This window comes from Adiantum capillus-veneris, chromosome 14, assembly GCF_014529385.1.
Source record: "Adiantum capillus-veneris isolate H3 chromosome 14, ASM1452938v2, whole genome shotgun sequence".
NCBI classification, from domain to species: Eukaryota; Viridiplantae; Streptophyta; class Polypodiopsida; order Polypodiales; family Pteridaceae; genus Adiantum; species Adiantum capillus-veneris.
In genome coordinates this window covers 150346337-150418425 of record NC_140944.1, presented here as the reverse complement: position 1 = coordinate 150418425, position 72089 = coordinate 150346337, and the positions used below count along the sequence as shown (strand labels likewise).

Here is a 72089-nt window from a genome sequence, read left to right as displayed (position 1 = left end):
TGCAGGTGCTGAGGATATCGGCACTCCCAGAGTGCTGATTTGTGGTTGTCTACACATCGAAGGATGGCTCACAGTTCTTGGAGGTGTGTCACATACGACACGGGAGCATCTACACACAGACTGTAGGCGACATCCACTAGTTCATCAGGTAGCTTGTGTTTGCTGCTTGATATTCTAGATTTCATCCTGACATTGCAGGTACTTCCACATGGGATGTATTGTCAGAGATGATGTATGTCTGTTGAGGGTTTGCTGGCTGTGAGTCACGCAACAAACAACCGCGCAGCGGTTATAGCATATAGTGGAAAATTTGTGGATGTATGACTTTGTGGGAAGTCTATGTATTGTCAGATTTACTATAACCTTTGTTGAGGGTCGAGTGAGGTTTTATTGAGCTGGGGGATTCTCGAATGTTGAGATCCTTTCGGTGATACAAGTCTTGGAGCGATCCCTCGAGCACCCTTAGATAGGCAGCTAGGATGTATCGACTGTGAGTTAGACAGTTGGGATTGCATCTTTGCTTTACTACCGTTGAGGCATTGTCGCAGTCTATGCTTACAGGACAATGACAGGACAGTGAGAGACAGTACAGGTGCAGGACAGGTTTACCCACAACTTACAATGTTAGAGAGACAGTGGTTTTTTGAGCTGTTTTTGGTCTGTTTTTGAGTACACCATAGCCATTTTACAAAGGAGACTCTGCCGAGATTTCTGCAGAATCTGAAGCTTTCTTGGTTCATTTGACAAGTTGATATTGGTTCAGAGGTCAGTTTACAGGGGAAACTCTGCCGAATTTTTCCGAGGAAAGTAAACTACTGTGAAGCGTAGCTATGGCTGGATCAGAGGACACTGCTCTTTACAATATCAAGAAGCTGGATGGAACCAATTTCCCATTGTGGAAAAAGCAAATTTGGCACGTGTTGGTACAAAAGAAGCAGATAAAACCTATAAAGCTCAAGGGGATAAAACCAGAAGATATGGATGAAGATGAATGGAGCGAAATGGATGAATTGGCACTTTCTACCATTATGCTGACTTTGGCAGAAAGCGTTTACTTCAATGTAGCAGACGAGATGTCGGCTTATGAAGCATGGACAAAGCTGAGTGATCTTTATGAGAAGCAGAGTGCAGCTTCACAGGTATACTGGCTTAAGAAGCTGGTTGACTTGAAGATGAAAGAAGGGACACCTATGTCCAATCATCTGAATGAATTCAACACCATCTACAGTCAGTTGTCAGCTCAAGGTGTCAAGTTTGATGAACCTGTTAGAGCTATGTTTCTGTTGATCACATTACCGGAAAGTTGGGACACTTTTCGCACAGCTTTGAGTAATTCTGCACCTCCAGATGGTTTGACCATAGCAGGTGTAGAAGGCAGTCTGCTTACTGAAGAAACCAACAGAAAGATAATGGACAAAGGCAAAGGAACAGCCTTATTTGTCAGGGGAAGGACCAAAGAAAAGGACAAAGGTGGAAAGAGGAATCAGTCTTGTAGCAAGTCCCGCAGTGCTAAAGGCAAGAGTGACATAGAATGCTACCATTGTGGCAAGAAGGGTCACATGAAAAGAGAGTGCAGAGAATGGAAAGCAGAAAAAGGCAAAGAGAAAGCTGAAGACCATGGTGAGAAGAACAAGTCCTCAGTGAAGATTCAAGAAATAAATGTGACAAACACTGTTGCAGAGGATGACAGTCTAGTGTCAAGAGACATCTACTTCTTGAAGAATACAATGGACTCAGCTCTTTTTACAACATCTGATGGAAATGCATTAAGTGACTGGATTATAGACTCAGGGGCATCACTTCATGTGTCTCCAAACAAGGAGTGGTTTACCTCTTATGTGACCACTAAAGATCATGTTCGGCTAGGCAATGGGCAGACATGTGAGATCTTAGGTGTTGGAGATGTTCAATTGAAGTTTCAGAATGGCTCTTCTTTCATGCTGAAGAATGTGAGACATGTTCCCGCAATTACAAAGAGCTTGATCAGCATAGGTTTACTTGATGATGCTGGCTACGTCACCACTTTTGGACAGAACATGTGGAAGATATCCAAGGGTTCTATGACAGTAGCACATGGAGTAAAGTCTAGAGGACTTTACATGATTTATGTATCAAATGTCTCTAAAAATGTAATCAATGTAACCGAGCAACCGAACGTTTCTTTGTGGCATAGCCGGTTAGGACATATGTCCAAGAAGGGAATGGAAATCTTGTCTCGTTCTGGTTATTTGCCTGGCTTGTCATTTAATGATTTTGAATTCTGTGAACATTGTCTGTATGGTAAGCAAACACAGCAGCCACATAAGCATAGAAGAAGTAGAAGAGATACACAGTTGGCACTTGTTCATAGTGATTTGTGTGGACCTATGCCTAACCTATCTCTAGGAGGAGCTTCTTACTTTATGACATTTATAGATGATTACTTGAGGAAAGTATGGGTTTACTTTCTCAAGCACAAGGATGAAGCGTTTAGTGTTTTCAAAACGTTTGTGACACTTGTGGAGAATCAGAGTGGCAAGAAGCTTAAATGCTTACGCACTGACAATGGTGGAGAGTATGTTTCAAAGGCCTTTCAGGACTTTTGTGAGTCAAAAGGTATAAAACGTGAACTTACTGCTCCTTACAATCCTCCTCAAAATGGTGTTGCTGAGAGGATGGATAGGACCATACAAGAGAAGGTCAGAAGTATGTTGTCTAATGCACAACTGCCAAATGGGTTTTGGGCTGAAGCTGTATCAACAGCTGTTCATCTTATAAATAGATCTCCTAGCAAGGTTTTGCAGAAGGATTCAGTGGTGGCAGAGATGGTATGGTCAGGCAAAATGCCCTCATTCAAGCATCTCAGAGTCTTTGGTTGTGAGGCATATACTCATGTTCCAAAGGAATTTAGGAACAAACTTGAGCCAAAGAGTAGAAAGTGCATCTTTCTAGGCTATGGTAATTCTAGTGAGATGGGGTACAGACTTTGGGATCCCGAATCCAGAAAGGTTATCCGCAGCAATGATGTTCACTTTAATGAAGCCAAATATCATTCTAAACCAGAGAGGGTTGAGGAGATTAGAAGAGTTGTCTTCCAAGAAGATGGACCTGCACGTGCAAGACAAAATGTCAGAGCTCAAGAGGAGCAAGGACAGGATAGAGTGGAACCACAGGTTGTGGCTGAGCCTCAGCCACCTATTTTGCGTAAATCGGGACGGATCTCACGACCTCCTGATCGGTTTGTTCCATCTATGAACTATGTCATGTTGACTGATTGCAATGAGCCTTCATGTTACAAGGAAGCAGTGAAAATGAAGGACTCCGGGAATTGGCAATTGTCCATGCAGTCAGAGATGACAGCTCTGCATAAAAACCAGACATGGAAGCTAGTTAAATTACCATAGGGCAAAAGGCTCTACCTTGTAAATGGGTTTACAGGTATAAGATCACCGCTCATGATAGTCAGTCAAAGTACAAAGCAAGGCTTGTTGCTAAGGTCTTTAAGCAAGAACAAGGCATTGACTTTGATGAAGTCTTCTCTCGGGTGGTCAAGATGACTACATTGAGATGCTTTCTTGCATTGGTTGCCATATTAGATTTGGTGTTGCACCAAATGGATGTCAAGACAGCATTCTTGCATGGTGATTTAGATGTGGAAATTTACATGCAACAACCAGAAGGGTTGGTTGAGAAAGGCAAGGAAGATTTGGTATGCCAGTTGTTAAAGAGTCTTTATGGCTTAAAACAATCACCGAGGGCATGGTACCATAAGTTCCACAAGTTTATGCTTTCTCAAGGCTACAAACGTAGTGAGTTCGATCACTATCTATATACAAAGAAGGCTAAGGATGGCAGTTGGTTGATCCTTATTTTGTATGTGAATGACATGTTGATTGTTGGCAAGCACTTGGAAGAAATTTCAGCTTTGAAGTCAAAGATGGCAAAATTGTTTGACATGAAAGACATGGGTGAGGCAAGTCATATACTTGGTATGAGCATTGAGAGAGACAGATCAAAGAAGTTGATTTGGTTATCTCAAACAGAGTATATTGACAAGGTTTTGCAACGTTTCAATATGGAGAAGGGAAAGGCATTGCCACCATATGTGAACCTTAGCAAACAAGATTGTCCTGTGTCTGAGGAAGAACGGGCTGAAATGGATAAGATTCCATATGCGTCTGCAGTGGGTAGTTTGATGTATGCAATGATTGCTACTCGCCAAGACATTGCATTTGCAGTGGGAGTAGTAAGTCGATACATGTCAAACCCAGGCAAGAAACATTGGGAGGTAGTGAAAGGAATATTGAGATACCTGAAAGCTACAAAGAGTATGCGTATATGCTATGGGAGTCAGGAGCTAAGTGTAAAGGGTTTTACAGACTCAGATTATGCAGGTGACTTAGACAACCGAAGGTCTACGTCAGGGTATGTCTTTACATTGGCTGGTGGAGTAGTATCATGGCGTTCTAGATTACAAGATTGTGTTACTCAGTCTACTACAGAGGCTAAATATGTTGCAGCATCAGAGGCATGCAAAGAATCAATTTGGCTTAATCGACTAGTAACAGATTTGGGAATCAAAGAAGAGATGCCTGTGTTATATTGTGATAGTCAAAGTGCTATACAATTGGCTTGCAATCCAGTTTATCACTCAAAGACAAAGCATGTGGATGTGAAGTATCATTTCATCAGGGAAATGCTCGAGGATAAGCAACTTCAGCTTGTCAAAGTTCACACCACAGAAAATCCTGTTGATCTACTTACAAAAGGACTTCCCACAGAGAGCTTTGCGCATTTTCGCAAGCAGTTAGGTGTAGGGTAGTACATCACTTCTCTACATCTCTTGTATATTAGCTTGTATAGTAGCTTCTCTCACACTTAAAGTACCACATTGGACTTTAAGTGGGAGGTTGTTGGGGTATAAAGCCCAATGTGGTCGCCCAGGTAAGTGGGCGGGCCGCCAGGTATGTACACATATTCTTTTATTAAAACCTCATAAGAACTCACTATGCTCTACACATTACAGTAGAGCGAGTTCACCATCATCGTGCTCTTCTTCTCGCACTCTCTCTCGTGTCGCACTTCCGCTCGTACTCCTTCACTAAGTAGAGTTAATTTTTTGAGGAATAACACAGTATTTTTGAGTCTTGGATTGTACAAAGGATATGGCTACTATGTTATTCATGGTTTTTCAAAAAGAAGAGAGAAAGAGGCATAAGAATAAGACCACGAGCCTTTGCTTGGTCTGGGTGAGCTCTTGGACTTATTTTGCTGCATTATGAAAGTTCAAACGGTGTTGTAGGACTGATGAAAAGGTACAATTTTTTTTTTGGGATGAAATTGGGAGTAAGACACTTGGACCGGAAGGGGTGGTGGCCTTTCGATTAGAATGATATGTATGAAAATAGCTTTTTATGGTCTTAAAAAATAGGGATATATAATAACCATATCTATAATAACTGTATAAATCTGGTTATATCTTTAAGGAGTGATGACCTTTTTAACTATAAGCTTTCAAATGAAGTTAAAGAGAACAAAATCACAACTTTTCTTGACAAAATTGGAATTCATGATTAATTTGGATGATGGTTTTGAGTTAAAAAGGTTGTAAGCTGGACATGGATAACAACTGATATAGTCCATTGACACCTATAAAACACATTCAAGGCTAACATGTATTTGTCTTTTTTTGAATGGATGCAGGTGAGGACTCTATCCTTTCTTGCAAAATTTTGGCTTACCTGTTGTCCGTCCTTGTTGTACTAGACTCTTGTCACTTTATGGAACAAACAAGCACAGATCAACCTTTGTACTTAAACACTAGAGCGAGACCTCTTTCTTTTAGCTATGCACAAAATAATTCTAAGACTGATTTTTTTGTATGCTACCCATGGTCACTTGTATTAAGCCAGGTGTCTTTTGAACTTTTATGTTCATTTGTGTTTATTTATTGAAGTAAAATAGCTACACACACACACACACACACACACACACACACACAGGATGTCTTCTAGCGTGGATGACCTACATACCTACTTGATTGTATACCTTTTTACTTGATTTTTCCTTATCTAGAGGGATGGATCTTGATTGCTCTTGATATACTTACCAAGCCTGTAAAAAATAGTACATAATTGGGGTCTCAATTGCCATCTTGAATATTCCTCATGCATGCTTACATTTTTTTACTACCTCCGAAATCTAACCTTGAAAATCAGAGTCCAATGAATAGTGGTGGGACTCTGGGTAACTATATATATATAAACAACCTAGATAGATACATGACCTGCCAAGCTGGCAATAAATTGAAAAGTGTGATATGCATTAAAAACTTATAAGTCGGTTAGTGCAAAGCAAGTAGGAGTGAGAAGGTGAGAGTGGGAATATTATTTTAAGGAGAAAAAACTTAAAGCTTAAAGATCTTGGGGGCAATTGACTGGAGGTCTGCCACGTGACACCGGGGTCATCCCACATGCGAGGTCAGAAAAGAAGGGCGCGGACTACTTCAACTGGGCCATGGGCCTTCAGTAGAACACAAAGGGCAAGAGAGAGGGGAACTCTCCCTCCCGTTGGCTATGGCCGGGCCCTCATGGGCGTTGCGTGGTGATGCCGTCGGGCGTCGCGAGGCCCTGCAGGGTGGTGATGGCGGCGTTTTGGCCAGTGCTGGTGGCGAGTGGTGGAGCAGGGTAGCTCGTTGGTGGTAGCACCGTGCTGACGTGGCAACGGCCCAATTTGGGGTCTGTGCCCACGGCCACAAGGCCCGATTTTTGAACTTAGAGAGAGGGAGCAATAGCGACCTTGCTATTGCCTCCCCCTCCCCATCGTATAATAGGGGTTGTGTCCCACGGCAGAGAGAGAGAGAGAGAGAGAGAGAGAGAGAGAGAGAGAGAGAGAGAGAGAGAGAGAGAGAGAGAGAGAGAGAGAGAGAGAGAGAGAGAGAGAGAGAGAGAGAGAGAGAGAAAGAGAGGAAGAAGAAGAAGGGCGGCAAATGTAAAACCAATCAAGGGGAGGAATCCCACCAAGGTAGCAAAAGGGAACTTGAAAGCTTCAAAGTGCAAGTCAAAAATGGGAGCCCAAAGGTGAGCCGAGCAACCAAATTGAGTAAGTATGCACCATGGAGCTCTACCAAAAATCGAGTGAACTTATCCAAGCGAGCTCAAAAGCGAGCAAAGTTATTAAGTGATTTGAGAAAGAGAGAGAGAGAGAGAGAGAGAGAGAGAGAGAGAGAGAGAGAGAGAGAGAGAGAGAGAGAGAGAGAGAGAGATTTCTTTGAAACCAAACAATAAATGTCAACACCATTGATATCAAAAACATAGTTTTTAGAAACTTAGAAATACTTCATGTGGAAAGTTCTAGAAGTGAATGGAACATGTTCTGAAGTTAGGTCACCATTATACAAGTCTAGTGATCGACTTTACTATTAGTATGAGTACCAACAAGTGCAAGGCATCTTCATAAGTGTGCTATGTGTGAAAGAAGACACAAATTTAGTAACACATATATCATGTGATTGTGCATTAAATCTCTCGGAGTTCTTTCTCATAAGGCACGTTTCTCTCAGGCTCTTTCCTTCCCTTACCTTCCCTTTAGACAAGCACTTCAAGACTTGTCGATAGTGATATGAAGTATCTTGTGGAATGTTCCTATGACGTTAAAACATCTCTTCCTCTTCCTTTTGCCCCTCTCTCTTCTTTCTCTCTCTCTTTCTCTCTCTCTCTCTCTCTCTCTCTCTCTCTCTGAATCATTGCCTAATCAATAATTAATTGGTAGAAACACGAGTAGCAATTAAAGCCTACAAATCATTACTATATACTATTTTCTTATTTCTTCATCAATAACATAACAGTGTGGGCAACAATGCTATGATTCTCTCCCAAGCGATCGACCTTTTCATGGGTTTTGGCCTTAACATCAACTACTAAAGGATCTATCAAGAAGCTCACAGAGATTCGACTTTGTGGCCTCCTTATGGGCACTCCACTTTGGCCTTTGTAATATGAGGATGACATCTAAATTTCCCATAGTATATCTCGCTCCATGGATCAAATATTGAACATCTTCTTTCACAATGATTGAAGATGCGGTTCCTTTCCATTTTGAATCATTGTTTGGAAAAATCTGGCAGATGCCAGAAGGACATAGCATCTACCACACAGTGACAAGCACATCACCGTTGAAATATGTAATACATCCTTGGTCATGTTGAATATTCATGGCGCGGGCAATTATAATAGGAAAATTTGGCTCCATTATGTGAAGATCAAAGTTATGCCCTACTCTAAAAGGTAGTACAAGAGCCTTCTTCACATCTGGAACGACAGTTTCAACAAGAGGGAGTTTCCAAAAAAAAAAATTTGCAGGAAAATTTAGACTGTTTTGATCATGAGCTTGTGTCTGCTGAAGATAAGTTGGTACGGAAATCTTGCTACCTGGAAGATTATGTCCACCCACTAGGAAGAACGCTACTAAGTGAGAGAAGATGCTTAGATATCTCTCTCTCTCTCTCTCTCTCTAAAAAGAAAGAGAAACAATATCACTATCATCCGGACAATAAGCGATCTGTTTTCAACAGATCAGTGTTGCATCTTTCGCTCCTCATCAGAAAGAGTATCTGCTGCTGCAGATTCCTATAAATAGATTGTTTTTTGGAATGTGTACGACATACTGCATTAGATACAAAAAAATGTATACAACAAAATGTCTAGCATGGACAAAATGTTGAGCCTCGAGAATCTCCATGAAAGTTTGCAAGTACTCAAAAAAGTCTCTACACTCCGAGAGACCACACCTGATTTCTTCGATGTGTGTGTGTCCTCATATCTCTTTGCTTTCTAGTCTTCAACCGCCACGTTTGTTTTGTCTTCCACTTAGCTCTTATGATAACGAAACCAAAACGTGAACACCAACACACATATTATGGAGGAACCTCTCTCTCTCTCTCTCTCTCTCTCTCTCTCTCTCTCTCTCTCTCTCTCTCTCTCTCTGAGATTTTATAGTCCTTCGTCCTCAATGCTGGCCTTGAACCATGGTGGGTGGGAAGGAAATATTTCGAGAGCCACGGGACTAATCGTCAAGATGAGCTTGTTCACTTGACTACAACAACTCTACAAATTTATCTGTCCTACTTGCCTTTGACACTACACTGTTGCCTTGTCAACAGCAACCACCATCGACGGAGCCCGGTTGCAAGCCCCTTCATGCCCACTATCCAACCGACATGCTTCTCTTGTATTGTCTTCGTTGTCGTGTAGTACCCCATGTCTTGATGCCTCCTCTTTTATTTCACATTCACCTGTCCCACACCAGTGGAGTGAATGTTGGGCACTGAGAAGATCGCATAACGTTAGTGGCTCTCAGAGAAGGATGCAGGACATCATCAACATCTTTATATTGTGTGAGAAATCTTTTTATGTCATTGTCAACAAACGAAATATAGCACGCAATCAACGAGAAAAGGAGGGCCATGAGATTTTCGTGGCATCTAAACGTTCCTCTTTCTCTCTACTGGCAGCCTCGCAGGTTTATTCAATTATCAACCAAGATTCCATTTCTTTCGACTCAAGGATACACTACACTGACAAAAGAGCGAGAACCTTCACAAACGCAAAATCAACCTTATCATCTACTCCCTTAGCCACTCCACCTAGCACCCCGACTTACTTTCATGGGAAGTAGCCGTCGCCAAAACCCTCCATAAGGCTTCGGCTTTACCCACTTGACGCATCTTGCTGTTCGACCTCTGAGAAGCGATCAGAAGCAGGCTCGTCAAAAGGGGCAATCGAGGAAGCGTCCATGAAGCGGGAGGAGAATCCAAGGAGCACGATTCTTTGCAAGGCCGCTATGTCGAGAGAGAGTAAGAAGGACTCTCTCTGGACGTCACTCTGCCACCTCGATTCCTGCCTCTCCTAGGTGTCTAATTGGGTGCTGACTGTGCAGGGGCTAAACACCAGATCGATGCGTTCATTAGTGAAGCCTTGTATCCAGCTAGCGCATCAGCAGTTCCGATCGCCCCTCCCGAGACACGGCACCATCTCTTCGTATGCCATCGCTCTCCACCTACTACTCTCTTTCTCTAAAAACAAAAGTCTCTGAAAGAGCGCGCGCCGGCGCGCTCTTTCAAAGAGTTATTTTAAAGAATAGTCATCTTACAGATTAATCCCTTCAAGGACAGAGGTGAGCTCTAAGGGCCGGTGGGAGCAACCAGCAAGGAGAAGGCCGAGCGCTTGTGAGGAGGGCAGTGACGGAACAGGGTGCACTATTGAACATGCCTGCAGAGGGGGGTTGAAATGCAAGCAGAAAACAGAAAAAGAGAATTGCGGTAGAGCTGATTGTAAAAGCTGACAAACAACAACTAGAGGAGGAGGGGCGGCAACCGAAGGAAAGCGAGAGGGTCAAGCGCTGACAGGAGGAGCCAATAAAAGCTGACGAACAGCAACCCTCTAGAGGAGGAGGGGCGGCAACCGAAAGAGGGCGAGAGGGTCGAGCGGTGAGGACAGGAGGAGCCGATGCAATACTGTGGATGGTCAGCGGGCTGCTACCTCCAATCCCAAAGGTACTGAGAGAACCTTTGCTCGCACTTCCGCAGCATGCACTTGGATGGATGCGCACGAGAATTTTGTGAAGGGAAAATTGCCAAACTACCCCTCTGATTTGTGGAAATTCCCAAAATACCCCTCAAATTTCAAAAATTCTCAAAGTACCCTCATAATTTGTCATAAATTCCCAAAATGCCCTTCCAATGTTTTAAAATTCCCAAATTACACCTGGTTGTGAGAGTAAATTTCTCCAAAAACAAAAAAAAATTGTAGCTTTTTATAAGAAGAGTGATTGTCTACCATACAGGATGCTAAAACTAAAATTTGAGTCGATTATGTAGGCTTTGGAGATGAATTGCTTCATTATTTTTAGATATATTTCGCTTTTTTTTTGCAAGGTTATTGGCGACAAACCACATGCTAAGCACTCAAAAACCGGTCTCAATTGTGAAACAAGAATGAAGATAAGAAAATCTTGAAGAATCCAACAAAAATAGATACAAGGGTATTTTGGGAATTTTTTTAATTTGAGGGGTATATTGGGAATTTCCACAAATTAGAGGGATATTTTGGTAATTTTCCCTTTTGTAAACTCCATAAATGATTACTAGAGGCTCAAGCTCGGGTGGTTGCTATGCGCATAGAACTATATATTCTAGCCCGTACAGAACTATATATTCTAGCCCACCAATGATTGCCTTATCTTTGTATCGTGCCCTCTGCTAACCCATCCATGTTAAAAAGAAGGCACTTTATTTTTTAGAAGAGGTAGAGAGAGAGAGAGAGAGAGAGAGAGAGAGAGAGAGAGAGAGAGAGAGATTTTATTATCATCCTCGGAGGTCAAATGTGACCTATGGGACCAAAGTTACATGTGATGTAGTATGTGTATGGCTGATGAGTGACTCTCGATGCTCCAAAATTGTAGTGATGAGAGTCGCAATGGAGAGCCCACACTTTGGTGGCTGGGAGAGGAAAGTGTGTAGGTCTAAGTTATGGCTGAAAATGTGAGAGAAGCAAGTTCGGATGTGATCAAAAGCTGAGTACTCTAGTAGTGTGTGGTACTCAGACTCTCGAACTTGCAGTGAGCATAATGTGCACAATCGATTTGACTCTTCTCCATTGCCCCAACACCCTATCTCGCATCGAAGGAAATGGGAGCCAAGCCGAATTGCTGCGATAGTGCGTATCGCGGACAAGGGAATAGGCTCAAGCATGTAAGTGTGAGTACGGTTTCCTCTCTCAGCGAAGAACATGGTTTTGTAGTTGGGGGCAATATAGGTGGTGTAATGTATGAAGCGTGACCCACCGGATTTCTCCCAAGCCGTAATACATTGGCGTTGTAGAAAAGCTTCATTCACTTGAGAGTCAATTGAAACATTATGTAGCAAGTGTAATGCATCCCATCTCCAAAACCACTTCTTTATGTCTTGCATCCATCCCGTGCTCAAGATCTTGCTTTTATGGGTCTTTTGAACTTTTTTGCTTGCTTCCCATGCAATTGTAGGAAGTCGATGTGAGGGGTTTTGACGCATCTTTATCATGTACTCCACAACCCTTTCCATGCCCATAACCTCAATTGGAAGAGATCCCGACTCAAGAAGTAGGAGCATATATGGTGTTTGTGTCTTAACTTGGAGAAAGTTTGTAAGAAAACACTTTTGGACATTCTCAAACTCTTTCCAAGTAGACTTTGAGATGCTCCCGCCCCACACTTCAACTCCATAAAGAAGAACAGGTGTCACCAATGCATCAAAAAGATACTTCTTGAGAACCCAACACTTGATGTTTCCCACATTACACATGTTCTCAAATGCATAATATGCTCTCTTTCCCGCTTCCAAACGACGCATAGCACATTCATGCCACTTGTGATTGGATGGAACCTCATGGCCAAGGTACTTAAAGCTCTCAACAACTTCAAGTGTCTCGTTGTTGTACACAATGAATGGCTTCTCCTTATGGTTGGTTTTCACAAGCATAACCTTTGTTTTGGATTCATTTACAATCAGCCCACTATGCAAGCAAAAGTTCTCAAGGACAACCATAAGCTTTTGTGCATCTTCTAAAGTGTGTGCTAGAAGCACTACATTATCCGCATACAACAAAAGCATGATTACCGTATTGCAAATAGAGAGAGAGAGAGAGAGAGAGAGAGGGAGAGAGGATGAACAATAAAGGCTACAGTCACTGACTCAACGGCTCATGAATGGAGGGAAGCAATAGCTAACCCGTAGCTATCGGCAAGACGGACTGAAGGGCAAGTTTGTCTATTCTATGCTCTTTTTATCTCTCACTTTGTTTGTCATTAGTTCTTGGTTACTCAGTTGAGGTATCATCATCAAACTTCATGCAATGTCGGATCAGCTTCTTGCCTACCAACTCTACTTCTTTTATAGCTTCCCTAAATTAGGCATTTCTTGACAACACTTTCTTTTTGAAACGATCCTCTCTCCCTACAAGCACTTTCCATAATAATATGTATTGAGAAACCCCCCTCTACAACAAAGGGTATGCATGCATGCATGCACTCTCTCTCTCTCTCTCTCTCTGTGTGTGTGTGTGTGTGTGTGTGTGTGTGTGTGTGTGTGTGTGTGTGTGTGTGTGTTATGGAATTGATATTTATCCATTTATTGCAGTTGACAAGTGGCAAAAGCATTAGCAGATAATGGATTATGCAGAAGGATATTATATTTTATGTATATTTGATTATTCAAGTGCTCTTTTATGAGCTTTGGCCATTTATGACCGACCGGCCAGTTTGTAACCAATTTGACCATTCAAGAAATCTATATAACAAATACGTGCAAGAGGGAAATGGTCACTCTTGCACGGGGGGAGATTGCACCCAGTGTCTGCATTGCTCTTCTCATCTCTCCTCTCTTCTCTCGCCATGCCGGCGTAGCACTCCGCTCTAGGAGGTGCGCCTGCACGTGCTCTCTCAATCGCTCTCGCTCTCTGTCTCTCTCTGTTCGTGTATCTTGCGATCATGCGACCATGTGATAGTGCTAGGTATGCTGATTAGTCTGTTTTATGCTGTTTATTGTGTTATTTCGGGTATTTCGTAGGGCAGCCACGCACCCATTTGTAGCAGTGGTATCAGAGCCCAGATTTACGCTCCTACTACTATCAATATAATTATGGAGAGCTCTACAGGCTACAGCTAAGTCGTTTTCCTCTTCTACCTTAATCTCTTCCCATTTTCTTATTCGCATGGCATATAAATTCCTTGAAGGCGTGCTTAACTGAAGGTTATGAGTATTGTTTTCAATGTTTTTTTAATTGCCTGATTGTTGGGAGTGAATGATAGCAAGCAAAATTTAATAATATGCATAATTTGTTCATCTTTCATGACCTTTTAGCACTACAAATTGTCGTAAATATTGCATATTGAATAGGATCTACAATCCATATGAGCAATCTCTCTAATAGTATAGATATATATAGAAGTAATGGTTGCTAGCTATATAGATGAATAGAATGAAAAGCATGTTGCAAAAGGGTGAAATTTGAAGACCAAAACCCCAACAATGCCTCAAGATCTCTCTCCTTGTCAAAATAGGAGCGGCCAGATCCAAGTACTGCAAAGGAGTTCGAGCACAAGGCTAAGTTGGCATTGTGGAGACTCTTCACATAGTGGGAAACACTCCTTAGAGCTCTAAAATAATAATAGTAATAATAATAATAATAGATAATTAATAATCAACGCTATGGTTATCTCGACCTGCGTATCCGACCAGCGCCACGCCAATATCAGTGAGCTCGACTACTCTTCAACTACTCTACTCATTCAGCTGGCGATGGCAGCTATGACAAAGCAGTTGCGTGCCAGATCCCGACCATCGCGTGCACCACCAACTCTCAATCTCTCTCTTTCATTATCTGCTCGTCGGCGAATCTCTCTCTCTCTACAGCAACCACCCGAAGCAGCCAGGGCGCAAATTTGGCCAACCGTTTACTACCCTTGCATGGCCCACCCCACACACAGGCGCTCATACACGACCCTGCCCTCAACTCTTGGAGTCACATATGGCTGGTTGCTGTTGTACAGCCGCCAAGTTTTTTTTTTTCCCTCATGCATAGCTACAGCAGCCCACGGCCCCTATGCTCTCTCTCTCTCTCTCTTAGTCAGTCAATAACCTTCCAACCAACAACTGCACACACACAACACCATGACTGCATGGCACGGGCACTCAGAGACCAACGGCTCCTCAATCTCTCTCTCACTCAGCCGCCCACCGCAACTGCAGTATGTAGTAGTATTGCACTTGCACCGCTGCATGCAAAGGCATTTTGCATGGCCCAGAAACCAGAAGCCCGTTTGTTTTCACCTCCCTCCATAATTTCAGTAGCATCGCTAGTAAAAAAGCTCAATGGTGCACCGTCAAGTAGCCACCCATTATCTCTGTATCGGCTGCCATGCAGCGAATCGCTGCACTCTCACCTCCTCGACCAAGCCATTTCTGCTTTTTGACCTACTCAAATGAGTTATCCCCAGCACCTCTCACTATAGGGACCATCCAATAAATCTCTCTCTCTCTCTCTCTCTCTCTCTCTCTCTCTCTCTCTCTCTCTCCCTCTCTAAAAAGCATGTATCTCTCTCTCTCTCTCTCTCTCTCTCTCTCTCTCTCTCTCTCTACCTCTCTCCCTCTCTAAAAAGCATGTAACTCTCTCTCTCTCTCTCTCTCTCTCTCTCTCTCTCTCCTCTCTCTCTCTCTCTCTCTCTCTCTCTCTCCCTCTCTAAAAAGCATGTAACTCTCTCTCTCTCTCTCTCTCTCTCTCTCTCTCTCTCTCTCTCTCTCTCTCTCTCTCTCTCTCTCTCTCTCTCTCTCTCTCTCTCTCTCTCTCTCTCTCTCTCTCTCTCAGTTGCCGCCAACCTTTGGGCCTACATGGCATCAACCACCGAGCAATCAATGGCAGCTGTATTTCTGAGGACCTCGTGGTGCCCACAACCTCTATCTCCAGCTCACTTCGACTTTGCACACTCGCCTTCACTTCTACCACACCCCACTCCCAATACTGAATGCTAACCATTGCCCACCCCTTTTGTGTTATGCATGGCGCCAAACAATGGACCCAGTCCCTGCGAACAGACAACTCTCGGCCTCTTGCGGCCTCTGTAGCCAGCCCTTTGAATGTCATCCTCCTGAGCTGCTGACCACCTCGTCCTCCTGATGAAGCTCCCTCTCTCACTTGCAGTTTCCCTCTTTTGCAGCGCTACGTCCTCCACTTTCTCTTGCGCTCGTGAGCCCTTCATGGAATACTACAACACCACACGAACACCAGCAATTCAAGCAGGTGAGCTGAGAAGGATGCAAGCCAGTAAAGCTGAGAAGGATGCAGCCTCTTCGTATGGCCTCTTTGAACGTGTCAAAAGTGGAGCCTGGAGGGAGAGAGGATGGAAGTAAAGACAGTTGGGAACACTCCCTCCTCCTATAAATTCCGTTTGCTGCAGAAGCCATAGAATCTCAGCTCAACTTCTCAATCTCAAACCAAAATTGTTACAACAGCCTTGACTTGATTGCAGAAAAAGAATTAGCATAAACCCCCCAATGAACTAAGAGCAAGCAGTTATCGCGTCAATTTCTCCCTTTCTCTCTCTCTTTGTGTTCTAGGTATGCGCTGGTCTGTGCATGCATGTATGCAGGCAACCCTGGCGCCCTCTCCCTAAACCTCTTCATGAAGAGCCACTGCAATACCTTCTCAGGCGACGCTCGATGCAGAGCATCCTTGAACATTGACGAAGCGGGACAGTGCGTGCTGCAACACATTCCTGATGATTTTTTATTTTATTTATTTTTACTTTGCTTCATTTTCATTTATACCCAGGCATTGGATCCAGTTCACACGGATTGTATCAATTTGGCTTTTTGTAAAGTGTTCATATAGCATTTCATTTCATTTCTCCATCTCCTCGTGCAACTACCTATAGAGGCGGCTATTGACGAAGCTCTAGCAAGCCCGCTGAACAAAAACTCGCTGCATGAAATGCTTCACATAATTTTTATAGTTTTGAAGCTAATTTTGTATTTTCGCTTTCAGTTTGAGCCATACTAGTAGACATTTATTGTGAAAGTTTAACAAATTATAAAAAAATAAATAAATAAAAAATGACATAGTGTCTCACGATCGTCATTCATTGCCTGGAAACGTAGTACTGTTCTCCCTTGCTCTCAGCCATATGGTGGGCAAGCTACAGACACTCAACGGCATCATCACAACTAGGTCACAGTGTCCGTTGTCAAGTATGCTCACGCATTGACGATGCTCATGATGATTTTTCCAGTCTTTTGCTTTACGACATTTTATTTTGTACCGAGGCATTAGATTAGCTCCACAAGGATTGTAATTCTGGTCTTTTTAAGACTGTTAATATAACATTTCCTTTCATTTCTTTTTCTTCCCTCTTGGTTGCTGGTCAATGACATAGACGCATCGGACATTGAGGATTAGATTCACAAGGATTTTCTCACTTTGTGTTCTTAGGTAATTTTGGCATTTTAAAGACGATTACGATAACATTTCATTTTATTTCTCTCTCTCTTCACAACCCCCCCGTCACATCCCTATTGTTATGTTTTGGTAATTGACGTCAATCATGTTAGATTTTTGGACAATTACGCAATGTATAATAATTCACTATTTGCAATAAAAATAATAGTAGTACATTCGAGAACACGCGTCTACCTCGTACCGGAACAACACACAGGGCATGGCTCATATAAATAATTTGGACACTAGTATCATACACCCTCACAATTGACGCTTACCTGGAGCACCTTTGCTCATTCTAGTTGAACATGGTCATTGAGTTAACAATATTTTTTTGATGAAACTTAAAGCCAAAATTAAGTGCTTCACAACTGCTTGAGCACAAGTTGCCGTGCAACAACTCGCACTTTATTCTTGTATTTGTTTTTGGTTAGTGGCACTAGTTGATCTATGCTATTTAAAGTCAACATTTTCTTTCCATTCAGTTGTCTCACGTTTGTCTCGATTGTATACTAATCCCTTTTGTAGTTGTCATTGCAAGTTCCTGACCAATTATTAACCCCATGCTAAAACATTTTGGATCTATTGGTATACTTTGGTGTAAAACGCGAGTTGCAGCACTTGTACCTCATCCACATACCAACAATGGTCTATATATTCAAATACAGTTTACCCTCCGGGTATGTACATCAAATATGTCATTCCTCTTTTCATATTTCATTTCTCTGCATTGTGCTCTAACATGAATACTCAGACACTGCTACTAAGATCATCACTTCTAATTATAATGAAAGGAATTTTTCTTGAGTTGATTTATCATTAAGCTATGCTGCTGCTTATATGAGTTAAGGTGCTCTTGAATAGTGAAAAAAAAATTGTAAGTACTCTGCTACTCAACTATACTCCAATGTGGTATCACACAGGTAGTCAATGTTTTGTTTTTATGTCTTGTCTAGTCCATTGGTCACATGCACACAGATCCGCCGATTTAGGCAGTGTGTAAATGCTCACCTTGGTGTAGATCCGCTGATTTAGGCAACACCAGTTATCTGTGCAGATCCGCCGATTTAGGGAGCACACTGACAAATTGCAAATTCACAATGGTAAATGCAGATCCGCTGATATAGGCAGCATTAGTGCATTTTCGCCGATCTAGGCAGCACATCTTATTGGTGTAGATTCGCCGATTTAGGCAACACCAATCACAAAATCATGCTGCAGAGGCTGGCCACCACTGTAACTGGTATGATTTTGTTACCCTGGTACATAATAAAAGTGATTTGGATTTGGACTTATATTGTGGAATTGGAATTGGATTGGAATTTGGTATCTGGTGATTATTTAGCAGTGTTTTTGTGATGAGACTTGACATTATGAGATTGATGATGAGCGTGACCAATGATATCCTGATTCATTAGGGTATGACATATACTCCTTATTCTAGTGGTATGGGACACTAAAATAGGTAGTATATGGATGACGGCAGGCATAAGCAATATTGTCTAATTTTATGAATTTTTTACTATTTGATACAGATTTCTAATCATTGTTTTTGACAAGTACTGTTTGCAGATTTTTATCTTCGCAACGGAGGACAGTTGCTTTCCAACGGAGAGGTATGTTATGGAATTGATATTTATCCATTTATTGCAGCTGACAAGTGGCAAAAGCATTAGCAGATAATGGATTATGCAGAAGGATATTATATTTTATGTATATTTGATTATTCAAGTGCTCTTTTATGAGCTTTGGCCATTTATGACCGGCCAGCCACTTTGTAACCAATTTGACCATTCAAGAAATCTATATAACAAATACGTGCAAGAGGGAAATGGTCACTCTTGCACGGGGGGAAATTGCACCCAGTGTCTGTGTTGCTCTTCTCATCTCTCCTCTCTTCTCTCACCATGCCGGCGTAGCACTCTGCTCTAGGAGGTGCGCCTGCACGTGCTCTCTCAATCGCTCTCGCTCTCTGTCTCTCTCTGTTCGTGTATCTTGCGATCATGCGACCACGTGATAGTGCCAAGTATGACGATTAGTCTGTTTTATGATGTTTATTGTGTTATTTTGGGTATTTCGCAGGGCAGCCACGCACCCGTTTGTAGCACTCTCTCTCTCTCGTTCTCGCTCTCGCTTGCCCAAGAAACTACAGTGGCTTGACTACCTATGACCACTAGTTATGCTTCGAGGAAGGGATCATAACCTTGGATAATCAAGGAGTTAATATAAGAGTGGATGATTGAAGTTTCCATGAGGAATGCAAGAGGAGGAACAGTGATAGATATATAATATGTAATTTGATGCTAAATTTTTTCTTTTATGATTTAATTTCTATATGTATCTTGTTGAGTTTTGCTCGCTTTTATGATTGCTCGGAAAGGTTTTCTCGGAGTTTGAAATTCCCATGCACCATGCAGATGCCAAACACCAAGAAAATGCCAAGTGGTAGCCATGCACATGGAAATTTCTAAAAGAAGCTCTAGTTAAGTTGTACGAGCTAGATGGCTCATGTTTTTTTCATTTTTAGCCTTAGCTAAGCCTTATAAAAGGGAAAGGAGTGATTTTTCAAGGGCTTTTTTGCAAGAGGGTGTGATTGAAGGTTGCAAGCCTGTGTAGTGCAAAGCTTGCCATTGGAGTTGCATATTCTATTGTACTACCCCTTATGCAATAATACCAAGTATTAGCCCCTACATCTTGTGTTGCTTCTCCCCATCCCCCCTTTTTTTCCTTGCTCCTTCTGTACTTGCCGGTGTTTGCAGAGGGTTTGCCTATAGCTTGAAGGGTGTCACTAGGAGGGTAGAATTGGGGTGTTTTGTGAGTCAAAAAGGGTGAGTTGAGCAGTGTGGGTGTGTTTATGCTGAAGTGTGTTTCTTGCAAGATGCGAGGCGGTAGTTCGGTGTGCTACAGTGGGATTGTTAGTGCAAATTAGCCAATTTGAAGGTGTTATTTGAGAGGTTAGGGGTGTTGTGGAATCCCTGGGCTATAGAGAGACAAACATTTGGTGTGCTGGGTGTGTTCCCTATTCCCCCTCTCTAGCGTTTTGGATCTGAGAAGAAGAAAGAGTTAGATTCTATGTCTTAATGTATTAAAGACGATCAAAATTCATCCATTTTTTTAGTAACCATCTTTCTATTGTTGAGACTGAATGCATACAATCCCAACAAAAGTGGAAGTTCTTCACATGTAAGATCTACCTTGAGCTGTGCAAGAGTTGTGCTTGGCATTGTCTCCATCACAGTAAGTAGGTTTTCTCAAAAGTAGAGCTCCATTGATAAAGGTTTGTTCCTAGACTCTGTATCTTGATCGAGTGGAATAAGTTGCCCACTAAGAAGATGATATTTAAAATAGTAAAACAACACTATGAAATTTTGAGAACTTATAATGAACTTGCAAATTATGGACTTCTTTTGCAAAATACAAATTTTGTTATGTGACTGTTTCCTATCACAATTATCATCTAAAAAGTCCAAACAGCTCTTAGACTTGCAAATGAAGATTGTTGCGGTAGTTCTTATTTGCTCATCGAAGAAGAAATCTACAAACACTTCAAGAGGCATAAATAGTGCGAGTCAAACTATTTTTGTGGCAATTGAATACTTGAGGGACTTTTGTATATCCTGAAACCTATTCCTAAAGCTTTTACTAGTTTGCGAAGCTGGCAGAGACCAATCCTTACTGTCAAAGGATGGAAGTGACAAAGGAGCTAGACGACCCCAACCAAAGGAAGTTCTCAATTCCAAATATGACTTATCATAAAAGAATATTCCATTATATGCAAGTTCCTTGTGTTGTCTTCCTTGGTATATTTGCTCACCAATAAATGCATGGAAAGCATCAAAAATCCCAACTATGCTCTCAACTAGTTGCCAATCCGTCCTATTCGATGGATAAATATCTAAAACATACCAAAGATGATATCCACCACTTAACCTTTGAATATAATCATGCACTAAGTGAGATGCTCAAAATAACTTACAGTTGGGTCGATGGCGTGGAAAACTTGGAGGAGATGTTTGCAGCCTTAAGTCTGCATGCTGGAAAGTATGTTGTATGAGGACCTCTTTCACCCGCTTGCTTTGTGCACACACTTTAAACTCTTTAACTTGTCCCTTGAAAGCCTACACGAAATCATTGTGTTGCCTCCTGTTCCTCCTCCTAGTTTGCAGTAGAACCCAACTTTCGATAGTTATTCGAGATGGTATCCATGCTTGATCATCTGTAGTATAACTGTTAAAAATGCTAACAAAGTCAATGGTAGTGCTAGGCCTTCGAGAAGTAGTCATGGTGTGCACTAGAATACACCGAAAGGTTAGTGCAAATATGAAAAAGGAAAGAAGTTTTGAGAGGGAAGTAGAGCTACTCAAAGTCATATTTGGGCGGGAACATAGATACTAGATAGAGTCTTCAATGAAAGTTCTGAAATTTGTAAGTACAGAGTTAGTACGACTTATGGCATTTATGCCTTGAAAGCGTGAAATTGTGCAATTTGATGAACAAAAATAATATTTTCTCCCTTTTTTCTAAAAGAGCTTGGCTCCAAAATGTTGATTCTCAACGTAACGTTAGCCTCTTCCTCATTGGTTGAGCGCCACTCTCTCTCTAGAACCGAAAGGCCCAAAAGTGAGTCTCAACTTTCTCCTAATGGCTCAGTGTGAGGAGGTACAAAAGATACCATGCCTAGCAAAGAAAGGAGGAGCTGGAAACAAGATGAAGTGTTAGAGAAAGTGACCTATGAGGTGCACAAGCAAAAAATCAAAGGAAGCCAAGTAATGTTTCATTTGCAATTGTCTTAGTTTATCAAAGTCTATGTTTGTTCATACCTACCCACTACTCTAAACTTTCTTCATGTGATCCAAGGTCAATGATACATCTACTGCAAGTCAGGTGTGTGTATGATGAGCATACATTTCCATCTACTACTCAAGTAATCACATGGGGCAGTGTTATACCAACTCAAATTTAATTTCCATCAAAGATGTGACCTTCCTAGTGTGTGTGTGTGTGTGTGTGTGTGTGTGTGTGAGATACCCTATGTAAGGGAAGTGGACATCAAGCGAATCATGCTTGATGACAAGTGTATACAACATAGGGATAACTAGGGGAGCACCGAGATGTGTATAGAAATATGTCAATTTTTACTCTCCCCCTGCCTCTTTGGTTGTAATCATTGTAACTTTGACTTTGTTGGTTTGGCCATTGACCTCTTCCAGCATTGTTTCCACGACCATAGTTTCCTCTTCCACCTCTATTGTTTCCACGACCTCTAGAGGAAAAAACCTGATCTCTGGAATTGTTATTTGATGTAGAAGGACCTGACTTGCCTAACTTCACCTCTTCTTGCAAACAAAGGTTTACTAACTCTTCAAAATCAGGCATGTGTCCTCGAACAGATATAGATGTATCCAATGACTTGTATTCCGGTCCCAAACCATTCAATGTCACTGAAACTAAGTCATCATCTGGAACTTCAACATTAATGCTCTCAAGATCTTCCTGTATTTGCTTTATCTCTGTCACATAATCCGATATGGATCTATTTCCTCGCCATACACAATGTAACCTTTGCTTCAAGTAAACTTTTCGTGGTTCTGCATTGGAGCTGTTCATTCTTGCTAGTATCTCCCATGCTTCCTTTGGATATTGAGCCTTCTTCACATGTGGTATAAAGAAGTCACTAATGCATAGTGAAATCCAATGCATCACTTTCCTTGAATTCTCGATCCACTTCTTGTAAGCTTCTACTCCTGCTTGCCATGTTTTATGTGCTTCAACATTCTCTTTGTTTGGTTCCAAACCAACCTCGGGACACTCTTGTTCGCCTGTAATGTAGTCCCATAAACCTTTTCCCATGATAAATTCTCCATCCTGTAAGACCATATGCTGTAGTTCTCTCTAGTCAGCTTCTCTCCAACAATCTGTGTGACTTGAGTTGAACTTTCTGCCATTTTCACTCTCTCAATTTCTTCCAAAGGATTTTGACAAAATTTCAACACAGTTCCGTTTGTATTTGGACAATATCTCAAGTGACAATCTCAACCAAAGTGCTCATAAACATCTCTCACTGCCAAGGGAAAATCCACTGACTCACTTTGCCACAGACTGACTCAATACTATGCATAAATACTCTAAAACAATGTCCACATGGATTTGTATGCAAATACAATCCATACGCTATCCTGTACCACATATCCATACATCCACCTTCATCCCATAGTCGTAAACGACATATGAGGTCTTTTGTGGGGCCAGTCGGGGGTTCGCTCCAGTACCTAATCCACCTTGCCAAGGTACCAAAGCTCCCAAGGCAAGGCTTCAAAAAACCTCACTCGACCCTCACAAAGGCTGCAGTTTTCCAAAATACATTAACCACATATCCATACATAACCACAAAGTACTCAATCTGACAATATAACCGCCTCAACTTCTTCCCACAACCTTTCTTACATAAGCGATTGTCCATAACGGACCCACAACAACCAAACATAATCTTCGATAACACAATATCATGATGCAAAAGCACTATGTCGCTCTCCAAAACCTGTGTAAATGCTGAATTCTTCACCTGTAACCTGTAAATCTACTACCGAGTGCAAAACTGGAAATCTCCTATGCCTGTGTGAGCTGGCTGTTTGCTATAGAAAATTTCTGTGTTTGGAAAACCTGAGTATGTCAATGCGTTCGGAATGCCCAAAAACATAAAGATAGACTCTTGGATCACTGTATTCCGAGTTCGGGTGAGGGAATTATGACCAAAAAACCTCTCTTTTTGGCTGTTTTCCAGAGCTGCGGAAATCTGTGTATTGACTATGGCTTCTTAAACTGAGCTCTGATACCACTTTGTAGAGTGTGCAGGTGATGGACAAGGTAGGAAAGAAGACTACGCACACACACCAACACACATCGAGACACACACACACACACACAATCGTTACCCTGCAGCAGCCATTCAACGTGTTGCTCTCACTCTACTTCTCTTTGAACTATTATCCAAAGTATATTTACAACATAGTATAGTCAGTGTCCGGCCGACCATAGTATAACGAACATATTCTTTAACATCATATTCTTTAACAAAGGAATCCAGCTTAAGGATAGTATGAACCTTGTCAATGCTTACAATGCTACATTAGACTAAGCAAATGTACATGTTTCTTTTAAATATCAATGTTTTTGTCTTATAACACTAATTCTCTCTTTATTGTGCACAAATTGAAGTAGTATGCATACTAAGATTCATGTTTGGGATGAGGACGTCTCTCAAACACCATGTAGAATTTGTCACTCTACTTGGGAGGATGAAATGGACTAAAGAGCAGACATGCTTGTGGCAGCTATGTCTCCCAAGCACCAAGTGGATTAATCATCCATCTTGGAATGATGATGTAGGCTAAAAAGGGGATCCTCTACCCACTAACAAAAATTGATTAATGACTATGGCTTTATCTCTTTTCCCTCATAGTCGAGGACGACTATGATTTCAAGAGAGAGGTAATGTTATTAAATCTAATATCTAACCAACCCAAATGATTTTCTAATATTAAACTAATCATTTAATGTGGGATAATAAATGGGAACAAGGGTTAGAATATAGACATGTGCTTACGGATCTATCTCAACACGGGGCCAATGGTAAAGGGGTTAACTAACGGAGCTTAAAAGACCTTAGGGTTAGCTTCATTAAAGACCTCCAATGGTTAGTGTTAAAATTCCTTTGAAATTAGGCATTGAGCTTGACGTAGGAACCCGACCTAAACTTACCTTTGACCTTAGGCAAAGAATCTAGGGCTGAGCTTTGAGCTTGAGGTGGGAACCCGACCTAAACTTGCCTTTGACCTTAGGCAAGCTAGGGCTGAGCTTGAGGTGGGAACTCCATCTAAGGTGCTTGAGTCAAAAAGAGACCCTACAAACTTAATGCGGAAGTTGCTTTAGAAACTTCCTATACATGCGGGGTAAGGTGCTTGAGTCAAAAAGAGACCCTACAAACTTAATGAGGAAGTTGCTTGAGAAGCTTTCTTTACATGGGGGGTAAGGTGCTGAGTCAAAAAGAGACCCTACAAACTTAATAAGGAAGTTGCTTGAGAAGCTTCCTATGCATGAAAGTCCCAAAGTTAGGGAAATCTTTGACCTAACCTTACACTCACCCAAAGGGCACCCCTTTTCTAAAAGGGCATATGGGACACATGTCAGACTCTCACTAAGCTTAACCACATGGTGTGCTTGAATGCTATTGGTTGGGCTAAAGAGGGGTTTAATGAGCTTCTAGTTCCATCCAACAAATATCTAGATATTTTCAAGCTCTCTCTCTCTCTCTAAGGGGTAAGGAGGACACTTGTCAAAAGACTATTCATGTACTTGACTACATGCTGCATGTGATTGGCTAAGGGGAGAAGGGTCCAATGACCTTGCAGCATGTGGAAAAATTGCAACTCCCCCCAAGCAAGCAATGGGGGTGCTAGGGGGATATACACCACACACACACTCATTTTGTGGATCCATTCTCACTTGGTGAAAATTGAGGAACTCCAACTCCTTCTCCAAGCTTGTGAGAAGTGAGAGCCTACACCAACACTCTTGGCTATGGAATGCAAATCCAACCAAGAGCCATGCTTCAATGCTTAAGCTTACCATCTTCTCCATCTTCATTACTGTGCAATAATGTATGTTAGCAAGAAGAGTGATGATAAGTGAGGAATGCAAATCCAACCAAGAGCCATGCTTCAATGCTTAAGCTTACCATCTTCTCCATCTTCATTACTGTGCAATTATGTATGTTAGCAAGAAGAGTGATGATAAGTGAGGAACTATTTCTTTCTCCTATGAAATGTTTCTTCTTCCTCTTCCCTACCCTCATTCCCCGCTAGCTCTCTCCACCTTCGAAGGTGTTTGAGGCCTTGGGACTGAGGCTTGGGATATTTAATGCTTTCTATAAAGTTTATGCTATGTTTGTGATGCATGAAGCTTTCCATCTTCATTGCATCACCTAGGTCACAAGGAACACAAAGATTGTATTGTACCAAGTCCCTCTTGATGGGAGAACTACATAAAAAATTCCTATCGGAGGGGGGACCGCCGGCTTCGTATGAATCTGGTCCTCAACTATTGTCATGTTCTCTAAACTCTCTCTCTCGCAAAAGTATTGTTCATGCCAAGTTAACTAAGTACCATGTTTATGTTGCTACCATCAATTAAGTTCACCCGCTATGCTCACAAAGTAATCTCACAAAAGTGCTTCATCTAATTTCCTAATTCCGCTACTCTCAAAATTCATAGGCCATTTTCATTACATTGGTATTAGAGCATTTGGTTTCTCTTTTCTTGCTTAAGAAGAGAGGTCCTTAAGTAGCCTAGTAATGGGTTTTTTTGTTAATTATACTAGGGTAAGTGGGACCAGGATCTATTATCGATTTTGTTGAGTGCACTATGTGGGATATGGTGCACACCTCGGGAGCTTTGATCTTAATAATGGAGTCTATTTAGAGTTGCCTATAGCTTTAGCATTATTGAGCCATAAGAAATACGAAAGGAGCTATCCCTCGGCAACTTCGCTATGTTAGACTCACTCCACTACTCTCTATAGTTAACCAATTCGAGCCGTGGGTGTAGATACTTAAATGCCTATTTTCAAAGGCCAAGAGGAGTAGCAACTAAGGTTTTGAATTGCCAAAGCATACAGTAAGTAAACACATAAGTTTAATTAACATGGCTGACAATAACCAAGAGAGTAGAATGAACATTGATAACTTTGATTTTGCACATGAAGGTGCCAATGATGATGCCCCCATGTTTGTTAATTATCTTGTCACTAGGTTGCAACAAGCTATGCGCAACCCCACCTTTGCAAGCCGAAGTTACTCAACAACTTCGTGCTTATGGGATTTCCTTTCCTCTCCAAGAGGAGAGAGAGCTTACAAGGCCTCTTGATGAGACCCCCAAAACAAGACTCTCTCCCATACGAGAGGAGGAATCCAAAGATCAAGAAAGCAATGAATCCCTAAATTCCTCCGAAGATGTGGCTCCACAAAGAAGGCGTACTAAACGATCGCCAACTCCTCCCAAGAGGAAACGGTTAACCCATAGTCCTTCTCCTCATCACTCCAAAAGGCAAGAGAGGAAACCAAGGAAGAAAAAGGCAAGAAAGAGGTCAGCCTCTTCTCCTTCTTCTTCACCTTCCTCCTCTACCGATGAAAGCTATGGCTATTCTCCTAGAGAATATAAGAGGGGAGGACATCGCAACTCTTGCCCTACATGGCGAAGGTCACAAAAGCTCAAGAAGTTCAAAGAGGGAGGAAAGAGTATCTCTTTTCTCACCTATGATGGCACCTTTGGTGCTACCGACAAACTATTGGCCTTCATCCAACAATTTGATGTGGCCTTCTGAGACGAGGGCTTCACGGAGTCCTCCAAGCTACGCCATGTAGCTTTGCACTTCCAAAAATCGTCTCGTCAATGGTGGGCTAGCCTTCGTGGCAATGGTGAAGCCCCAAAGACATGGAAAACTCTACGAGTTTCCATCATGAAGCAATTCCTTGCAAGCGATGCAAAGGACAAAGTGCTCACTAAATGGCGGAGTTTGAGGCTTTGCTCTCATGAGTCTATCCACAAATGTGTGGACAAGTTTTGAGATTTACATCTCAAGGCTACTGTCTTTCAAAAGATAGACTTTGTTGAGCAAAACAAACAATTTTGTGCGGGATTACCTAAAGAGATGGCCAAGTATGTCAACTCTCAACGGCCTGGTTCTATCAGCGAAGTAATCCACCATACCATGGTTGCTTCACGCATCAATTTCCAACAAGGGGTTAGACGGAATGTCAAGCCCATGGAAAATAAAGACAAAAGTGATGCAAAGGGAAAAATTAATGCTCAATTTTTTTCCCAAGGCCATTCCAACAATAATCGGTCCAAGGAGAAAGGAGTTTACAAAGGTAAGAATAAACTCTCTCCTAAAGAGCTTGAAACTTTTCGCAAGGATCACAAATGTTTTAAGTGTGGGGAGCAAGGACATGGTTATCGTTCTTGCCCCAAAAGAAATGCTCGCAATGAGACTCCTAGAGCTTCCACTATTGAAGCTCCAAAAGAGGATGCTCATTGTAAAGGATCACCTCTCTCCTATGCTTGGGGAAAGGTAAGGGAGCATGATGACTTCATCTTGTTTGACCCTGGTTCTACTCACAACTTCATATCAATGGAGTTGGCCACCAAGTTGGGCATTCAAGCTTTTGAGATGGGAGATGCTGTAATTGCTGATGCCGCTTTCAAGGGATAGCAAGCCTCCGTTACTCCCTTGATTGGGAATTTGAGGCTTCATGTCCAAATCTATGTCGACAAAGAAGACTTCTTTATCTCTCCTCTCCAACATGAGGATGCTATCCTAGGGGTACCATGGTTCAACCGCATGGCTGCCAACATGAAGTTCCCTGAAAGGAGAATCTACTTCACCTACAGGGGAAATAATATGTATATAGATGCTAATGAGTCTGGTCATACTATACCACTTGTAAATCCTCTCGCCCTTGATAAATCAATGAAAAGCTCAGTTTCTGCGTACATGATTTTTGTCAAAGAATCCCTAAAAGGTCCTAATGATTCATCAAAGATGAATGGTAGGAATCAAGAAGAGTTAGGCTTGTCTAACTTTCTAAAAGGATTCCAAGATGTGTTCATCGATGATATCCCTATGGACTTACCTCTAAAATAAGGGGATGATGACCATCGAATTGAGCTCCTATCGGGAAGCTCACCGCCTAACAAACCTCCCTATCGAGTTTCACAAGCTCAACAAGTGGAGATCATGAGGCAAGTACAAGAATTGGTAGACAAAGGAATGGTGAGGCCTAGCTCCTCTCCCTTTTGTTCTCCAGTCCTTTTAGTGCAAAAGAAAGATGGTACATACCGGATGTGTGTGGACTATCATGCACTAAACCATATCACTATCAAAAACAGATTTCCTGTACATCGCGTAGAAGATCTGTTTGATAAGCTACAAGGCTCTACCTACTTCAATAGGATTGACCTTAAAAGTGGCTACCATCAAATAAGGATAGTGAATGAAGATATCCTAAAGACCGTGTTTCGTACAACATTTGGCCTTTATGAATATCTAGTCATACCTTTTGGCTTGATTAATGCACCAGCTACATTCAATCAATTAATGGAGAAAATTTTTAGACCCTACTGCAATTCACTAGAGTGTTCTTTGATAATATCATCATCTACTCCAATTCATTGGAGGAACACAAGCAACATCTCCAAGTGATTTTTCAAGCATTAAGGGAGAATAAGCTTTTTCTCAATCAAAAGAAAAGCGAATTTTTTCTTCAAGAGATTCAATACTTAGGTCATATTATCTCTCAATATGGTATCCGTATGGATCCATCAAAGTTGGAGGTAATAAAAGCATAGCCTAATCCAAGGAATCTACATGAGCTAAGAAGATTTATTGGTATGTGTGCATACTATAGACGCTTCATAGAAAAATTCTCTCAAATAGCAGGACCATTATATGACTTAACAAAGAAAAATGTTAAGTATTCATGGACTACTAAGGAGCAAAGTGCTTCTGACAAGCTCAAAAATAAACTTACCTCCCAACTAGTTCTTATGCTTCCGGATCTCTCAAAGCCATTTGAGGTCCAATGTGATGCTTGTGGTGATTGCCTTGGAGCAGTCTTGCTTCAAGAAGGGCATGCCATAGCATATGAGAGCCGAAGGCTCAACACGGATGAACGGGTGTTAGGCATTTATGAGAAAGAGCTGTCAGTTGTTCTACATGCCCTAGACACATGGAAGCACTATCTATTGGGGACTCCGTTCATTTTACGAACAGACCATCAAAGTCTCAAGTACTTCATGACGCAAACAAAGCTTTTCGACAAATAAATGAGGTGGGAAAATTTTCTTTCGCAATTTAATTTCCACATTGCTCACTTTGCTGGTAAGCACAATCAAGTGGGTGATGCACTTTCACGATGACCAAAAGTTAATGCTGTGTCAATAGCAACTCACAATGATCTATCTTCTATGATAGATGAGTATGCTATTGACCCTGACTTTAAAGACATAATGTCATCCCTTGCTTTGGGGAAGAAAGAGGAACCATTCACCTTGTAGGATGGTTATCTTCTCCATGGCAATAGGCTATGTGTTACCCACTCCCTTCGTGAGAAAGTCATGTATGAATCCCATGCTCCTCCCTATACGGGGCATAGAGGCATTCAACCTACTCTTTGAGGGGTAGAGACGTACTTTTATTGGCCTACCATGGAAGTGGACATACAAGAGTATGTTTCAAAATGTGTGGTATGCCAAAAGACCAAGTACGATAGAGGGAAGCAACCTGGATTACTCTAGCCATTGCCAATTCATAACTCACCATGGGAGAGTATATCCATGGATTTTATCTTTGGATTACCCAAGTCTATCCATGGGAATATGGGAATATGGACAATAGTCGACACATTTAGCAAGCAAGCACACTTTATCCCTCTCAAGAAGACTATTAAGGCACACCAAATGGCAACTCTCTTCATATCACAGATTTTCAAACACCATGGATCGCCAACATCCATCGTGTCAGATAGAAATCCTAGAATGACCATTAATTTTTGAAAAGGTCTCTTCAAAAATCTAGGTACAAGATTGGATTTCTCTTTAGCCTATCACCCACAAACGGATGGCAAAAGTGAGGTAGCCAATCTTATGATTCTTGATCTACTAAAGACCTATGTTACAGAAGTAGATCAACGCTCACAATGGGAAAAGTACTTACCTCTTGTAGAGTATGCATATAATAATACTATCCATACTTCTACAAGAAAAGCACCTTTTGAAATCATAGAGGGACGACCTAAAAGTCCCTTGCTACTTAAAGTACATGGGAAGATCTTCGTTGCCAATGAGTATAGCCATGACCTACAAGCATCTTTTTAAACGATTAAGGAGGCTATATCCATCTCCCAACTAACGCAAAAAGCTGTTGCTGACAAGCATAGAAGGGCCTTAACGTTCAAAGAAAATGATTGGGTCTTACTTAAGTTTCCTAAGGCTCGATTGAGGCAAACGACGAGCAAAAATCCTACGAGCCATCAAAAGTATTATGCTAAACTAGCAAAAAGATACTATGGTCCGTTTCAAATTTTGAAGCCAATCAATGAGGTGGCTTATCAACTCAAGTTGCCTAACCATTGTCTCATACACAATGCTTTTCATCTCAGCCTACTTAAACCCTACAAAGGAGAGTCTCCAAATGAACCAATTATTGAAGACCCTCCCAAAATCAAAGACCAAGAAGAGGTGCCACAACCCGAAGCTATCCTTTCGCATGAAGACAAGGTACTACGACATGGTAAGATTATCCGATGGTATCTTATTAAGTTCAAAAATTATCCTTTTGAAGATGCTAGATGGATGCAAGGAATTCAACTTAAGGATAGTATGAACCTTGTCAACGCTTACAATGCTACATTAGAGTAAGCAAATGTACATGTTTCTTTTAAATGATCAATGTTTTTGTCTTATAAGATCAATTCTCTCTTTATTGTGCACAAATTTAAGTAGTATGCATACTAAGAATCATGTTTGGGATGACGACGTCTCTCAAACACCATGTAGAATTTGTCACTCTACTTGGGAGGATGAAATGGACTAAAGGGCAGACATGCTTGTGGCAGCTATGTCTCCCAAGCACCAAATGGATTAGTCATCCATCTTGGAATGATGTCGTAGGCTAAAAAGGGGATCATCTACCCGCTAAGACAAATTGACTAATGACTATGGCTTTATCTCTTTTACCTCATAGTCGAGGACAACTATGATTTCAAGAGAGAGGTAATGTCATTAAATCTAATATCTAACCAACCCAAATTATTTTCTCATATTAAACTGATAATTTAATGTGGGATAATAAATGGGAACAAGGGTTAGAATATAGACATGTGCTTATGGATCTATCTCAACACGGGCCAATGGTAAAGGGGCCCAAATGAGAGATGGTTTGTCAAAGAGCAAGGTTAACTAATGGAGCTTAAAAGACCTTAGGATTAGCTTCATTAAAGACCTCCAATGGTTAGTGTTAAAAGTCCTTTGACCTTAGGGAGCTTGAGGTAGGAACCCGACCTAAAATTACCTTTGACCTTAGGCAAAGAAGCTAGGGTTGAGCTTGAAGTGGAAACCCGCCGACCTAAACTTGCCTTTGACCTTAGGCAAGGTAGGATTGAGCTTGAGGTGGGAACTCCATCTAAGGTGCTTGAGTCAAAAAGAGACCCTACAAACTTAATGAGGAAGTTGCTTGAGAAGCTTCCTATACATGGGAGGTAAGGTGCTTGAGTCAAAAAGAGACCCTACAAACTTAATGAGGAAGTTGCTTGAGAAGCTTCCTATACATGGGGGTAAGGTGCTTGAGTCAAAAAGAGACCCTACAAATTTAATAAGGAAGTTGCTTGAGAATCTTCCTATGCATGAAAGTCCCAAAGTTAGGGGAATCTTTGACCTAACCTTCCACTCACCCAAAGGGCACCCCTTTTCTAAAAGGGCACATGGGACACATGTCAAAGCTTAACCACATGGTGTGCTTGAATGCTATTGGTTGGGATAAAGAGAGGTCCAATGAGCTTATAATTCCACCAAAAAAATATCTAGATATTTTAAAGCTCTCTCTCTCTCTCTCTCTCTCTCTCTCTCTCTAAGGGGTAAGGAGGACACTTGTCAAAAAACTACCCATCTACATGACTGCATGCTGCATGTGATTGGCTAGGGAGAGAAGGGCCCAATGATCTTGCAGCATGTGGAAAAGTTGCAACTCCCCCCAAGCAAGCAAGAGGGTGCGAGGGGGATATACACCACACACACACTCATTTTGTGGATCCATTCTCACTTGGTGAAAGTTGAGGAACTCCACCTCCTTCTCCAAGCTTGTGAGAAGTGAGAGCTACGCCAACACTCTTGGCTATGGAATGCAAATCCAACCAAGAGCTATGCTTCAATGCTTAGGCTTACCATCTTCTCCGTCTTCATTACTATGCTATTATGTATGCTAGCAAGAAGAGTGATGATAAGTGAGGAACTATTTCTTTCTGCTATGGAATGTTTCTTCTTCCTCTTCCCTACCCTCATTCCCTGCTAGCTCTCTCCACCTTCGAAGGTGTTTGAGGCCTTGGGACTGAGGCTTGGGATAGTTAATGCTTTCTACAAAGTTTATGCTATGTTTGTGATGCATGAAGCTTTCCATCTTCATTGCATCACCTAGGTCACAATGAACACAAAGATTGTATTGTACCAAGTCTCTCTTGATGGGAGAAACTATAATACAAATGCCTATTGGAGGGGGGACCGGCTCCGTATGAATCTAGTCCTCAACTATTGTCATGTTTCTTAAACTCTCTCTTGCAAAAGTATTGTGCATGCCAAGTTAACTAAGTACCATGTTTATGTTGCTACCATCAATTAAGTTCACCCGCTATGCTCACAAAGTAATCTCACAAAAGTGCTTCATCTAATTTCCTGATTTTGGTACTCTCAAAATTCATATGCCATTTTTGTTACATTGGTATCAATGCACTTACAATCTTGTTGTCCATGATGCATGCATGTCAGTTGCTGCAGATTCACATGTGTGAGATTTTGACAGTGGTGCTACAAAGCACATTGCCTCACATTGTGAATTATTCACCTCTCTCGAGTTTGTCCCTCATGGGAATTCAGTCACTTGTGCCAACAATGCCTCTTATCTAGTTCAGGGAGTTGTAAATATTGTGCTTACTACTATAAATGGCAGTTCTTTCACACTTGTTGATGCACTTTATGTACCTGGGATCAAGAAGAATCTGTTGTCTGTATCTGCAGTTGCTAGTCTTGGACTTGTCGTCAAATTTGTGGATGACAGATGTACAGTTCATGATGTCAGTTTTGGTGATGAAATTGTTGCCTCTGGCCTTTTGTGCCATGGGCTGTATAAGCTCACTCTGTATGACAAGTGTGAACAAAATTTTGCAAATGCAGTTGCAGATTCAAGGGCTATTTCAGATGCAAAAACTTTGGCATGCACGTTTTGGTCATTTGAATTTTGCCAGTTTGTTGCATTTGCAGAAATCTGACATGATTGTTTCTTTGCCGCCTCTTGAAGCACATGTCAAACATGTTTGTGAAGGCTGTATTTTGCATAAGATGCAACGTTCAAACTTTCCAAAGGATGGTTCAGTTAGGGCCACATGTAGGTTGCAGCTTGTGCATAGTGGGCCCATGCAAACTCCGTCCTTGGGCAATTACCTTTACTTGTGAATTTCATTGATGATTACTCCAGGCATGCATGGGTATTTCCGCTTAAAGCAAAGTCCGAAGTTTTTATGTGCTTCAAATAATTTCTGGCTATGGCTGAAAATGTCTCGAAATGTACTATGGGCACCCTCCATTCCGATCGAGGGGGGGAGTATATGTCTCATAAATTTAATGCATTTCCGGCTAGTCGTGGGATAAAACACCAATGTACAGTGCCTTATACGCCTCAACAAAATGGTGTTGCTGAGAGGAAAAACAGGTCACTTACGGAAATGGCATGATGTATGGTCAAACGGCAAGCTTTGCCGCATTCTTTTTAGCTTGAGGCCATCATGTGTGCCACTTATGTACTTAATAGGTGTCCTACGAAAGCTTTGCAGTCTATTACTCCATATGAAGCATGGCATGATAGAAAGCCTTCTATTGAGCACATGCATGTTTTTGGTGATTTGGCATATGCTTGGTGCCAGAAACACGGCGCAGAAAATTGGATGATAAGGCTATCAAATGTATTTTTGTTGGTTATAGTGCTGAAAGCAAAGGTTGCAGGTTGTATCATCTGCAAACAAAGCATATTGTGGTTTCACGGGATGTAGTGTTTGTGGACGATTCTGTTCAACCCTTGCTATCATGTTACTAGAGACAGTAATGTAAGCTCACAGGACATTTATGACACTTTGTTGCCTCTTTTTAGTGGTGGAAGTTCGAATGTAAATTCCAATGAGGTAAATGTACAGCCTATCGGAGTTCCGAAAATGTTATAGATCAGCCTATTACTGATGCATATGTACATGATGTGCTTGATAAGGAAAGGACTGAAAATGAGCAGGCTAGAGGTATGCAAAAATGGTTGGTGCATACATTGCGTGACTGTAAATTGGATGCACCTTTGTCTAGTTGTACTCGTTCAGCAAGCTCTTGCCATGCATCTTATGCTTCAAATAGTTATGCTTTGGCTGTGTCTAGCTTACATGATGTTGAGGAACCTCTCTCTTTTGATAAAGCACAGAATTTAAAAAATTGGATGGTTGCCATGCAATCAGAATACGATGCACTTATAGAAAATGACACATGGACTTTATGTGATTTGCCTCCTGGCAAAAAGGCCATTGGTACGAAGTGGGTTTACAAGTTGAAACGCAAGCCAGATCATGAGATCATTCGCCATAAGGCTTGACTTGTTGTAAAGGGTTATGCACAACAAAAAGGCATAGATTATGAAGAGACTTTTGCTCCCACTTGTCGTATGACTACTGTGCATTTTCTATGTGCATTGGCAGCTCATTTTGGTTGGGATGTACATCAATCAGACATTGTTACTGCTTTCTTGAATGGTGACATATTTGACGAAGTTTATGTAACGTAGCCTCGCGGTTTTGTCAAGAAAGGACAAGAGGACAAAGTGTGCAGATGTAAGAAGGCTTTGTATGGGTTGCAGCAATATCCTCGTGCTTGGTATGAGAAAGGTGACACGCATTTGGCCAAACGAGGCTTTCGTAACAGTCCAACAGAAAGCACATTGTATGTAAAGCATAAGGGTGATGTACTTCTCATGGTGGTTCTTTATGTAGATGATTTGCTGATCACACTGGACCAAATGAGAGACATATTGTTGAATTTAAGGCTGATTTGAATGCTACTTTCAAGATGAAAGATTTGAGGTTGTTGCATCATTACTTGGGTATACAGTTTAAGCAATGCGATGGTAGTATTGCCTTGTTTCAGACAAGTTACATAGAAACATTGATATGTAAGTTGCGACTTGAGGATTTCAAACCTATTGCCAGTCCCATGGAAACAGGTTTGAAATTGAGTCTTCATGATGCTAGTAATCCTGCAGATGTCACTCTTTACCAAACTGTTGTTGGATGCCTCATTTATGTATGCAACATGAGATATTTAGTTTGCAGTCTCACAGATCAGCAGATTTATGCATAGCCCAGGGTCTAAGCATTGGCAGGCTGTCAAGAGGATTTTTTGATACCTTAGTGACACTTTACATCTTGGCTTGTTTTATCCCAAGGGGGGATCATTTCCGCCAGACTTGCATGCTTTTTTGGACTCAAATTGGGCTAGTTGTTTTGACACGCGAGTGTCCACAAGTGGTTTTTGTTTCATGCTTGGAATTTCATGTATATCATGGTTGAGCAAGAAGCAACCTACTATGGCCACTTCTAGTTGTGTGGCTAAGTACAAGGCAGTCTTCACAGCTATGATTGAGTGTGTATGGCTTAGACGCCTTATGGCTGATTTGGGTGTTGGATAGGACACTGCCAATACTATCTACACTGATAGTTAGAGCACATTGGCAAATGCGAGGAACCTAGTTTTTCATGCTTGCATGAAGCACATTGAGGTGCATTACCACTATGTCAGGGAGAGGCTCTCAACAGGAGAGATCAGCTTGGTTTATGTGCCAACATAGGACAACCTTGAAGATCTTTTCGCAAAGGCATTGTCTCATGAGAAGCTCGAAGCTTTCCGCAAACTCTTTGGGCTTACTCCCCTTTGTGGACTGATCATGTCCTCAGGGCATGGCACTTCCCTTTACTCCTGTGCCATCTCTCATTCATCGCATTACTCTAGGGGGGACTTGTTACCATATACATGTGGTAGTGATGTATGTGAACACACTAGGACCGCCTGGGCATTTTTTCCCTCTTTAGGAGGTTTTTTCCCCCGTGCATTGTATATACGTCCATCATTCTAGGGATATCTATCTTTTCATTGCACACTAAGTAACACGCTCTCTGTTGTGTGCCTTGAGCTTCCTTCATCTTCTCCAAGTTGTGTGTGTTTTTTTGCAACCCTAATTCCAACAACATCGATAAGTTGAACTTTAACACGAGGGTCCAAATTAGTTATAAGGAGCACTATTTGCCCCTCTCTGTCACTCACAAGCCTCTCTCTCGCTGAAGCAAGTGGCAGCAACAGTCTCCATGTGACTAGAAGGCAAAAATCCTTGCCATTGTAATCTCCACCACACCAGCAGTCGCTTTGATGTCCTTCCCTGAGTCACTATCACTACTTTCCTCATGATGCTTTCTTTTTCCTTTGTCCTTTGTAGAACCTCTGTCTTTTCCTTTGGATTTGCAATCTTTAGACAAATGACCACGCTTTCCATAGTCCTAAGAACGGCTCTTGGTCTTCTTAAAGTGCTTCCACACCTTTGTCAAAAATTTGAATTTTGCCTTGAGTTATCAACTCGGCTTCCTCCTCAACGAGAAAAGAGATGAGATCATCAAATTCCAGCTTTTCCTTTGTGATTTGTATTGGAAGTGTCCTAGACACTGTTTTATACGCCTTAGGCAAATTTGTGAGAACCAAAGTAGCTAATTGAGTACCGGTCAATACACTTTTCATAGCCAATAGTTGGTCATGAATAACTTTAGCCTTCATAAGAAATGATTGCATGGAACTTCCTTGTGGAAACTAGATGGAAAATGACTGTCCAAGAAGGGTGACTTTTTGCATCATAGAATCCCAATCAAACACTCCAACAAGCTTGAACCACATATCGTTTGCAGTCTTCAATGTCTGAATGGCTAGAGAAATTTCCTCTGTAAGAGATTTCGCAATGGTTGACATTGAGTAGGGGTATGGAGTGAGCTTTGGAGGGAGCTTTTTCTGGAAAATGGACTGGATGGTAAAATTATTGAAAAAGCTCTCTCCAACAAGTTTGTCATGGATTCCCTAGCCATCTCGAGAAAGCTCGCTCCACAAAAGTAGTTCTAGCCATGTATCCTCTTTTTCAATCCTCTCTCTCTCTCTCTCTCTCTCTCTCTCTCTCTCTCTCTCTCTCTCTCTCTCTCTCTCTCTCTCTCTCTCTCTCTCTCTCTCTCTCTCTCTCTCTCTCTCTCTCTCTCTCTCTCACGTTCCATACCTCCTGCATAAAAATGAAGGTTAAACAAAGCAGTGAAACATTGTTTTCAAATAGAAGATTTCAGGGTGTACCTTGCAAAGGTGTGCCATCTTCCTCTTTCGTCCAATCCTCCTCCTCTAGCGTATCGAACCAAGCATCGTCCTCAGGCATCTGGATGCCTTCCATTGGCCAAGTGCTCTCTTTTTTCATTGCGGACTCTAACAATGTGTGCACAATCCTACTTTCTTTCTTGTAGATTGGTGTCTTACAAAAAAAAAACTACATTTAGATAGTCTTCACGCCATCCAGCAGTAGCAGCTATATCAAAACCATACCATAATTATCACACTAGTAGATCACTACAAATATGCCTTTGTGATTGGCTGTTGCAAACGCAAGTCGAGCAAGTTGTCCAAACTGGCATACTTCCAATTTGTTCCAATCTGGAACCTTAGAATTAGAAAGCCCATACACAGGAGCATTGGATGCCAAAAATAAAATAGAAGCTTTCACTATAAACTCAATGGCCGATCCATCACGGAATAGACAAAGGTATTTCTCCATGTGGCTTCACAATGCTCAGCAAAGCATCCTTCATGTCATCCTTTGTCTTGTCCAAAGTGAAATGTGCAATCTGAATGCAATCGCCAGATCAAGCAAGATCCTAACCCACGTGACATTGAATAACTACCATTCATGAAGGCCACTTGCCAAATGATGAGTACATTACTAATGGTAGGTCCAACACATCCAATATTTCTATTTCCAAACTTTTTCCAAAGTCAATTACTTCCTTCGCAGACATTCCAATCCTTTTTCTTGAACACCATAAAGATAGCAATTAAAAAGTGATTTCTACTTTATTATTCTATGAATAGTAGCACAACTTACATTTTTCCTTATCAAGAACAGGCCTTGCGATCTTGTAGCATCTCCAAAATGCTCCATCTGCACAACAAAGTTGAAATCGCTATCAAAAACTAACTTGTATGAAGAAATTAGAAAAAAAATCTTTTTATGAAACTACCAATCACAAACCTGAGAGATATTAGCAATCTCTTCTCTTTGAGACACCTGCTCACTAGACTCAGTTGCCATGGGTACTTGGGGGGTTTGGTGATGCACACTATGTGCACCTCCACCCGCTCTTTCTCCCTATCCTTTACAACATCATTGTGTGCCTTTTCCTCATATAGAAGGGAAATACCCATCACCATACTCAAGAACCATGGAAAATTTGTATAAACAATGCTTTGAAAATTAGGTTCTATTTGCATTGCATTGAAAATGCAATCTTCTTTTTCAACATCAAGCAATGTGTGCAAACTTTTGACACTTTTAATGTTGAAGTTGGGCTTTTGTAACCATTCAACACAAATAGTGTATTATAAGCACCAAAAATAACTTGTTCATTCTTAATGTACATATCTGCATAGACATCTTGTCCCTATGTTTCCCAATGCCTTTCTCACCTCAAATTGCGGTCCTTTCTTCATTAGACCTACCTCTTAATCAAAGTTCTTACCCCTATGCTACTCTTTGGCATCCTCAAGGAACAAGTCAAGGTCTAGACTAGGTATCGATTTCAAATGTAGAATCCTGACAGAGTTATGGACATTTTTGGCCTCTTTTACAATAGCCGACCACAAAACCCTATCCGCAACCACTCTTGAAAGTTCCTATTTCAATCACATTGCATTTTTCAAATATTCTCATAGTTTAAAAAATAGGAAGGCAGCGAGATAGTCAAGTCACCAGTCTGAGGGATTTCTAAACTCTTCACATCTATTGGAACACTTGAAGACATCACTCGGAGAGAGTAGGTCTTTTTTCCTTGTAGGGAGGTCTGCACAAGCCAACCCGTACAATCATTCTTCGTACATCCACTTTGGACGGTTGGTCCACTCGATTGTGTGCAATGTCCTTCATGGACATCCATCTGGATAAATATTGATTTATACTTCATGCATATTTTCCTATACCATTATAGAATTAGACGCAACCAACCTCCTCCAATCATCTCCCAAGGCTGGATCAACAATGGCCAATGCATGTTTTGTCATTCTTCTGGGTGATCCATCCGTTTCAAAGAATGTCTTTTTGTATTGGACTTGAAACTCTGAGGGTAGTTGTATCCTTCTCTGCCATAATCTTTTTCAGGGCAAGGGCATACTTGTCCTACACACATGGTGCCAATGATGATTCAAACCTTTGACAAAAAAAATTAATCTAATTATAAACTGAAAACTTGATGCAACTTACAGGATGAAGAAGCTGTGACATCAGAGCGATAGGAACGTTGTACCATGGTTCCTTTCCAACTCTCTTGTCAATATCTACATGCATCTAGCTATAGGTCACACAGTGTAGCTTCACCATGATAGCCTCTTTTGGAGCAAGTCCCATTGCCTACACCATCCACAACATATCCATGTAAGAGGTAGCCATGTAACTTGTGTCGTTCAATCTACGTGGGATTGGAAAAGAAAGTGTCAAGACAAAATGCTTTCAAAGCTGCTCACGCACCACCACCAAAGCTGCTCACGCACCACCAACCAAAGGATCTTACTTGTTTATACGCATGATAATGCTCAACATATCATCCTTGTTCAAAGAGTCTATTGTCACCAATTCAACTCGAACTCTTGGGTGCAGATTGACGTCTCTATCGTAAGAAACACCTAAAACCAAAGATAAAGGACATATGATAAGCGCAATGAACACATATGCAAGTTTAAACCATTAACATTATAACTTACTCTCTTTCATAACTCCCAGCCTCTATGATTTCCATCCCAAGTTTACAACATTTTGTCAAACAAGTCATTCCAACAAATGTCTTTGATTTCGGCCTCGAACTCATCGTTTGCTACTTTCCACAAGGGATCCCATGTTTGCAGATGTCATCGTCTACATTGACGAAAGGATAGCCCAATGCATCAAGCGAGCATATAAAGCATCCCTTAGGTTCATAGTACCCCTCCAGCAAGAATGTATCGGCCAATGGTTTTACCCCGTTAGGGTCCCAGCTAACATATCTTGCTTTCTCCAACTTAATCAATCGGCATAGTGAAACCCAAGGAAATGGAGTCTCGCACTCCTCTTGCATGGTCCAAAACATGTTAAAACCCACACTTTGTAACAATTACTTCTCCATTACACTCAAATTTTCTTATATACCTTCAAGTTTTGAAGATGTTTTGACAACATATCTTGGTGAACTATAACATCTTCATTAATTGGAAATTCACCTGCAACGTTTGCTCTTGCTAACATGTATGCCTCCATTTCCTTGTCATCGATCTCTTCTTTAGAGTCTTCAACATCAGCAACAACTTTAGAAGAGGCTCCCTCTTGCACTTTTGCGTTTCCTTTTGCACCCTTTAAATGTTTTTTTTTTATGTTGCAACAGGTGGCAATGACATAGTGCTAATTGGCCTACTCTTGGAAAGTGAGGCATTAGCAAATGGAGACTTTCTTGCTATCTTTGAAACTCGTTGACAAACAAACAACACAATATTGGACCTTTGAAATTTTACATGCAAGGAGAAGCTAATCTAAAACCATTAGAGATCGCACAAGATAATACTAGATTTCTTTTAAGCCACGCAATAAGAATTTTCACTACCTCTTTCAGGGTAGTCGTTTCCTTGTTCATCGAAGGGACATGAGGGAGAGGAGCATCCTTGCCAACATATACTTCTATAACTACAATGGAATAGCAACTAGATGGCAATGTGCTGCCATGAAGACAAGCGAAGTTCTATTCTTATCGATCTGACTTAAACCAATTGCCTCTCCATTGTAAATGAAATCAACGTAAGCTCCAGCAACAGATTTCTTGGCAGGGGCCATCTTAAGTCTGAACAAAAAATGTGGCACAAAAACTTTGAATTGCAAAACAATGCTTAAATTGTTATCTCTATCTTTCTCTCTCTCTCTCTCTCTCTCTCTCTCTCTCTCTCTCTCTCTCTCTCTCTCTCTCTCTCTCTCCATCCCTCAATCCTCTCTCTACCCTAAACCTCCTCTCTCTCTCTCTCTCTCTCTCTCTCTCTCTCTCTCTCTCTCACACACACACACACACACACACACACACACACACACACACACACACACACACACACACACACACACACACACACACACACACACACACACACACACACACACACACACACATGCTAACTGGGCACTAAGCGCCCAGTTAGCATGTGTGCATGAGAGAGAGAGGGAGGGGGAGAGAGAGAGAGAGAGAGAGAGAGAGAGAGATAACACATAGAGTGGGGAAGGAAGGAGCTCCTCGCTCGGGAGAATGGTAGTGCAACCAAACTGTGTCGATCCGTGGAAGTGCAGGAAGTCGAGGCATGGCAGTTTGCAGGCAAATGGCAGGGACCTTGAGCAAATATTTGATGGAGCCAGGAGCCAGGTACACCGAGTTGGAGCACTTGCTAGTCAAAACTGCAAGTGTTTTTTTGCTATCACAGGTGGCAGGAGCATATGCTTATATCACAAGGTTGGGAATGACGCAATGGGTGCTGGATGCAGGTGCCATGAAGTTTATGCTATGGGATTCGGAGCGAGATGTCTGCAAGAGACTCTACTTGCCAAGGTATGTATGCTACAACATGTCCATTGAGGGCTATTGCAAGTGAGTGCAGCTCAAGTTTCATGACGGTCGTAGGGATCTCAGCGGGGTTCTTTTACCCAAGGGCCACCGATATCCGGGATTCTTTTCATTGGCCGACCAATGGCGATGGATCTTGCAGAGAAGCATACTTTGGACCAATGATTATCAAGGGTCAATGTTGGCTTTGTGGCCATGAGCCCTCAACATGAGAGGCGGTTCTTGTTTAGGAGTTGTCAAATCGGGAGCAGCCTTGGTGTGGTGGCTTCATATTTGCTCGGGCTTCTTAAGAGCTGAGGTGGACATTGCGAAGGCGAGTAGGGGAGCTGAGTTAGAGTTTTTTTGATATCGCAATCAAAAGCTTGCCGACAGTGTGAAAGGGGGCTAACCCCAAAGCCTTTTTAAAGCTTTAGATGGAAGGGGAAAAAAAAGATCTCATCGATGCAGAGAAGTAACCGCCAGGTGTTTGGTGTGGTGGCCATGCAAAAGCAAGAGGGAGGGCGCGGCAGTTGTATAAGGGGAGAATTCGGCCAGTTTCCAAAGGGGAAGCCAGTTTATAGAGGGAGCGACCAATAGCGAGGTCGCTATTGGCCAGGGCTGCAGAGGGGCAGGAGAAGGAGCCGCTAGTGGGCTGGGAAGGTGAGAAGCCGACAGGGCTGTGGACAGGGGAAGGCGAGGCCAGTGTGGAGGTGGCGAGAGCCTGTATACAAAGGGCCAGTGGAGGCGGGCCTGAGCATCGGGCAACAAGGCAGCGCTATAGAGGGCCAGTGAAGGGACTGCCATGCACTATTGAGGCACATGGCGCCATCAACAGAGAGAGCATAAGGTGGTGGGGGTATCGATTGCAAAAGGGGACGCGCCACGTCCCCCAGGGGCTACCATATGGGGGAGTAGGAGGCACAGGAGGGCCGCTTGAGGGCCTGCTACAAACACACGGGGTGGTGTAGTGGAAAAGGAGATAGACAAGAGGGCTGCAGGGCTGAGGAGAAGGACGGACTGCAGGGCCGCGTGTTCAAGGAGAGGGGTGCCTCGAGGAAGGCGGTCTCCATGGGAGACTCATCATTATAAGCCCTTTTTGGAGTGTTTTCTACCTGATTGTGATGGCTTCTATCCTTGAACTGTTCAATTTTTCTCTCTCATTGTCTCGTCTAATATGGTATGGTACATGTATATCTTCAAGGGTGATGGTTGTATAAATTCTTTCTATACGGATGTCGGTGTGTACAAGTCTGCAAGCTTGAGGGCAAACAGGTGTATGTCAAAGATTGGGTAGGGGTTTTTTAGTATCGATTGCTATTGGATTGCCTATTTGTTACATGGTGCTCTACAATGTTATATGGAGGTTATCATAGCATGCTTTGCAACCGGGTCTATCCAGTCGAGGTTTGGGCTTGGACAGTAATTGTTTGCAGGCAGGGAGTCTAGGTGTGTGTTTACTAGGGGATAGGGGTGCTGTGAGATCACTGGGCTATAGAGAGGCATCTATATTGTGTGATGGTGATTTTCCCACTTCCCCCCTTCCATCTTGTGGTGCCCCCACGGAGGATCCACTAATTTCTTCCTAACAAGGTGTTCTTGAGTCAAGATGAAGCAGGAGTTGGGTCCAGTGTTCAAAGGAGATGAAGATGCAGATGACTGGATTGCCGATTTTGAGCTATTTATGCTGGCAGTATTGCAGATGCTAGGTGATGAAGCAAAGCTCCAAACTCTACCTTTGGTGCTGCGAGGTAAAGCAAAAGTTTGATTCGATGGCTTAGAAGATGTGCACAAGCAGAATTGGATCGGATTTTGAGAGCACTTTCTACAAAGATATCGAAAGGTGGTGTCGGCCTCGGAAGCAGATGCAAAGATCAAAGGCTTGCAGCAGGACGTAAGTGCAAATTTTGATGCTTTTGTTGATAAATTTAAAGCTTATTGGGGTGATTTGGCGGCTGCTACCCAAGCAACCAATGCGGGATATTTGAAGCTTGAAAGGTTTCTATCATGCTTGCATCCCTATGTTCGTGAGAGAGTGGACTATGAAGATCCAAGCACTTATGCTGAAGCTGTCCAAGTTGCCAGAGCAAAGAGTCGAAAGATGAAGAAGAAGATGGAAGCAAGATTGTTACATCGGTAGTCACGGTAGCCAGTGGACCCAGGCCCAAACAAATTAAGTATCAAGAGGTAAAAGCTCCTTTTTGTTGATATGCATGTGATCAAAGCACGTGAAGCTGATGCCAGGCTAGAAGAGCTAGAAGAAGTGCCAACCAGGGCTCAGAAAGTACAGCGAGGCATATTCAGGGTGCCACCTAGTTTGCTTCCTCAAGAGGACGAGGTGATACAAGATCTTAAAGAAGAGGTGTTAGTTCTAGAGCCAGCAACGAGGCTGACAACAAAGGTGCAAGAACCGGCAAGCTCAAAAGAGGAGTCCCACAGTTCCCATAGCTCCATCAGCAGTTTGGACACAAAGAGCATGTGGGAGAAAGAGGCCATGTCTTCTAGGTACAAAACTTATTATGTTTTTCATGTAGATGAAGTGGAGAACAGTGTATGTGAGTTGCCTGCCAGCCAGCTAAAGGTCAAGGAGACGCATAGTGCAGGTGTGGAGATGCCTTGTCATTAGGAAAAATATGGACTCTCCTTGGGCCTTTTTGATTAGTGAAGGCTTAAGGGAGAACCAATGAGAAGGCTCTTGGGATATCACCTAGAGGGGGAGGAATGGTAGGGGTGTAGCCTAATTGTCTCCCTCTTCAATGCTTGGTTCTTAGAGAGAGGTGGGAGGTAGGCTAGGGGGGGTAAATAGGAGGAGAGAGGTGTCATAAAAGAGGGAGGGACCCCCAAAAAAAAAAACGCGCATGCTTAAAAACCCAAAAAATGAAAATTTTTTAAAAGTTCCAAAGTTGACCCATTTGCCTCCAAAACTGCCCTAAAACATAAACTAACTTTAAAAAGTCAATTTTTCCCCCCAAAATCCACTTTTCTCTCTCTCCCTCATTGCTTTTCTCTCCCACACTCTCCCTCTTCTCCCTCCTCCCATTCTCTCTCTACAGTCAAGGCAGCCATAGCCAAAAGCTTTCCACCACTCTCTTCCTCTCTCTCCATAGCTCCCCTTCTCTCACACCTCCATCAACCCTCTACAGTCCCACACTCCATAGCCCATAGCTCCACTATCCTCTCTACCTCTCTACCTCTCACTCCTCTCTTTCTCTATCTCCACTGTCAAAGCTACCATAGCCACCATAGGCATCTCACCTCACCCTCCCCTCAGCTCCTCATTCTGTCTCCACAGTACTCAACTCTTTCAAATCCCTTCCTAAGCCCAACTTCCCAAGCATGTCCACGCATAGACGGCCCAAACCAGAGATAGAGGAGATTGTGTTGCACAACACAAAAGACTCAGAGGGGGTATGGATCCCACAAGTGTTCAAGAAGGGTGCATGGATCTACATGCAACCGTCACATGCTGGACCTCATCGCGTACGGTGTCGAGGCGTATTGGAACGTCATTGGAAGGGCCGGCTATTGACATTCAAAGAAACAAAGTCCGGAATGGTGGCCATCGTGCAACACGTCTACAGTGTAGCTGAGCTCCACCTCAAGAGAGCTTCTACTCAATTTGCACCTCGTTGTAAGTTTTCATGGTTTAGCTATCCCATGCATATGTCATGTTTACGTTTATGTGATCATTATGTTTAACTAAGGACATTTGTAAAGATGTTTTTTCATCCAGCTTAGTTGAGGAGCAGCCGCTTGAGTGCCTCTCAGGCACGTTCATGGTTGTGCATGCTCATATTGGGGAGCTTATGTTTCCTAATGTTTCATCGAAAAAACTTACCAAGCAGCGAATATTCATGTACTCCCACAAGTACGTGGTGCCGAAGTCAAGCCAAAGCTATGGTAGGTTAGAAGCCGTGGAGACACCCTCATTGCAAAGTGCAGAATGGCCAACTCCAGACCATTGGGCTTTGCTTTCTTTCAAGCGCAAGGTGCTGCAAGATTTCCAAGGGTCCCTAAAGTTTGGTAAGGCAACCAGATCGGTAGGTCTCAGTTGGCATTGTCTCATTCATTTGTTTGTGCATGCATTCCGCTCTCTACCGATTGTAGAAACACCAACAATGTTTGTTTGCAAAGAAGTTGACATAGATGCAATGGACACCATTCTAGGTGTCAATTGGGGCTATGTTGACGGTTTGCATGATGGTGACCGTTATAAGTGCAATGTGTCCCCCACACAGCTTTGCCTTCGGTATTTGAAAGCAAGGTGCACCTTGTATGCACGGTTTAGCTATGAGAGGTGGATGCACAAACGTGGCAAATGGATACCCTTGTAGCTGACAGCCAAAGAGATTCAATCCTTTGAAATTCGTGTCTGCATGTCCAATAACGAGGTGGAGGTGGTTGCAGTGAATCCACATTGGACTCTTGCCAATCTTCGGGAACACTTTGTCATAATGGGATTCGAGGATGTCGATAATGCAAGTTTCAAACTAGAACAACGCAAGGTCTGCTTTGTGCTTCCTTAGCTACCTTTTCTTATTTTCTGTGGGTTTTTGTATTTTGATTGCCCATTTTTGGTTGTATAGATTGGAAGGCGGATGGAGGCCACTATGCTTGTTTACAAAGATTGGGCTACAGACGAAATCATCTTGTCTAAGTGAATTGGCTTGTAACTTTAATCGTTTATATATTGGATATTTTATTAAAGATTTTGAAAAGTTTTAAGGTGTTGTACTTGATTTTGTGATAGAGTTTTAAGGTGGTGTAAATTTATTTTTTAAATCCATATTTTTTATTTTTTTCGAGATAGAATATGTCTATATAAGGAGGACCATCTCCTCATTTCACCATTTTCATCCGAGCATTGCAGAGAGACCTAGCATACCCAATCACGCAAAGAGAAGACATGGCTGCTACTAGTGCTTTAGATGCATTCCTTACTGAGGTTGGGCATGCAAATCGCCCTGAGCTTCAAGCATTTTTCACAACCCAACCCGATTTGGAAACCACCTTGACCCTCCACTCTCAATCTCTTAAGCACATTACTTCATACATTTCCACGTGCATGGGGAGATTCATTGTTGAGTTACCAAACCAACCAGGGCAATGGGTCCCTGAAGGCCTTCTCCACCACATCTACCAAGGGGACAGGCCATTTCATCAGCGGCTTGCATGCTTTGCCACCATAGCACAACCCGCCGGACAATATGTGCGGCTTGAAGCTGATGATGTGCGAACAATGCGTAAGGGAAGGATCGGAAACACTTTTTTCTCTGTTCAGGCCATAATGATCTTCCTCCTTCACGAGTGCCCAGCAGGCCCTAACGTAGTGCTACCTCACTTGCAGATCGGCGGGGTATTGGCTGATGTGAAGGATCCCAAGCCCGCGGTCATTGACTCATCCGCAGAGGAGAGGACGCTTGTCTTGACCTACCCTGTAGGGATTCAAGGCCTCTTGGAGGCCTCTCCATCAGTCGGTTCATCCTCGGGACCGCCAGAAGGAACCACCACTCGGGATGCCATCCCTGCGGTAGAGATTACCCGCTTCTCCTCCATTGTGGTGGGTAGGAGTTTGTGTTTATGCACGATCTGGAGAAATCCTTTGAGCTTCGCATGGATGAGTGTTTCGCCATCCTCGATGCCCATGGAAAGTTTGAGCTTGATACCACCACCTCCCATGACAATGATCTCCTACTGCCCATGGGGAATACTTTGGCGGACACAGTGGCGATCGCACAAGCCGAGGTGGCAGCGGCCGAGCAGGCCAAGGTCTCCGAGGAGGAGTTTGTGGCTGTGCAAGCCATGTGTTTGGCTAAACGCGCAAGAGTGGATTCACCACCACCTGCTGCAACACCTGTTTTGCTTGATCCAAAGGGGAAGTCAAGCGTGGATCTTTACTTGCACCCGGATGCTGATGAGGAGGATCGTAGACAAGAGGTATAGATGCTCACTTACATTTGATTGTTACAAATGATTTTGTTAATGTTATATCATAATTCTGTGCCATATCTCAGAAAACCTATGTTCTGCAAGATGTTCTGGAGGTTGACGCCTGGGCGCAACGGTCAGGGGGGAGGAGGACGCCGTTCGGACCTCAAGCGGCACTTGCTCACTACCTCGTCACACTTCCCACTGGTGTCGTGGTGTTTGTCCATGCCGACTACTCTCCCAATGGTCGCTACAACATTTTTGCTCTCCGTTCACTCTCCAAGGCGTTGTGTTTAACAACACTTGCCCAAACGGCCAACCTTGTAGTGCTTGTAAAGAAAGATTTTGCAATATCCACTTTCGGTGTAAACTTTCGCGGGCGCCTTATTGCCCATGTCGGCATGAACCAAGCTGTAGGGGTTAATGACACCCAAGAAATCACAACCACTTTACTTAACAGGGAGCCACCCCAAAAGGCCAAGCCGCAGAAAATTGTAATTAGAAAGATCCTAAAGCAAAAGCCGGATATCATGTAAAGCATTGATTTCTTTAATGAAACTACTTTTTGCTGTCTATGACTCTCTTTCTTGCAAGGTTTTGAATTTCTTATATGTTGGGCTTCCATTGTGTATGAGAAGCACCATAATTTTTGCTATGACTACTAAAGGGTTTGGCAGGCATTAAAATTTAAAAAATGTATACTTTGTTATATCTAAGCTTCCAAAGTTATGTATGTGCCTAGTAAAGGGCTTGGAAGTCCCTAAACAATGCTGCCACAAGGGCGAGCATTAGGGCTTTCCATTAGCATATGAAGTGTGCAAATGCGCGCCCTTGTGGCAGATGAAATTGGACACATCTAAGAGCATACCCAATTACAAAACAGAGTGACAAGGCATTAATACCCAGTTGCAAAAGAGAAACACATGGATACCCAGGTAACCTTAAGCCCATCTTGCCCCAGATACCTAAAGATGTATTAACAAACCACAAAACTGTGGCAATATCTAAACCCTTCTTGGAGAATAGGAGCATATCCAGTTACAAAACAGAGTGAGAAGACAATAATACCCAGCTGCAAAACAGGAAGACATGGATACCCAGGTAACCTTAAGCCCATCTTGCCCCAGATACCTAAAGTTGTATTAACAAACTACAAGAGTAAACTTTGTGGCAATATCTAAGCCCTTTCTGGAGTTTAGGACTGACATGGACTAAGGGGGGATGAATTCCAGCAACATCTATGCTAATTGAAGCATTGAAGCAAACAAAACATACTTATTGCTTGTCAAAATTGTCTAGAAACCACTGGAGAGTGTCAGCAAAGCACTAGGAGAGGCTTCCACAAGGGCGCGCATTATGTCCATCCATTGGCCTTTGGAAGCCCCAAATGCGCGCCCTTGTGGCAGCCAACTTGGGGGCATTCCAAGCCATTTTGAACACTTTGTAGATGTTTTTGCCATGCAATAGTGAGTCACATAGCATGGATACATCAGGAAGTGCATGCCCCACTTAGCCAAGGTGCTAAACGTAGGCAATTTTTCACAATAACAAGCTAATGGCTACATACATACAGTAGAAGGTAGACAAAACTTGAACCAGTGCTACATTGCATGGTACAGAATTAAAACAATACAATGCGCACTGGGGTATACAATAAAAGACGCTTATATTCAAATTCTTCCCAATACAATGCACAGAGTGGGATATAGAATCAAAAGACGCTTGTATTCAAATTCTTCCCAATCTTGGAGTTCCGTAAATACAAAAAGGTTGATGCCTAATTACAAGCTACTCCTCATGGTGCAAATGGCGAGCAAGCTGCATATCCTTGGGCATAATGGTTACACGCTTTGTATGGATGGCACAGAGGTTAGAATGCTTGAATATGCCAGTTAAATATTGCTCTGCTGCCTCTTGGACTGCCTCTATGGCCACGGCGCCCATCCGAAACTGAGTGTTGTACAATTGCAAAACCTCCCTGCATAGCCTTGCAAAAGGGGCCCTCCAAATCAAGAGCTCGGTGCTCTTTTGATAGTGTCAAATCTCTGCAAAAGCACGGCTGTGCTTTCGTACCTTTTGAGGTCGACGTGGAGGTGCATTTTTTACACGAGTCGAGGCAGCTTGCTTCCTCTTCTTGTAGACAATGCTCTTTCTCTTTTTTTTCTGCACAGGCACTTCCAACACCTCATAATCAGATTCCACCCACTCTCCATCTGATTCGTGCTCTTCACTATCGACCGGATGTGATGGTGTAGGTCCACTCCCTTTAGGAAGTGTCTTACCCCCAATAGACATGTGAGCCTGATAAGTTTGTATTTGGACGCCAACCCATGGGGCATCTTCATCCGTTTGTGTCTCTTCGGAGCCTTCTAACGACTGCTTTTGGTTGTTTGTTTCTTTGCCCTGGTCGCTCTTATCCTCCCTGTTGCCATCAGAATCGTTGGAGTCCGATGAATAGACAACAAGACGATGCTTCCGTGTCTCTTTTGCTGCTGTAGAGGATTGGCCATGCTGATTTGAAGCTCCAGCTTCTTCTGTGTGGACTTCACCTTGAGCTTGTGAAGTTCCAGCTTCTGTTGCTGTACCTTTGAGTCGTTGGCCATCCGGCCCCTCTGGATATGCAATCCTAGCCGTTTGTTTTGTTCGTGCCATGGTTGCAACTAGTAGGGAAGATGAAAAAATGAGCCCCTTCAACCTTTAAATAGGTTTTTTTGAGATTTGGGCCCTTTCACACTATGCGGCCAATTGAGTGAAACTCAAATAAAGCAATTGAATTGAACAACTAAACCTGGATCATGCGGACGGCTGACGCGACGCCCAAACGCTGCCTTTTCGATATTTAGTTGCACGCCAAGCTTCGTGGCCGAGGGACGCTCACGAGCGTTTCCACTTCTCGGATGCTGCAGTACGGGAAGCGTTGCGTAACTGCTTTGCTAACATCGATTCTCTTGCTTTCTCAATAGTACGAGTTCTCCCAAAGGTGTGCCTAAAAAACCAATTAAACATCTCTTGGAGGTAGTTGGAGTGTGAACTACCACCACCATGCCGAGTATTCTTGAAGTAGACTCCTTTTGCTCGATAGTGGGACTTCTCCATGCCTTGTGTACTCCATATATCAAGCGAACCATAGCGGTCCATGAAGTATGCACCATGCGCATAGAGAATGTGCTAAAACAACCAAAAAGGAGATAAGCGAATAGAAAAGTTACATTTTCAAACATTGCATATGTATTAAGTCCGTTAAAACAAACCATGTAGTGTGTAATCTTGCTTTCAGACCATCCGTCCTTAACGGCCTTTGTAAATTCATAAAGCACCTTCTTGAACTCCTCTCGCTGCTCAACGGTCGTGCTTGAAAGATTCATCAATTGCACAACCTTTTGAAAGGATGACCATACTAGCTTGCGTTGGTTAGCAACCTCCACATTGGGATCTTTGTCCGTCGTGCATGAACACAAATCTTTCCACAACTCCCACCGCTTCTCACTTGCTAGATCGACACTTGCCTTGGATACCTGCATTGGAGACTTTGACATCTTCTTGAAAAATCGACGTGCTTTGGCTCCATTCATGGAAACCTTATGTGCCACCTCATATGTCTTCTCCCTACAAGTCTCTGCTACAATGTTCACCCTTGATCGGTGACATCCAATCTCATTAAGGAGCGTCTCCACCCCCTGCAAGGAGTCTTTTGAGCGTTGAAGGGGCTTCATTGTGAAAGCATAATCAATGTGATGCTTTAAGATCCTATCAAATATTCACATAAACGCATGCAATGTGCAAAAGTGAACATTGTTGAGGGAGAAGGGAATTATGGGTTCCACCCAGGATCTTTGCTTTCCCTATTGGGCACTTGCAGCATATCACATGAAAGAACCGAACTTTGCCACTCCCTATTTATATGGTCATCATTATCATCGTCCTGACCTTCCACTTGAGTTGCTCGACTTGTCTTGTGCCCTTTCGTACAGAATGGACAAGGAAGTAAAGAATTTGCACCTTGTTTGCATCCAAGCATGCACTTTATGGTCTTTAGATCACCACCTAAATGCCATTCAACATCAAACTCCCCACGTCCTGAAACCATGAGCTTCTCACCGTTTATTTGAGCTTTAATGACCTCTGTGACCCATGGGATTCTACTGAAAATCCATGCAAGGACTTCATGTGTCTCTTTCGGAACTTCAATTGCACCAAGCCACCATATATCCTTCTCTGATTGCACACTAAAAGAGGGATTTGTTGCTTCACTCGAACTGCAAGATTGCTTGGCATAAGCTAGGGCTTCATTCATAAGCGTGATGCTCATTCTCTCCAACTTTCTCCCTTTAACAATTACACACTCATCCAACTTCAGCATGAACACAAGCTTGCCTTCAAGAACTGCCAACAACATAAAGCCTCATTATGCATGTTATGACACATCATAGAGCATGTAGGCAACTCTAAACTAACCTACATCACTCAAATTGTAGAAAACAGCCATGGACTGCTGCAATCGTATCAAGTCCACAAAGATATTATTGAATTTGGTGTAAACAAACCCTTCGGTCCGCAACACACTGTTAGAAACAGCACCGCTTCCCTTCCCGCGGCCCTTCCTTCCTTGTGATTTGCTACGGAGCGGCTGAAGAGGCATCGTGTCTTCAATATACAAGTAGTCCCCTAATTGGTGAACAACATCTTCATTTGACACCTTCTTGGCAATCTGCACTCTGTGAAGAAGTGGGAATAGGTTTTCCGTGACTCCTCGACTTCTTAATGCATCTTTTAACACTTGATGTATTGCTTGATAGCCCTTGGTACTAATCCCAACAGCATCACAAATATCCTAAACATCTAGATCAATGACAATATTAGAAAAATATCTAAGAACTCTCTTAGTGATTGCGTCTTTCAAGTGTTTTTCCTCTGGAGCATCAAGCATCCCAATAAAATCCTCTTTGTTGAAACAAGAACGAAGTAAAGTAGCCCTAGCTGACGCATTCTCGCCGCCGCACGTTTCTTGGACGAAGTTCCTATTGCCCAAAACAACAATGATGAGCCGTATTAAACTTAAACAACATGAGGGATAGAACATGTTACCTCATAGCTGTCACCCTTCATTTTCTTGCACCTCCACGTGGTGCAAGAGTCTGAATTTCGGACAACTCTCGTTTCCTCACCCTACCTCCCATGGCAGTACTCTTCATGTGTGAAAGAGTATCCTCAAGCTTTTTAATTACATTTTCCTTGGTTGTGATGGTGCTCTTTGCCTCCTCAAGCACACTAGTAGCTGTTTGCATCTGAGCTTGAAGATTGTGGAAACTCCCATTGAGCAACTGCCAATGACACAAGTAGATCTCGGACCGCGCAATCTCGTGTTTGTTGAGTCTCTTGCAGTAGCCCAACAAACCTTACTCTCCATTTCCAACGTATTGCAACAGTGATGGAATGTTTGTAAAAGACGGATGAACATTGAGAGAAGGATCCTTTGGATACAAGCATCCGTCTGTCCAGAGATCCACATTCTTCTCCCCTTGAGCGTGGCGTTCGTTGGCTGAAGGTAATGTACGCAAGCATGTTTTCTTTGTCGGAACATACTCTTGAGGTAGGCGTGGGAAGAGCCCTGGAGACCTACCGCGTGAAGAGCTTGTTGGGACATTGGTCACGTCGTCAAGAGGCATTGTAGGATGGAGAGATGGAGATTGAAGGATGGAGAGATAGAGCTTGTAGGATGGAGAGATGGAGCTTGAAGGATGGAGAGATGGGTGCGTAGGTGCAGCAGCAGGTGCAGGTGCAAGGGGGATGGGTGTAGGAGAGGAGCTTAGATTAGGAGAGAGAGTTTTGAATTTTGGGGGGAATTTTCTAAAAGTTTGGAGGGAGTCAAAAAATGTTGAATTTTGAGTAATTTAACTTAAAAATCTTTTTTTTATTATGTGTATATGTTGGGGGTACTTTTTAGGGGGGAATAGAGTTTTTTTGAAAGTTTTTGAAAAAAGTCATTTTTTTTACCTCTTTGACCCACGGATTTGCTTAGGTGGCATGGGAGAGTTAAGAGGCCACTTACAAGTTGGCCAAAAAGGTAGAGAGAGAAGACCCCCTACCCCCCTACTTTTCAAATGGTTTCCCCCCCCCTTCCCTACTTTTTAAATGGTTACCCTCCCCCCCCCCTTCCCCCTACCTTTTTAGGGGTCAAAGGTGGAGGAGACCCTACCAAAATAGCCCCATTCAAAGACTTTGTCCCCCTTAATCTTGGCAGGCTTCCTTTAAATTAGGGATTCTTACAAGGCCCATGGAGAGTCCATTTTTTTCCTAATGGTGTATCATACCTAATTGAAGAGCAGGTTTTTGAGCATGGTTTGCAGGAGCTAGAAGCAGAAGCAAAGGTATGTCAAGGTGATTTGTCTATGTAGGGGGTGGGGCAACCTTGCCTTGGTGAGCATGTCGAGGTGTGCTTTGAAGTTTCAGAGTTTGTGGGTAGCCGTGGAGAGTTAGCTCCGGCAGATGACTCTATGGAAGCTGATACAGGTGCAGCCTATGAGAGCGAGGCTCCATGCAACGAGGAAGGTGATATCAACCTTGCAGGTGATCACGTGTTTGAAGAACAAGTTGTCGTTCTAGCAGGTCATGCTCTTGAGGATAAAAATATGATTTTGGTGCCATTTACAGAGGGTTTGTATACAAGTTTGCAAAGGGATCAGGTTTGCTTGGCTATGCAGCAGGTGGAGGCAAATGGCAGGGTCTTGCTATTTTATGTGATGCTATTGATACATGTGGTGTTGAAGGTTGCTTTACATGTATCTTTGTATCAGTTGTGAGGTTTTTTTGAAGTGGACTCTACTATGGAGGGTTCTATAGCAGATGGCATGATAGCGGTGTATGGTACAGGTGCTTCAAGTGAGCAAAAGCATGCTTATGGTTGGCAGCAAGACTTATGGATGTAGGGTGACAAAGCTCCAAGCTATGAAAAACTGGAAGGGTGGTATGACTATTGGCCTACAAGTGCAAAGGAAGACTGGAATGTGCATGCTTTACAGGTGGATGGCCACGGCCATCGTTTTGTTTTTGATCCAGGTGGAGCCTACACTATGATTGGGGAAGCTTCGAGCTTTCCATTTGACCCTGGAGGGTGATGCAATAGCAAATGCTTTTTTTTCTATCTATATCCTATCTATATAGCCACTATCATTTTTCTTATGCAGTCTATAGCTCTCTTTTATATCATTCTCTCTATACATACTTCTTTTACCTAAATAATACTACGGTTGAGCATGAATGCTCAACGAGGGGGTGGGCAATGATGGTACAGCCAAACTGTGTCGATCTATGGAAGTGCAGGAAGTCGAGGCATGGCAGTTTACAGGCAAATGGCAAGGACCTTGAGCAGATATTTGTTGGAGCCATGAGCCAGGTACACCGAGTTGGAGCACTTGCTAGTCAAAACTGCAAGTGTTTTTTTGCTATCACAGGTGGCAGTAGCATATGCTTATATCACAAGGTTGGGAACGAGGCAAGGGGTGCTGGATGCAGGTGCCATGAAGTTTATGCTATGGGATTCGGAGTGAGATGTCTGCAGGAGACTCTACTTGCCAGGGTATGTATGCTACAACATGTCCATTGAGGGCTATTGCAAGTGAGTGCAGCTCAAGTTTCATGACGGTCATAGGGCTCTCAACGGGATTCTTTTACCCAAGGGCTACCGATATCCAGGATTCTTTTCATCGGCCGACCAATGGCGATGGATCTTGCAGAGAAGCATACTCTGGACCAATGATTATCAAGGGTCAATGTTGGGTTTGTGCCATGAGCCCTCAACATGAGAGGCGGTTCTTGTTTAGGAGTTGTCAAATCAGGGAGCAGCCTTGGTGTGGTCTCTTCATATTTGCTCGGGCTTCTTAAGAGCTGAGGTGGATATTGCAAAGGTGAGAAGGGGAGATGAGTTAGCGTTTTTTTGATATCGCAATCAAAATCTTGTTGACCGTGTGAAAGGGGGATAACCCCAAAGCCTTTTTAAAGCTTTAGCTGGAAGGAAAACAAAAAAAACGATGCATGAAGGTGGCCGGACTGCTCATCAATGCAGAGAGGTAACTGCTATGTGTTTGGTGTGGTGGCCATGCAAAAGCAAGAGGGAGTGCATGGAGAATTCGGCCAGTTTGCAAAGGGGAAGCCAGTTTATAGAGGGAGCGACCAATAGTGAGGTCGCTATTGTCCAGGGCTGCAGAGGGGCAGGAGAAGGAGCCGCCAGTGGTCTGGGAAGGTGAGAAGCCGACAGGGCTGTGGACAGGGGAAGGCGAGGCTAGTGTGGAGGTGGCGAGAGCCTATATACAGAGGGCCAATGGAGGCGGGCCTGAGCATCGGGCTGCAAGGCAGTGCTACAAAGGGCCAGTGAAGGGGCTGCCATGTGCTACTGAGGCAGATGGCACCATCAAGAGAGAGAACATAAGGTGGTGGGGGTATCGATTGCAGAAGGGGACCCGCCAAGGGCTGCCATATGGGAGAGTAGGAGGCACAGGAGGGCTACTTGAGGGCCTGCTACAAACACATGGGATGGTGTAGTGGAAAAGGAGACAAGAGGGCCGCAGCGCTGAGGAGAAGGACGGACTGCAGGGCCGCGTGTTCAAGGAGAGGGGTGCCTCAAGGAAGGCGGTCGCCATGGGAGACTCATCATTATAAGCCCTTTTTAGAGTGTTTTCTACCTGATTGTGATGTCTTCTATCCTTGAACTGTTCAATTTTTCTCTCTCATTGTCTCGTCTAATATGGTCTCGTACATGTATATCTCCAAGGGTGATGGTTGTATAAATGCTTTCTATACGGATGTCAGTGTGTACAAGTCTGCAAGCTTGAGGGCAAACAGGTGTATGTCAAAGATTGGGTACGGTTTTTTTAGTATCGATTGTTATTGGATTGCCTATTTGTTACATGGTGCTCTACAGTGTTATATGGAGGTTATCATAGCATGCTTTGCAACCGGGTCTATCCAGTTGAGGTTGGTCGGGATTGGGCTTGGACAGTAATTGCTTGCAGGCAGGGAGTCTAGGTGTGTGTTTACTAGGGGATAGGGGTGTTGTGAGATCACTGGGCTATAGAGAGGCATTTGCATTGTGTGTTGGTGGTTTTCCCACTTCCCCCTTTCCAACGGCCAATTGTATGCACCATGCCGGATGAGACCAAGCGAAATATTATCCTTGATAATAGTTGGATCTATTTGAGGGATACAAAATGTTTTGTATGTGAAGATCCCACTATTAAGCAACAAAATATGCGTCGCAAGGCATATGAAGAAAAGAATAAGAAAAATAAGGAGATCTCTCATGAAAAAAATGTGCCCAAGGAGGAGGCAAGTCCCTCGAGCAAATAGGGTGTGTGACCTATGAGACCACGTTACAATTGAAAATATGCTTTTGAAATTGTAATGGATACCCATGGAATGCGGGGGTTGGAATTGATGAGCTAACTAGCAAAGCCGATGTTGTCCTTCTTATTGAAACTTGGGAGCATGATACACAAAGGATTAATGGCTTGGAGAATTACAATGTACATTCATTGATATGGTCAAAGAATCTTAAGCAACAAAGAGGAAAAGGAGGGGTAGCATGTATGGTTAAGAAAGGATTGGAAGATTTTGTATCAATTGTGAAAGATGACAAGTACAAACGTTATGTATAGCTGAAAATTATGACACCAAAAAGAGCGCCCATTTTTGTAGCCGGTTGCTACATTCCTCATCATGATTCCCCCTTTTATGCTTGCATGGATAGAGATCAGCCATTTTTTTATTTAGAAAAGAACATTGCTTATTTCAAAGGTGAAGGTGATGTTATTGTATTTGGGGATATGAATACTCGCACAAAAACATTGCAACATGATACTCAACAATTTGATATGCCATACATTTCAAGGGAGTTAGAGGAAGTTCACTTCGATGATCGTTCTTCAATGGATGAGAAAGAGCCAGATCACTATGAAAAGTTACTTTTGCACATGTGTAATAGCATGGGTATGCTCATTGCCAATGGTGTATCTTTGTGGAGTGGAACCAATGGATTTACATGTAGGAGACACAATGGGGACAGTGTGATTGACTATATGCTACTCTCCGAAGCATAGAGAGTTTTATGTTTGGTTGGTCCCCGGAATCCGACCATCGCACCTTATGTATTGACCTTTCATGTGGAGAAGCAACTAAGCATGATAATCTCAGCCAAACTTCATTTTGGAGGCGAGCAGTGATGTCTATCTTCGGGGGTGTTTCCACGACCCCAAAGAAGGTGAGTTTGTTGCGGATGAAGCCCAACTGGCCATGCTTGTGTGCTTGTAGCTTCCTATGGTGGGACTCGGAACTGTTCTTAGAGCTCAAGGCTCACTTCGAGGCTAGTGTGTGAATTACTTCGAGGCCAGATAGTCTAGGCCTAGAGGGTAGGAGGCAAAGAGTCGCAGCCATGCTAAGGTCGGGGTTGGAGAGTATGAGGCAGAGTGTTGCAGACATTCTCAGGTTTAGGAATTCGCAGCCTTAGATCGCGAGCAGGAGATGGTAGACGATCAGGTACAATGTTGGTTGGGACAGAGCTTGTGTATTGGTGCCCCCACCCCCCCAACAAGGTGGCCCCTCGCGCTGTCGTGCTATGACACGTACATAGTGGGAACGAATGCTACAAGATCTATCGTACAACTTTTTAGATACTTAAGTATATTTTTCATAATGTACATATGCATATCTAAGTATAATAATAAGCTTTCTATCTCATCCTATTATTTATCTCAAGGATAACATATTCTTACCTTACCATTAAAAAGTACTATGGGAAAAAACGTCAATAGCTCCACCTCTTTAACTTGAGGCAAAAAGCATTGGTTCTTTCTTTCTACTATCTCATTATCATCTCACACCCTACTTAGATCCTATTTCTAGGGTAACTTTCAATATATATATATATTCTATATGTTTTTCTTATATTTCTTTTTAATGGTTACTATAAAGGAATCAAATCCTAGTGGGACACTACCTTGCTTGATTTTCAAAGATACACCTATTTTAATACATTATTACAAAGGATGATTACAAAAACCTGTCAAGGAGAAATGCCATGCTTTCATATAGCATGAGGTGTCCATTGGAATCAAATGAAAGTCTAGGCTAAGGGAACCACAAGAAGACTTTTGCTGCCAAAAATGTACCCTATTTTGATTATTTTTTAACACAAGGTTCCAATCCGAATTGAAAAAAGTATATAAAATGAGGGTCGTAGATTATGAGCTGAATTTTCTGTCTCTATTTTTATATTTTTATTTGGAGCCACAGTCGAGGAGATATGATCAAAATGGTGGACCCCAATCTGTCCACATCATGTAGGGATAGCTCATTTCAAAAGACTAGCCAATCTTGTAAGCTATCCTTGGAAGATCAACTCTAATCAAAGAAGGTTTTGAAATTGGTGCATCAATCAAAGTTGAAGTCTTTCCTCTTCTTCTCTCTCCATCATAATGGTGAATAACTCCCGAAGAGTTTGTCAAGTAAGATGTGTTTTACTTTGATATTTTGTTGGTTTCTTGTTTTTTTTTCTTTTTCAACTCTGATCCACCATATATCTCTAATTTCATCTCCCTACCCATATCTATTTCTCTCACTCTTAGAAAGTCATTTTCTCTAGAAATTCTAGGTTCTCCTTGCTACAGGTACATCTCTCCCTGAAGTATCTTTCTTACCTACGGGCAAGAATAGGGCTTGGGAGGAAAACTTCTCTTCTCTTCGCTTCTCTCATATCTATATTTTGCACATACTAGAGTTATCCTAGATGAATAATCCACATGATGTGAACTTCTATCGCTTCCATTTTGTGCGATCGATTTTGCAATTAACGTATGGATTAACCATAAAATACACTTTCAACAACGTATAGTGTTTCTCTTTGGCCCAAAAAGGCTCAATGAAATACTTCTTTCACCGGATCCCATCATACTACCCCTTAAAGACTATAACTTTTTTTTTTACATAAGTATAGTTATCTTGCTATGAACCAAGAGGATTTGTACACACAATTAATCCCAATCACTAGACAAAATATATATATTATGGTAAGCACAAAATTACAATTCCAAAGAACAATTCGTAGCCTGTTTGGTTGGCAAAGATTGAGCGCCATTAACTCATCTATTAACCCTTTCATATTATCCATCATACGATACGACCATAGCCTTGATTGTTTTCATCTTTGTGTTGTTTTGATATTCTCCTTTGTGTTCTTTGTGTGTGTGAGTGCAAGAGAGAAAGAGTGGGACTTCTTTCATTGCACTTTCTTCAAAACCCTAAACTTCATGGCATCTATGGTATAACTCCTTCATATAGCTTTTGGAGTTCTCTCACAAACTCTCACAGTCAAAAGCCCGGTGCTTTCTTGGCAAGACCACAAACTTCTCGATATATTTTTGGTGAACCCGACACGAAACTACCAGGGTGAGAGTTTATGGGTAACCATGGGTGATCATGTGGAGCAACATGGTATGCGTTTTGACCCAGCAACAATGCAAATGTTTTGAGCGTTTACAATGTTCATGCAACAACAACAACAACAACATGCTACCAACCAAAGCCATACAAGCGGTCGTCAACAGAATGGATCGGTTCAATGGCAAAGATGTAACCAAGTACTTGCGCGAGTATGTGAAGGAGATAGAGCTGCATCGCTTGTTAGAAGGTGAGATGATTCAAAGCTTTGAGCTAGTTGTTGCTCAAGAAATTAGGGAACATGTTAGGGGAAGAACTCAAAGTAACATAAAAGGAGGAATATTTCATGGAGGACTCTGAGAGAGGGGCCAAAAAGACATTCTTAGAATGGGTAGTCAAGCCAAAGCAAGGACTATCAATAATAGAGCTACTTAAGGAATTTGAGCGATGTTATGTACAACTCACAAGGATAGAAAAGGCCACACTAGATGCAGAGAACTACTTAAGGAATTTGAGCGATGTTATGTACAACTCACAAGTTGTAGGTAAAGAGTTTCAAGAAAATTTGGAGCTTCTTCTTGAAGATAAGATGTTGAGCAAGGACTAAAGACCCACTAGAATGAGGTTGAAGGTGTTGTCACACTGCTTGCCAAACGACAAAGAAGAAGGGACAATATGGTAGTAAATACTACAAGTCCTCCCACCTCAACTTCTGATAAAATGGTAGGGCCTACTTTTGAAGCTTTTAAGTTTAAATATCTATGCTAGATGAGCTCATGAAGGGAATGTGTGACTTGAAGGTGAAGCTTGCAAAGCTTGAATAAAAAGGCAAACCATCACGGCCACTTCCTTGGCAAAGACAAGAGCCCAAAGAAGGTTTTGTTAATAGATGTATTTGGTGTGATAGTATAGATCATGTAAGAAGGGATTGTGATAGTTTTAGTGATGCTTTGACAAAAGATGCTGTCTTTTTTAAGGATGGTAAAATCCACTTAAGAGAGACGGGTCTACCCTTGAGAACTAACTTTGGGAATGGGGGAATGCAAACCTTAGTTGAAGATATGGCAACTAACCATGCCACCTCTTCAGTTGAGGCAACTACTTATGAAGTAAAAATTGAGCATCTTAGTGATGAAGAGGTGAGTGACCATTATGGTCGACTTTGACCAAATGTCATGCAATTAGCTAAAAAGGAAAATCTTACAAAAGAGATTCTACATGAAGCAGGTGATTGCATACATCTAGAAACAGGGTGGAGTGATCCAATGGATTCAAAATGTCTGTCCATGTCTACATTACAAACTGCCAAATCCATGAAGCCACTGTAGAAGAAAAGCGTAGGCGTGAAAATGGTAATGAAGGTCCTTCAAAAAGAGCTACAAGAAGTGGAGGGAGGAATGATGCAGCACCTTTGCGAGCACCAACAACACAAGAGGCACCTTCACCAGAAGTGACCATGGAGGAATCTACAACAGGGAAGAAAAAGGAGCCAACAAAAGGTAAGCCAAAAGGACCAGGTTACAAACTACAATCTGACATTGATCTTGCTACAGACTTGAAGAAAGTTCTAGAGGAAAGGATTTTGCATAGCAAGGTTGCGTTTACTTTGGGGGAGGTGCTTGGTATAGCCAAGCATGAATTGCATAAAGAAATTATCGACATCATCAAGAGAAAGAAGAAAACACTTGGAGAGCCTATTCGTCCACAAGATGAAGGCAATACTATGAAGACACAAGGAGTAGAAGTGCATGTTTAAAGAAGGTAATGGAGATATGGTGGGATGCTACTAGTCTTCTTGGAATGTAAGGCAAGTGAAATTTTTTGATGATGGGGAAGAGTTTCAAAGTCCTAGGATCCACTATTCTAGAAGCCATTGGTCACGGGCTACTACAGAGACATTGATCAAGGTAGGTGATCTTAAAGAACCATTTGTTGCCTTAATTGACCATGGTTCTGAAATAAATATAATGTCAAAAAGTCTTTACAAAACAAATGCAAATGTCCAATGGACGCATAACATGGTTGGATGGTCAGAGTGGCAAACAATTCTTCAGGTGAATTGTATGCAGCATGTCCAAGTGTAAAGGTGACAATAGGTGATGTAAAGGCTGAGCAAAACTTCTTTATACAGGATCATCTTCATATCATCTTATCCTTGGACAACCCTACATTGTGGGACTTTGAATGCAAACAAAGGTGGTTCAGCTTATGCAAGGAAGCAAAAATGGTAAACGTGATGTTCAATTTCTCACGGTTTGTCTAAACCATGAAAGAAATCGTGACAACCTCAGAGATCATCCTCTACCAAAGGTGAGCAAAGAGTGTCATGACCATAGGAAAATGATGGATTTTGGCCAAGTACCATTGTAAAGCGGAATTACAGTGGTACAGAAAGAAAAAGGGTCTCGCCTGATCCAAAAATAAGTGAAACTTTCTCAACGGGCTCCTTGGTAACAAGGAATGGATCATTATATTTTATAAAACTTGAAGATTTAAAGAGATGTGAGAGGCAGTATGTACATAATGTACAAATAGGCATGAAGGAGAGTGGGTTGCTAGAGCCTACTGAAAGTGTTTTGGATTTTTGTGAGCAAGTTTCTTTTGTAGATACTATGGGTGAGCTTGATGCTATAATGGAGTCTAGTTTGCATCTTGAAAATGAAGTTGTGGAAGTATGCTCTATGGAAATGTATCAAGTCATAGAAGCCTCTAAAGAAAACCAATGTTTTAAGCAAACAATTGGCCCAGAGTCTATGTTGAAACTAAATACAAGAGTGTAGAAAAGAAGGTGAAACCAGTGCACCAACTTTGAGAAAGGTAGACTATGAGTGTCAAAGGCCAGTAATTGTGAAAGTAGACACCATTCCTACAGGGATTGGACGGGCATGATGAGGAAGGACACAGATATGTGGTGAAATTTGGAGCAAAGTTACTAAGTGCTTACCAAAGAAACTATCCATAGATAAAGAGAGAGTTATGGGGTATGGTGACAGCCTGAAAAATGGTAAAGAGTACCTAATTGGTGCATGTGTGGTTGTAGAAATAGATTCTCTACCACTTCTTGGGATGATTACAAGCTGCATAACACCGAACATTGCTATGTTGTGGTGGATTGCCTACATTAAGTCCTTAAATCCCAAGTTTTAAGCACATTGAAGGTAACACAATACAGTGGCATATATGCTATCAAGGACAAGGTATGAAGATGAGACATAGATGATTGACGAGGGAGATGATGTAGGCACAAAGTTCTATTCTATCTCTGGTGTCAAAGGTAACAATGTTTGTATGAATTGTTCTTGAAAGAGCTTTATGAAGGTGATTGGCTTCTTATTGGAAATTCCTTGAGTATTCTAACAAAACAAGATGATTGGTCTGAACAAGAATTCAGGAGGTTACGCAGGAAAGCATACGGTTACTCTTTGAGGGATGGTTACTTGTGGAAGCATCCTAAACAAAAGGGTGTTACACCACAAAGGGTTATATGTAAAAAAGGGACTCGAGTAAAGCTCATGCAAGAGTTTCAAGAGAGTCTATGGGCTGGACAGAGGGGTGTGTGGGCAACCTTCTCCAAGTTGAAAGAAAAATACTGGTGGAAGGGTATGTATATAGATGTATTTCAATTTGTAGAGTTATGTGTAACTTGTCAAATGTATTCAAATGTCCGACATTGTGATGGATTTCACCCTACATATCCACTAGCCATGCACTATAAATGGGTTGTGGATCTAGTCACGATGCCTTTAGGACTTTGGCAGATGAGATACTTAGTTCTTGCACGAGAGGACCTAACTAACCAGGTTGAAGGGCGAGCATTAAGAGCTAAAACCACAGAAGCTATGTGCAAATTCCTTCTTGATGAGGTGATTTGCCGTTATGGTTGTGTGGGAAAGACCACTGCAGACAGAGGTGAGTTGGATGTCGAGGAAGCAAGGGTGTTCTTTTCTAGATTAGGAATCAGGCTTTCTCTTACTACAGCTTACAACCTTGAAGGCATTGAAAAGAGTGAAAGAGGACATCCTCCTATCATAAAATCTTTGGTCGAGGCTTGTGAAGGAAGAGTTGGAGAGTGGCCAAAGCTGTTGCCACATGCTTTATGGGATGATTGTACAACACATAGCTCAGTAGCTGGCTGTATGCCTACGGAGCTAATGTATGGTCAAAAGCCAGTGATGCCTATTGAAGATGCAATTCCCACATGGAATGTACTACCTTGGAAAGAGGGGCTTAGCAAGGAATATCTCCTTGCATTGCACATAAGGCAACTAGAGAGAAGACCTGAAGACATTGAAACTGCAAAAGAACGACTCAAAAATGCAAGGCTGAAGAGCAAAGCAATTGATAAAGGTGACTGGGTTTAATGTATGATAGTAGCTTTGATAACCAGCACACAGTCATGCGTAAGTTCTCAAAAAAATGGTTTGGATCGTATGTTGTAAAGCATGTGAATGAAAATACTACTTACATCTTGTTTGAACTAGGTGGTACAGAAGTAAGGGATCCCATTGTAGTAAAAAGAATCAAAATGTTTAAGAGAAGAGAAGACAGTGATCCAAAAGATATTGAGGAAGGGGAAGAGTAAGACATAAGTGAAGATAAAGTGTTGGAAGCTATTAGTAGAGATGAAATCATGGAAGATCTACAAGGAAATTGAAACTATATAAAATCATATGTGGCACATACCAGAGGATATGCAGGTTTAGAGGGGGTGGATGTCGTGTTGTGACATGTACATAGTGGGAACGAATGCTACAAGATCTATCGTGCAACTTCTTAGATACATAAGTACATCTTTTATAATGTATATATGCATATCCAAGGATAATAATAAGCTTTATATCTCATCCTATTATTTATCTCAAGGGTAACATATTTTCACCTTACAATTAGAAAGTACTATGGGAGAAAGCGTCAAAGCTCCGCCTCTTTAACTTGAGGCAAAAAGCATTGGTTCTTTCTTTCTACTATCTCATTATCATCTCACACCCTACCTAGATCCTATTTTTAGGGTAACTTCCAATATATATATATACTCTATGTATTTTTCTTATATTTCTTTTTAATAGCTACTAGGAAGGAATCAAATCCTAGTGGGACACTAGCTTGCTTGATTTTCAAAGATACACCTATTTTGATGCATTATTGCAAGGATGATTACAAAACTTTGTCAAGGAGAAATGTCATTCTTTCATATAGCATGAGGTGTCCATTGGAATGAAATGAAAGTTTAGGCTAAGGGGACCACAAGAAGACTTTTGCTGCCAGAAATATACCCTATTTTGATGATTTTTTTACACAAGGTTCCAATCCGAATTGGAAAAGATATATAAAATGAGGGTCGTAGATTATGAGATATTACATTTTTTGTCCCTATTTTTACTTTTTTATTTGAAGCCACGGTTGAGGAGATATGATCAAAATGGTAGACCCCAGTCTACCCACATCATGCAGGGACAGCTCATTTCAAACTTTGTCAGTTCCTGTTCACACTGACTCTTCTTTTTCTTGTGTAACCCTTGGGGGTTCCCTTCACCTATAAAAGGGGACCTCTTATTCTTTGAACCATTGATGAGGGAGTGAGAGGATTGACACGTAATTGCACTTAGCCATAAACATAATCATAAGCCTACACTTGCTCCTAGAGGAAGACTACCCAATCTTGTAAGCTATCCTTAGAAGATCAACTCTAATCAAAGGAGGTCTTAAAATTGGTGCATCAATCAAAGCTGAAGTCTTCCCTCTTCTTCTCTCTCCATCATGAAGAGAGAAAGAGTAGGGCTTCTTTGATTGCACTTCCTTCCAAACCCTAAACTTCATGGCATCTATGGTATAACTCCTTCATATAGCTTTTGGAGTTCTCTCACAAACTCTCACAGCCTAAAGCCCGGTGCTTTCCTGGCAAGACCGCAAACTTCTTGACAGCGCAGGGGCGGCTAAGGGGAGCTTAGGACAGGACGGGCTAGGGTTTATTTGCACACACACACACACACACACACACACACATAGATTGTGGGATAAGAGAGAGAGAAAAGCAGATAGAGATAGAGGGGGTGAGAGAGTGAGTGAGAAACGAGGAGTAAGATAGGAATAGAAGTATTCAAAAAACTTATTTTTTTCATTCATTATTGGTTGTAGAATGATATGTTGAAAACCTCAACCTCCAAGGTTCTTTCTGGGATATATTAGGAATACAAATGATAGGATTAGAGAGAGAGAGTTTCAATATTTGGATTTGCACACCATTTGCATGTTGTTCTCCTCCATTTCTCTCTAACAAACATCTCTATCTCTTTCTTTATCTCGCTCCCTCTTTCTTGTATGATAGAATTGGGTAGAATTTCGGAGCCAAAAGTAATGTCAGTTGTCTATAAATATGGGCTCCTGTGTCTAACAAATTATATATAACCATACCCTTGAAAGATTTAACCCAACGATGGCCTCCTCTTCAATGTGAAAGGTCAGTTTATTCTTGAATATTGTTTGTGTTGAACCTTTGTTGCTTGATTGCCCTACAAGATTTTCCATGGTGAATCCGGGAGATTATGGGGGTAGTAGTAACAGTGAGATATTTGGTATCCTTTTCACCCCTGATGGTGAAATTCAGACTCAAGTAAAAGATGGTGTGACTTTTGGTAATCAATTTCAATTGATATTGGATTCAGTCTTGTCTACATGTTGGTAACAAACAATGCTACAAAGGTGTGGATATGTCCTCAAGATCAAATGTGGCCATGGTGGAGTTATCTGATAGGTCCTCTAGAGAAAAACAAGAATTTGTTGGTCTAACCTCAAACAAAATGTAATGGAAATAGCTTATGAACTTTGAGGATAGCGGAATTAAGAGAATTTCATGAGACTACTTTGAAAACATAGAGGGTGAACTTATTTAGCGGTAGCAACATAACCATTATACTTAATTAACTTGGCATGAACAATACTTTTGCAAGAGAGAAAATCAGAGAACATGACAACAATTGAGGACCCGATTTATGTGGAGTCGGTTTCCCCTCCAATAGGCTTTTTTATTATAGATTCTCCCATAAAGAGAGACTTGGTACAATACAATCTTTGTGTTCCTTGTGACCTAGGTGATGCAATGAAGATGGAAAGCTTCATGCATCACGAGCATAACATAAACTTGTGAACGCACTAACCATCCCTGACCTCAATCCCAAGGCCTCAAAAACCTTCAAAGGTAGAGAGAGCTAGCTGGGAATGAGGGTAGGGAAGAGGAACAAGAAGTAACATACAAGAAAGAGATAGTTCCTCACTTATCATCACTCTTCTTGCATAGCATAGCATAACAGCATAATAATGATGAAGAAGATGGCAAGCTTAAGCATTGAAGCATGGCTCTTGGTTGGATTTGCATTCAATAGCCAAGAGTGTTGGTGTAGGATCTCAACTTCTCAACAAGCTTAGAGAAGGAGATGGATCTTTTGCACTTTGCACCTCACACAATGAGTGTGTGTGTGTGTGTGTGTGTGTGTGTGTGTGTGTGTGTGTGGATGTATACCCCCCAAGCTAGCCCTTAGCTTCCCTTGTAGCTCATGCTAGAAGTTGATTGGACCCCTTCAAGCCTATCCAATCATATGCAGAGTGCATATCAAGTAACCATGCTAGCCTTGGGACAAGTGTCCCCCTTTCCCCTTTGAGAGAGAGGAATTGATAAATGCATAAACAATTAATTAAATTAGCTAAATTATCACTGGACCCCTTTAGAGGCCAACCAATAGGCTTTAGGCATCTTATGAGGGCAACATGGAGAGGAACTTGACATGTGCCCCTATTGCTTCTTTAGGGAGAGACTTTATTAGTCGCTTGAAGCATTTGAATTCCCTTTGTAATCCAAATGATTGTTTCAATAACAACCAATTTCATGATAGGTTCATTAGGGGATTACGACATGAGGATATCTAGAATGGCCTAGTCATTAGAGGTATCACTACTTGGGAAGCAGTCACCACCAATGCGATCCAATTGGAAGATAATTTAATGATTCAAGGAGAAAGAGTGTCTATTGAGCCTAAATTTACTAGCTCACAAGCATCTGGGCATAAGCCAATGACCATAAAGCCTATTGCTAAAGAGCCAAAAGATATCTAAGATGACTTTAACAAATCTCACCAAGGCCATTCAAGAAAGTCTTAGAAACAATTGTGCTCCACAAAACAACCATATGTATCCAAGAAGGGAGCAACAATGGTGCTCAGTTTGCTATGGTCCGTGTAGTACCAGTGATGCCCTACTTTTAGAGTAAAATTTAACGAGAATTGCAATGCACGTGGGAGGTATAGTCGTCAAGCTAAGGATTGCATGGTATTTAAGCACGCGATGGCCAATACACCAACCTTAGCATGGACGGACACATCTCGAGTGTCAGCATTGATGTTGGCCCCACCTCTTTAACAACCGTCACAACACATGGTCCCTAGGGCCCATAATTTTGTTCAAACAACACCCTTACCACCTCTTATGTTAGGACAGCAACCCCCATATCCGAGAATCACTTCTATGAATAAAGTGGGTTGTGCTTCATCTATTGCTTGTTTGGAAGGTTGTGAGGAAGAGTTAGACCCTAGTATTGCCTATGCGATTGATGCACTTGAAGAAATAGAGGACTATTGGGGACAAGTCATACATGTCTATCAAGTAGTTGCTCTTGTAGCAAGAGGCCAAAATATCAATTTCACTACCAAGAGACCACCTCTTCAATGCTACGAGTGTGGAGGTCCACAATGTGTAGCCGAGTGTCGATTGAAGACCGTGGGAAGGGAAAGATCACAGAACACTGTACACCTCATATGGAGCTAGTTTAGGTACCCAAGCAGGAAGGACTTGTTTTGCTTAGCTCAAACACAGAAGAAAAAATGAAGCTTCTTGCTCCTCATGTAGTTCATAACGAAAATAGAAGCTTCAACACAACCTCCACCTACCATTGTACATATCCATACAAACAAGAAAGAATTTGCATTTCCTGTTGTAAGTTCACCGCCTACAACAACGTTGCAAATAAAATCATGGGAGAGTACCTTACCACCCTTGCAACTAGACAAAATGCCTAGGGCAGTCGAAAACTATTGGTCAAAGTCTTCACCCATAACGACTTGGAACAATTGGTTTCAAAAGTTGACAACATCGTTCCAAAAGGTATGATCTACCCAAGGAAGGGGCGAGTGTTTGCTGACATCCATCATTCACTTGCTCCCCTCTTAACCTTTCTCCTTGACCTCTCAATCTTCCAATCTTAGGGAATGTATATATATATATAGCCCTATACTCATGAAACAAAAATTAAAAAAGTAAAAGAGCAAGAGACACCAAACAAAAATTTTGAAACCTACAAATTCATAATAACACATTATGCACAAGGACATGACAGTTTGGCGTGACCCTTATAATATTTGTACACTAACCAGCATTTATCTGTGTGTACAGATACGGCTAGTATGCTAGAGTCATCCACTCCTACCTTGGGTAGAGGTACCCTCTTTACTTTTCACAAATGTTTCACATAGTCTATCATGTGCTTGCATGTGAATGGGATTTAGTAGATATGCTAGCGTGTGAGAAGAATTTCGAGGAGTTAGAATAGCTTATAAGTCTCTTAATCACGACTGATCCCTACTTAGTAGAGAGCGTCTCTCCCATTGCACAAGCTTACCCTTTTGATCAAGATGACTATAGACGTCTAGTGACCTTCTTAATGAACATTTGTGCCTCTCATGATGAGGAAGAGTTACATGATTACACGGATGGCACGTATGGTCTCACGCATGATGACTTGTTTTTCTCGACGATGACAAGGATAGGGGTTTAGACCTAGGGCTATCCATCCATCTATTCAATATCATGTTCCCTTGACTCTCTAGGGGGGTGCAAATAGTTAGGTTTCCTTATGTTGTTTGATTGTATTCAATAAAGGTTGGTGCCTCTTCCCACTGATGTGCCTCCTAGAGGCATTCCTTGTGTTTTCTAGTGTGTACATAAACGCGTTGCTGTTGTTAGGATTTTGAACTTCATGGAATCTTTCTCTCTTTCACTCTTCGAATCAAGCGTGATCATCAACACAAATAGGTGTTTCTTGTCCATTTGCATTACCTTTTGTCTTTTTTAGCATCCATGTTTGCCTGCTTTAACTGTGATTAGTAGCACAATATTTAGTACATTTATTTAGTATTAAAACATTAGATTCAATATAATTTTTTGTTATAATCCCTTGTCTAGGTTTAAGAATCAAGCAGTCTGACTAAGCTAGTTTGACCAAGTTAAGCGTTAGAGATCTTCTCTTAATACCATGGAGAATGCCTTCCTAATAATCATTGGTTACGTTAGGTTCTTAATCCAATTTAGGCAGCATTGTGTGCAATGTACTAGTGATTTCTAGTGAGCTTAACCCCTCTTGACCTTTAGTTTAACTATTATAAAGGGAGTTTACTATTGTGATGAGCCTGGGGAGGGTAACAGTGTCAATATGACCCCCCAAAGTTACAAAATTGAGAGGCAATAAAACAAAAAACAAATGTAAAATCATAATTTGATACTTCACTCATATGTATTGCCTATGGTACTAGAACCCTAAAGGTTCCGAGTGTGGGCGCTTTTCCTTGAAAAGCAAAAAGCCCGAGGCATACAAAATAAGCACACACATGAAAATCAAATCAATGTGAAAAAACTTTGGGGAGTCAAACAAAGGGAATATTTCAGGCAATAATTTCATAAGCAATTCCTTTTATCATAGCTTAACTAAATAGTCTTTTAGGTATAGCCTCTAGTCAGCCCTCAAATATGAAATACTTTGGATTATCAATTAAACAGCTTAATTGACCAGAGAGAATTGAGAAGCTTGCCCATGGTATTGATAGTTGACCTCTAGTGCCTCTCGACTGTTAAATTAGCGACCCCAGATTTGTTTATTTTTAAACCTTTACAACTGCTTATGCGTTTGATTATATTACAGTTTAATGTTTACTACTGACAAATTAATTTGTGTGCTTAC

At 42.0% G+C, this 72089-nt stretch overlaps 2 pseudogenes; one reads left to right on the top strand and one right to left on the bottom strand.

Moving 5' to 3' along the window:
• Positions 1–14881: 14881 nt before the first annotated feature.
• Positions 14882–22948, bottom strand: LOC147443356 (uncharacterized; annotated as a pseudogene).
• A 20356-nt stretch (positions 22949–43304) lies between these two features.
• Positions 43305–45321, top strand: LOC147443355 (uncharacterized; annotated as a pseudogene).
• The last annotated feature ends 26768 nt before the right edge of the window (positions 45322–72089 follow it).